This window comes from Lytechinus pictus, chromosome 11, assembly GCF_037042905.1.
Source record: "Lytechinus pictus isolate F3 Inbred chromosome 11, Lp3.0, whole genome shotgun sequence".
Classification (NCBI taxonomy): domain Eukaryota; kingdom Metazoa; phylum Echinodermata; class Echinoidea; order Temnopleuroida; family Toxopneustidae; genus Lytechinus; species Lytechinus pictus.
Genome location: NC_087255.1, coordinates 35,522,657 through 35,594,745, shown reverse-complemented (window position 1 = coordinate 35,594,745; position 72,089 = coordinate 35,522,657).

The window sequence follows — 72,089 nt, the reverse complement described above, 5'->3', positions numbered from 1 at the left end:
TCCATGCACCCCCTACCTTTCGGGGCATCGTAGACCCCGTCCCCCTTTTCTGTGCACCAATGTTCACCCCTAAATCGATGAAGTGGTTAATAAAGATCAATATGGTTGATTTTCAAGACATAAAAAGGTGATTTCGATTAGCGGCGAATGTATTACCAGACAAAAGTGGAATTGTTGGAATACACGTATATAATACATAATTATACAACACGCGCCCTATTTTCGTCCATGCACCCCCTACCTTTCGGGGCATCGTAGACCCCGTCCCCCTTTTCTGTGCACCAATGTTCACCCCTAAATCGATGAAGTGATTAATAAAGATCAATTTGGTTGATTTTCAAGACATAAAATGGTGATTTCGATTAGCGGCGAATGTATTACCAGACCAAAGTGGAATTGTTGGAATACACGTATATAATACATAATTATATAACACGCGCTATATTTTCGTCCATGCACCCCCTCCCTTTCGGGGCATCGTAGACCCCGTCCCTCTTTGCTGTGCACCAATGTTCACCCCTAAATCGATGAAGTGATTAATAAAGATCAATTTGGTTGATTTTCAAGACATAAAATGGTGATTTTGATTAGCGGCGAATGTATTACCAGACCAAAGTGGAATTGTTGGAATACACGTATATTATACATAATTATATAACACGCGCTATATTTTCGTCCATGCACCCCCTACCTTTCGGGGCATCGTAGACCCCGTCCCCCTTTTCTGTGCACCAATGTTCACCCCTAGATCGATGAAGTGATTTATAAAGATCAATTTGGTCGATTTTCAAGACATAAAAAGGTGATTTCGATTAGCGGCGAATGTATTACCAGACCAAAGTGGAATTGTTGGAATACACGTATATAATACATAATTATATAACACGCGCTATATTTTCGTCCATGCACCCCCTACCTTTCGGGGCATCGTAGACCCCGTCCCCCTTTTCTGTGCACCAATGTTCACCCCTAAATCGATGAAGTGATAAATAAAGATCAATTTGGTAGATTTTCAAGACATAAAAAGGTGATTTCGATTAGCGGCGAATGTATTACCAGACCAAAGTGGAATTGTTGGAATACACGTATATAATACATAATTATATAACACGCGCTATATTTTCGTCCATGCACCCCCTACCTTTCGGGGCATCGTAGACCCCGTCCCCCTTTTCTGTGCACCAATGTTCACCCCTAAATCGATGAAGTGATTTATGAAGATCAATTTGGTTGATTTTCAAGACATAAAAAGGTGATTTCGATTAGCGGCGAATGTATTACCAGACCAAAGTGGAATTGTTGGAATACACGTATATATTACATAATTATATAACACGCGCTATATTTTCGTCCATGCACCCCCTACCTTTCGGGGCATCGTAGACCCCGTCCCCCTTTTCTGTGCACCAATGTTCACCCCTAAATCGATGAAGTGATTAATAAAGATCAATTTGGTTGATTTTCAAGACATAAAATGGTGATTTCGATTAGCGGCGAATGTATTACCAGACCAAAGTGGAATTGTTGGAATACACGTATATAATACATAATTATATAACACGCGCTATATTTTCGTCCATGCACCCCCTACCTTTCGGGGCATCGTAGACCCCGTCCCCCTTTTCTGTGCACCAATGTTCACCCCTAAATCGATGAAGTGATTAATAAAGATCAATTTGGTTGATTTTCAAGACATGAAATGGTGATTTCGATTAGCGGCGAATGTATTACCAGACCAAAGTGGAATTGTTTGAATACACGTATATAATACATAATTATATAACACGCGCTATATTTTCGTCCATGCACCCCCTACCTTTCGGGGCATCGTAGACCCCGTCCCCCTTTTCTGTGCACCAATGTTCACCCCTAAATCGATGAAGTGATTGATAAAGATCAATTTGGTTGATTTTCAAGACATAAAATGGTGATTTCGATTAGCGGCGAATGTATTACCAGACCAAAGTGGAATTGTTGGAATACACGTATATAATACATAATTATATAACACGCGCTATATTTTCGTCCATGCACCCCCTACCTTTCGGGGCATCGTAGACCCCGTCCCCCTTTTCTATGCACCAATATTCACCCTTAGATCGATGAAGTGATTAATAAAGATCAATTTGGTTGATTTTCAAGACATAAAAAGGTGATTTCGATTAGCGGCGAATGTATTACCAGACCAAAGTGGAATTGTTGGAATACACGTATATAATACATAATTATATAACACGCGCTATATTTTCGTCCATGCACCCCCTACCTTTCGGGGCATCGTAGACCCCGTCCCCCATTTCTGTGCACCAATATTCACCCCTAAATCGATGAAGTGATTAATAAAGATCAATTTGCTTGATTTTCAAGACATAAAAAGGTGATTTCGATTAGCGGCGAATGTATTACCAGACCAAAGTGGAATTGTTGGAATACACGTATATAATACATAATTATATAACACGCGCCCTATTTTCGTCCATGCACCCCCTTCCTTTCGGGGCATCGTAGACCCCGTCCCCCTTTTCTGTGCACCAATGTTCACCCCTAAATCGATGAAGTGATTAATAAAGATCAATTTGGTTGATTTTCAAGACATAAAATGGTGATTTTGATTAGCGGCGAATGTATTACCAGACCAAAGTGGAATTGTTGGAATACACGTATATTATACATAATTATATAACACGCGCTATATTTTCGTCCATGCACCCCCTACCTATCAGGGCATCGTAGACCCCGTCCCCTTTTTCTATGCACCAATGTTTACCCCTAGATCGATGAAGTGATTAATAAAGATCAATTTGGTTGATTTTCAAGACATAAAAAGGTGATTTCGATTAGCGGCGAATGTATTACCAGACCAAAGTTGAATTGTTGGAATACACGTATATAATACATAATTATATAACACGCGCTATATTTTCGTCCATGCACCCCCTACCTTTCGGGGCATCGTAGACCCCGTCCCCCTTTTCTGTGCACCAATGTTCACCCTTAGATCGATGAAGTGATTTATAAAGATCAATTTGGTCGATTTTCAAGACATAAAAAGGTGATTTCGATTAGCGGCGAATGTATTACCAGACCAAAGTGGAATTGTTGGAATACACGTATATAATACATAATTATATAACACGCGCTATATTTTCGTCCATGCACCCCCTACCTTTCGGGGCATCGTAGACCCCGTCCCCCTTTTCTGTGCACCAATGTTCACCCCTAAATCGATGAAGTGATTAATAAAGATCAATTTGGTTTATTTTCAACACATAAAATGGTGATTTCGATTAGCGGCGAATGTATTACCAGACCAAAGTGGAATTGTTGGAATACACGTATATAATACATAATTATATAACACGCGCTATATTTTCGTCCATGCACCCCCTACCTTTCGGGGCATCGTAGACCCCGTCCCCCATTTCTGTGCACCAATGTTCACCCCTAAATCGATGAAGTGATTAATAAAGATCAATTTGCTTGATTTTCAAGACATAAAAAGGTGATTTCGATTAGCGGCGAATGTATTACCAGACCAAAGTGGAATTGTTGGAATACACGTATATAATACATAATTATATAACACGCGCCCTATTTTCGTCCATGCACCCCCTACCTTTCGGGGCATCGTAGACCCCGTCCCCCTTTTCTGTGCACCAATGTTCACCCCTAAATCGATGAAGTGATTAATAAAGATCAATTTGGTTGATTTTCAAGACATAAAATGGTGATTTCGATTAGCGGCGAATGTATTACCAGACCAAAGTGGAATTGTTGGAATACACGTATATAATACATAATTATATAACACGCGCTATATTTTCGTCCATGCACCCCCTACCTTTCGGGGCATCGTAGACCCCGTCCCCCTTTTCTGTGCACCAATGTTCACCCCTAAATCGATGAAGTGATTAATAAAGATCAATTTGGTTGATTTTCAAGACATAAAATGGTGATTTTGATTAGCGGCGAATGTATTACCAGACCAAAGTGGAATTGTTGGAATACACGTATATTATACATAATTATATAACACGCGCTATATTTTCGTCCATGCACCCCCTACCTTTCGGGGCATCGTAGACCCCGTCCCCCTTTTCTGTGCACCAATGTTCACCCCTAGATCGATGAAGTGATTTATAAAGATCAATTTGGTCGATTTTCAAGACATAAAAAGGTGATTTCGATTAGCGGCGAATGTATTACCAGACCAAAGTGGAATTGTTGGAATACACGTATATAATACATAATTATATAACACGCGCTATATTTTCGTCCATGCACCCCCTACCTTTCGGGGCATCGTAGACCACGTCCCCCTTTTCTGTGCACCAATGTTCACCCCTAAATCGATGAAGTGATTAATAAAGATCAATTTGGTTGATTTTCAACACATAAAATGGTGATTTCGATTAGCGGCGAATGTATTACCAGACCAAAATGGAATTGTTGGAATACACGTGTAGGGATTGATTTTGAACTTATATTTCTTTCCACTCTTATTCATGAATCATCCCCTTTTTCTAATAGAACATCCCTCATTTATATTCACCCTTTTCATCCTAACTTTCTATTCTTTATGTACAGCTCTCTATACACTATCTGCTGTACACTCCTCACACAAGGTTCTTTTGTATTAAATCACTCCACCATCCTTCATACAGCTTTCTTCACTCCTCTCTCCCTCTCCTTCCACCTCTCTCCTTCTGATTGGTTATAATGTTAAGTTGATGCACTCAAGCTTAGATAATAATTTGCATATTGTTTGAATAGTCAATATATATCTTTTGTTGTGTATTTGAATATTCAGTTATACTTTGTTCTATTGATTTACATTTATATGAATATTGATATGCCTTCACTAATTTGAATGGAATGTTGCTTAGAATGCAACAAGGCTTTAATATATTAAAAACTGGGAGTTGGCCAGTAAGTTCTCAACCTGACAACATGTCTGCTGGGCTGCCTCTGTGTTTAGAGAACTAGGAATGAGAAATTGACAGAACCCCGTACTACACTGGTGGCAGTGGTGTTTTCTAGTGCTCTTCTACCCCAGAACTTCAGGCAGTTTTACCCACCAGCAGCTGATAGTTGAAATTTTCACCCTACTTCGAGTGATTTACATCCTCCTTTGAGTGATTTACATCCTACTTCGAGTGATTTACTGCACGCTTCTTCTGTGGATACATTATCAGTACACCCTTCTTCTGTGGATACAGCTTCCATAAAGCACCTACTGATTGTATTTTTCATCCTGCTTCATGAGAATTCTTCATTAATGTGAGTTCTATTTTCATGATCTGAAGTTAAATCTTCAATCTTGCTACATGTACCTCCACTTACATTAATTTGTATCCATGTTTGCATTTGAAAACTGAATGTACTCTACGTTCTATAGTGAGTTGGATGTGTACTTTCAAGTTTGTCAAGGCTTGTATCTAAAGACTGGCTTTTGAATATTGGTGAGTCACTTAGCTTCAATGCTCCCTACTTCGAACCTGTCCAAAACTGAGTATGAAAGTGCTGAACGTCTACACAATTCTTATTCTGATGTTTTCAGCAGCACATCTGAGGATATTGGACAGACTAATTTTGCCTATCATGAAATCAACACAACAACAGAGACGCCAGTTCGACAAAGAGCATACAGAACTTCACCTACTATGAGAGTTGAAATACAGAATCAGGTCGATGAGCTACTAAGACGAGACATTGTTGAGGAAAGCTTCAGTCCATGGGCCAGCCCAATTGTGATGGTGAGAAAAAAAGACAATACCTACAGGTTTTGTGTAGACTACCGAGCATTAAATGCGATCACAGTCAGAGACTCCCATCCTATCCCACGTTCTGATGATTCCATCGACGCTTTAGCATCATCTTCCTATTTTAGCGTTATCGACTTGTCATCTGGATATTGGCAGATCCCAGTTGAGCCACGGGACAGAGAAAAGACTGCCTTCACTACAGGATCTGGACTCTACCACTTCAAGGTCATGCCTTTTGGCTTGGTTAACGCACCAATGACTTTCCAGAGAGTAATGGAAGCAGTTCTCCATGGGTTACATTGGTCAATATGCCTCATTTACTTGGACGATTGCATAATACTTGGCAAGACATTTCAAGATCACCTACACAATCTTCAAGAAGTATTGCAACGATTCCGAGATGCTAACCTCAAGCTTAAACCTTCGAAATGTCAATTCTTTCGAAAGGAAGTAACCTATCTTGGACATGTGATTAGTACCAACGGAGTTCTCCCCGACCCAGTGAACACCAAGAAAGTGTCATCCTGGCCTCGACCAACGACTCCAACCCAAGTTAGATCATTTTTGGGACTTGCCTCCTTTTACCGGAGATTCATACACAACTTTGCTCAAGTCTCATCACCACTCACTGACTTGACGCAGAAAGGCAAGAAGTTTATCTGGACCGCTGAATGCGAGGAAGCCTTCAGCCAACTGAAGTCCTCTCTCACAAGCCCACCAATCCTTGCATATCCGGATTTTGCCAAGAAGTTTAGTTTGGCGACCGACGCTTCACAAGATGCTATTGGGGCCGTACTCTCTCAGTCACAAGACGGAAATGACCGAGTAGTTGCTTACTACAGTAAAAAGCTAACTCCAGCCCAACAGAAATGGTCGACATATGACAGAGAACTATGGTCCATAATTTCATCTGTTCGGCATTTCAGGCATTATTTAAGGGGCAAAGAATTCACAATCCATACGGATCATCGACCCCTCTTAGCCTACAGCAAAGTTCCGATACAAGACGATGCCACAGGACGCAGAGCAAGGTGGATCGTAGAGTTGAATGCATATTCTTTCACCATGAATCACAGAAAGGGCACTGCAAATCGTGATGCCGATGCTATGTCACGCATGCCACAAGAGACAGCACCCCTTGTTAGCATGGTAAACACACGCTCCTCTACGAGAAATCGATCTACAACTCAATCCGACCAAGCATCTACCAATCCAAAGTCATGTGACTCTATGGACGACAAAGTTAATGAGAACTTTATCCTTTCTAACCATCATGCTGATATACAATACCACCAGCAACATGACATGGACATTCAAAGGATAATCAAGTACATCAAAGAGCACCATCATCCGACAGTGAGAGAAGTAAGACGACAATCACCCCGTCTTCGACGACTTTTATGGCAGCTCCCACGATTTGTACTTCTGAATGGTCTCTTATACCGACGACGACAAGACAACTTTGGAACATCCTCACTTCAGGTAGTTGTACCAGAATCTCTCATCCCTCAAGTGCTAGAAGAGATACATGGTAATCCATCTTCTGGACACTTCGGAGTTCAACGTACACTACACAGAGCTGAAGCTATGTGCTATTGGCCGTTCATGCACAAAGATATAACGAACTACTGCAGAACCTGCCATGCCTGTGAGTCAATAAGATCACCGAACCCAAAGCACCAAGCTCCGCTTCAGAACATCAAGACGGACCACCCTCTTCAAATTGTATTCGCGGATATAGCGGAACTTCCTACTTCGAGAAGTGGATACCACTATATTTTGGTCGTGGTTGATCACTTTAGTAAATACACCAATATTTACCCTATGCGAGACCAGACCGCCCAGACTGTAGCGAGACACCTATTTGAAGAATACATCAAAGAACACGGAGTTCCAGAGTCGTTACACACTGACCAAGGAAGACAATTCGAATCCCGACTTGTTCAAGATCTCTGCAAGAAGCTTAGTATCCGCAAATCTCGTTCGTCTCCATACCATCCACAAGGAGCAGGTATCGTCGAGAGAGCGAACCGAGTTATTAAGGAACAGCTTGCAAAGTACATAGCCGATCAGGGAGGTGACTGGGACAAACATATACATCAACTACAACTAGCCTACAATACCAGTGTTCATTCGAGCACCGGTATGACACCCTATTTCGTCGTGCATGGTCGTGAAGCACGGACCCCGGCTAGTATCACTTGTCCTATCATGACACAGTCCTACGATTCTCCACAAGAGTACGTCACTGATGTATGTTCTCGGCTGAGAAAGGCTTTCCAACATGCCAAGCAGAAGACAGACCAAGCTCAACTTAGACAGAAAAAGGACTATGATGTCTCAACTAGAACCATCAAGTACACTCCCGGAGATCTTGTTTGGTTGCACGATCCCGTCAATGCTAGACATAAATTAGAGCCTAACTGGAAGGGACCTTTCGTCATTGTCTCATCCTCTCCTGATGAACTTGACTACAAGATTGCCGACATCCATAATGAAAATGTGAAGAAACTTGTTCATCACAATAGGCTCAAACTTTTCAGGTCAAAAGCATATCTTCAAGGAAAGACTTCTACCTCTCGTCCTTCTTCAGACAGTCAGGAAAGACATCTTTCCATTCGTCCTCCTTCAAGTGCTCGGGCAAAGCCTGAAATTCCTCCTCCATCTCACTTAGCATCTCAGTCTTCGATAGAGATGCCATGGTCAGCAAAATCTCAAATACACGCTGATCAGGTCCCCATCCAGCCTGTGGAAAATCTTCAGGTTTCACCTCAACGACCAATCCATCCCGTGAGAAGTGAGACTGATCGACCTTCACGGTCAGACTCATTGTCTCAATCTGTAGACCAATCCATTCAACCCCAGAAGTTAGACAACTCTGATCCACCATCAGGGTCAGAGAAGTCTAAAGGACAGTCGTCTACCCAATCCATACAGTCATCTACCCAACCCATGCAATCATCTACCCAATCCTCAAATCAACACCCGATGTTGGATGATTCTGACCAACCACCATGGTCAGAGTCAATGAGACAGTCGTCCACTCAGTCTTTACAACAGCAGGCTAACCAATCCATTCAACCCTTGGAACCAAACCAGGTCAATTCTCAAGGACAAGATAACTCTCCTGACCAATCCCATATCCCAGGACCCTCTAAAGAGAATGAAGGTGACAACCCGGAGGTCACCAATCGAGAACACCCCCCTCGACCATCAACTGATGAATCTGTGAGCCAGCGTGTAACTTGTATGCGAGAAGATTCCGCTTCAACACAATTTTCACGTACTCGTTCAGGCCGTTCTATACATAAACCAAAGAAATATAGCGATTATCAATTATGATTCTTCCTGGAAGTGAGACATTATGCATTTCATCAAACTGAAGATGTTATGATTATCGATGGTAATTTTAGAATATTTCCTGAAGGAAAGATCTGAACATTTAATTAATTCAAATTTGACATCTTTATCCAAAAAGAAGAGAAAACTGAACACTACAATGGAAGCGTCAGATACTGACTTCTACATTAAAAGTGAATATTTTGGAATGAACTGTTATATCGGACAGAGAAAACTGAACACTACAATGGACGCGTCAGATACTGACTTCTACATTAAAAGTGAATATTTTAGAATGAACTGTTATATCGGACAGAGACGTCTACGAACCAAGATTAATATTTAGAAGAGTCAACAATTCATCACATACAACATGATTTTTCATGATTCGATATTGAACGAACTCTTATTTCATTGATTATTAATCTGCAAGTCAAAACATCAGCATATGAACTGAATATTTTTCTTTTCAACATGCTGATGAAGGAATTCCAATGAACTTTAATCATATGGATTAGTCATTGAAACAGAAAATTTTTAATACGGACAACATTTGAACGTCGATAGTTGTTATACTGTGCAAGTCAAAGTATCAGAATATGAATTTGAAAATCATGCATGTACTAGGTTTATTTTTCATCTGACTGATTGACTATTAACATGCAAAGTTTGTAGACAGGAAAATTGAGCAAAATACTGTTATTTCTTTGTCAAAATATTGCAAGTCAAACATTTAACGTGACACAATATAGAATACATAGTTAGATAGAAATGTTATTTAAACCAGAAATCTTTGACAAAACAATAAGATTGTCTTTTATACTGTTATTCATACTTATACATGCAAAACTTTGATTCCAGAGGAAATTTTTTTTTTTCAAAGACAGACAGCAATTTACATGTATGTTATATTGTTGGTCAAAATTGTTGATAATTGTAAATTTATTGATATAGGAAAAATAATATTTTGATGGTTTTCCAGAAATCAAGAGGAAAAGAATGCCTGTCAGAATGAAAAAAAAAAAAACATTTGAATATATTTCAATGTGATAAGTGGTGCAGAGTATTTAAAACATTATTGAGTTGATTTCAGTCCTGCACAGAATGTACTACTCTAATCAAATCGTTATGTGCTTAGAAAAAAAAAAGTGAAAAAAAGAAATGTCATATTTAAAATGAAATAGTTTTGTGCTATATTTCAAATATATCAGTACAATCACTGTATAAAATGTTAGGATAGTGATGATAATGATTCACGGTATCTCATTTTAGTGATTGTGTATAGCAGGATAGTTGGTAGTTTGATTTTTTTTTAAAGTGGAAAATTAATCAGTTTACTTATTGAGTACAAGGATAACTCAGGTGACTTCAATTTTTTTTTATATAATTATTGAACTTAAATATCGATGGTTTGATACATGTCGAAAAAAAAGGAGTAATTTCTGCACTGATAATAGTGTCTAAATGATAAAATCATGGAGATCTGAAATCATTCATAATGTAACTTTGGAAAATTAAAAATTCTCAGATTATCCATATATATGTATTGATTTCATTTCATATTTGGTACAGACATGATCTTGTTCAAACAAAAAAAAAGGTTCTTTACATTGATATTTTATTTTATACAAAAAAAAAAGAAGAGAGGGAAGAAAATGCAGAAATGGTGTTTGAAAAAGAAAAATTGTTATAATCTTTTATGAAACAAACAAAAAAATAAAAGAAAAGAAAAAAAAGAAAGAATAGTTCCATCCAGGGGTATGGATAGTATCGTTGATATAAGTCAATCACTTGGGTACGTTTACATGTATACAAATGAAAGTACTGCATTTGTTGAATTTCATTGTTTCTATAGCGACTAATGACAATTTAATTTTTTTTGGTGAAAAGGACATACTTGTAGCTTGATAGTCATTTTCCAATTATTACAAAACAATGGTACATTTTCAATAGCTATGATGTTATAAATTTTCGAAGTTGTTAAAGATATTTCGAATTATAAAATGAGGACATTTTATTTGTGAAGGAAAGTCTAGTTTGTAGGGATTGATTTTGAACTTATATTTCTTTCCACTCTTATTCATGAATCATCCCCTTTTTCTAATAGAACATCCCTCATTTATATTCACCCTTTTCATCCTAACTTTCTATTCTTTATGTACAGCTCTCTATACACTATCTGCTGTACACTCCTCACACAAGGTTCTTTTGTATTAAATCACTCCACCATCCTTCATACAGCTTTCTTCACTCCTCTCTCCCTCTCCTTCCACCTCTCTCCTTCTGATTGGTTATAATGTTAAGTTGATGCACTCAAGCTTAGATAATAATTTGCATATTGTTTGAATAGTCAATATATATCTTTTGTTGTGTATTTGAATATTCAGTTATACTTTGTTCTATTGATTTACATTTATATGAATATTGATATGCCTTCACTAATTTGAATGGAATGTTGCTTAGAATGCAACAAGGCTTTAATATATTAAAAACTGGGAGTTGGCCAGTAAGTTCTCAACCTGACAACATGTCTGCTGGGCTGCCTCTGTGTTTAGAGAACTAGGAATGAGAAATTGACAGAACCCCGTACTACACACGTATATAATACATAATTATATAACACGCGCTATATTTTCGTCCATGCACCCCCTACCTTTCGGGGCATCGTAGACCCCGTCCCCCTTTTCTGTGCACCAATGTTCACCCTTAAATCGATGAAGTGATTAATAAAGATCAATTTGGTTGATTTTCAAGACATAAAATGGTGATTTCGATTAGCGGCGAATGTATTACCAGACCAAAGTGGAATTGTTGGAATACACGTATATAATACATAATTATATAACACGCGCTATATTTTCGTCCATGCACCCCCTACCTTTCGGGGCATCGTAGACCCCGTCCCCCTTTTCTCTGCACCAATGTTCACCCCTAAATCGATGAAGTGATTAATAAATATCAATTTGGTTGATTTTCAAGACATATAAAGGTGATTTCGATGAGCGGCCAATGTATTACCAGACCAAAGTGGAATTGTTGGAATACACGTATATAATACATAATTATATAACACGCGCTATATTTTTGTCCATGCACCCCCTACCTTTCGGGGCATCGTAGACCCCGTCCCCCTTTTCTGTGCACCAATGTTCACCCCTAAATCGATGAAGTGATTAATAAAGATCAATTTGGTTGATTTTCAAGACATAAAATGGTGATTTTGATTAGCGGCGAATGTATTACCAGACCAAAGTGGAATTGTTGGAATACACGTATATTATACATAATTATATAACACGCGCTATATTTTCGTCCATGCACCCCCTACCTTTCGGGGCATCGTAGACCCCGTCCCCCTTTTCTGTGCACCAATGTTCACCCCTAGATCGATGAAGTGATTTATAAAGATCAATTTGGTCGATTTTCAAGACATAAAAAGGTGATTTCGATTAGCGGCGAATGTATTACCAGACCAAAGTGGAATTGTTGGAATACACGTATATAATACATAATTATATAACACGCGCTATATTTTCGTTCATGCACCCCCTACCTTTCGGGGCATCGTAGACCACGTCCCCCTTTTCTGTGCACCAATGTTCACCCCTAAATCGATGAAGTGATTAATAAAGATCAATTTGGTTGATTTTCAACACATAAAATTGTGATTTCGATTAGCTGCGAATGTATTACCAGACCAAAGCGGAATTGTTGGAATACACGTATATAATACATAATTATATAACACGCGCTATATTTTCGTCCATGCACCCCCTACCTTTCGGGGCATCGTAGACCCCGTCCCCCTTTTCTGTGCACCAATGTTCACCCTTAAATCGATGAAGTGATTAATAAAGATCAATTTGGTTGATTTTCAAGACATAAAATGGTGATTTCGATTAGCGGCGAATGTATTACCAGACCAAAGTGGAATTGTTGGAATACACGTATATAATACATAATTATATAACACGCGCTATATTTTCGTCTATGCACCCCCTACCTTTCGGGGCATCGTAGACCCCGTCCCCCTTTTCTCTGCACCAATGTTCACCCCTAAATCGATGAAGTGATTAATAAATATCAATTTGGTTGATTTTCAAGACATATAAAGGTGATTTCGATTAGCGGCCAATGTATTACCAGACCAAAGTGGAATTGTTGGAATACACGTATATAATACATAATTATATAACACGCGCTATATTTTCGTCCATGCACCCCCTACCTTTCGGGGCATCGTAGACCCCGTCCCCCTTTTCTGTGCACCAATGTTCACCCCTAGATCGATGAAATGATTTATAAAGATCAATTTGGTCGATTTTCAAGACATAAAATGGTGATTTCGATTAGCGGCGAATGTATTACCAGACCAAAGTGGAATTGTTGGAATACACGTATATAATACATAATTATATAACACGCGCTATATTTTCGTCCATGCACCCCCTACCTTTCGGGGCATCGTAGACCCCGTCCCCCATTTCTGTGCACAAATGTTCACCCCTAAATCGATGAAGTGATTAATAAAGATCAATTTGCTTGATTTTCAAGACATAAAAAGGTGATTTCGATTAGCGGCGAATGTATTACCAGACCAAAGTGGAATTGTTGGAATACACGTATATAATACATAATTATATAACACGCGCCCTATTTTCGTCCATGCACCCCCTACCTTTCGGGGCATCGTAGACCCCTTCCCCCTTTTCTGTGCACCAATGTTCACCCCTAAATCGATGAATTGATTAATAAAGATCAATATGGTTGATTTTCAAGACATAAAATGGTGATTTCGATTAGCGGCGAATGTATTACCAGACCAAAGTGGAATTGTTGGAATACACGTATATAATACATAATTATATAACACGCGCTATATTTTCGTCCTTGCACCCCCTACCTTTCGGGGCATCGTAGACCCCGTCCCCCTTTTCTGTGCACCAATGTTCACCCCTAAATCGATGAAGTGATTAATAAAGATCAATTTGATTGATTTTCAAGACATAAAATGGTGATTTTGATTAGCGGCGAATGTATTACCAGACCAAAGTGGAATTGTTGGAATACACGTATATCATACATAATTATATAACACGCGCTATATTTTCGTCCATGCACCCCCTACCTTTCGGGGCATCGTAGACCCCGTCCCCCTTTTCTATGCACCAATGTTCACCCCTAGATCGATGAAGTGATTAAGAAAGATCAATTTGGTTGATTTTCAAGACATAAAAAGGTGATTTCGATTAGCGGCGAATGTATTACCAGACCAAAGTGGAATTGTTGGAATACACCTATATAATACATAATTATATAACACGCGCTATATTTTCGTCCATGCACCCCCTACCTTTCGGGGCATCGTAGACCCCGTCCCCCTTTTCTGTGCACCAATGTTCACCCCTAGATCGATGATGTGATTTATAAAGATCAATTTGGTCGATTTTCAAGACATAAAAAGGTGATTTCGATTAGCGGCGAATGTATTACCAGACCAAAGTGGAATTGTTGGAATACACGTATATAATACATAATTATATAACACGCGCTATATTTTCGTCCATGCACCCCCTACCTTTCGGGGCATCGTAGACCCCGTCCCCCTTTTCTGTACACCAATGTTCACCCCTAAATCGATGAAGTGATTAATAAAGATCAATTTGGTTGATTTTCAACACATAAAATGGTGATTTCGATTAGCGGCGAATGTATTACCAGACCAAAGTGGAATTGTTGGAATACACGTATATAATACATAATTATATAACACGCGCTATATTTTCGTCCATGCACCCCCTACCTTTCGGGGCATCGTAGACCCTGTCTCCCTTTTCTGTGCACCAATGTTCACCCCTAAATCGATGAAGTGATTAATAAAGATCAATTTGGTTGATTTTCAAGACATAAAATGGTGATTTCGATTAGCGGCGAATGTATTACCAGACCAAAGTGGAATTGTTGGAATACACGTATATAATACATAATTATATAACACGCGCTATATTTTCGTCCATGCACCCCCTACCTTTCGGGGCATCGTAGACCCCGTCCCCCTTTTCTCTGCACCAATGTTCACCCCTAAATCGATGAAGTGATTAATAAATATCAATTTGGTTGATTTTCAAGACATATAAAGGTGATTTCGATTAGCGGCCAATGTATTACCAGACCAAAGTGGAATTGTTGGAATACATGTATATAATACATAATTATATAACACGCGCTATATTTTCGTCCATGCACCCCCTACCTTTCGGGGCATCGTAGACCCCGTCCCCCTTTTCTGTGCACCAATGTTCACCCCTAGATCGATGAAATGATTTATAAAGATCAATTTGGTCGATTTTCAAGACATAAAATGGTGATTTCGATTAGCGGCGAATGTATTACCAGACCAAAGTGGAATTGTTGGAATACACGTATATAATACATAATTATATAACACGCGCTATATTTTCGTCCATGCACCCCCTACCTTTCGGGGCATCGTAGACCCCGTCCCCCATTTCTGTGCACAAATGTTCACCATTAAATCGATGAAGTGATTAATAAAGATCAATTTGCTTGATTTTCAAGACATAAAAAGGTGATTTCGATTAGCGGCGAATGTATTACCAGACCAAAGTGGAATTGTTGGAATACACGTATATAATACATAATTATATAACACGCGCCCTATTTTCGTCCATGCACCCCCTACCTTTCGGGGCATCGTAGACCCCGTCCCCCTTTTCTGTGCACCAATGTTCACCCCTAAATCGATGAAGTGATTAATAAAGATCAATTTGGTTGATTTTCAAGACATAAAATGGTGATTTCGATTAGCGGCGAATGTATTACCAGACCAAAGTGGAATTGTTGGAATACACGTGTATAATACATAATTATATAACACGCGCTATATTTTCGTCCTTGCACCCCCTACCTTTCGGGGCATCGTAGACCCGTCCCCCTTTTCTGTGCACCAATGTTCACCCCTAAATCGATAAAGTGATTAATAAAGATCAATTTGGTTGATTTTCAAGACATAAAATGGTGATTTTGATTAGCGGCGAATGTATTACCAGACCAAAGTGGAATTGTTGGAATACACGTATATTATACATAATTATATAACACGCGCTATATTTTCGTCCATGCACCCCTTACCTTTCGGGGCATCGTAGACCCCGTCCCCCTTTTCTATGCACCAATGTTCACCCCTAGATCGATGAAGTGATTAATAAAGATCAATTTGCTTGATTTTCAAGACATAAAAAGGTGATTTCGATTAGCGGCGAGTGTATTACCAGACCAAAGTGGAATTGTTGGAATACACGTATATAATACATAATTATATAACACGCGCCCTATTTTCGTCCATGCACCCCCTACCTTTCGGGGCATCGTAGACCCCGTCCCCCTTTTCTGTGCACCAATGTTCACCCCTAAATCGATGAAGTGATTAATAAAGATCAATTTGGTTGATTTTCAAGACATAAAATGGTGATTTCGATTAGCGGCGAATGTATTACCAGACCAAAGCGGAATTGTTGGAATACACGTATATAATACATAATTATATAACACGCGCTATATTTTCGTCCTTGCACCCCCTACCTTTCGGGGCATCGTAGACCCCGTCCCCCTTTTCTGTGCACCAATGTTCACCCCTAAATCGATGAAGTGATTAATAAAGATCAATTTGGTTGATTTTCAAGACATAAAATGGTGATTTTGATTAGCGGCGAATGTATTACCAGACCAAAGTGGAATTGTTGGAATACACGTATATTATACATAATTATATAACACGCGCTATATTTTCGTCCATGCACCCCCTACCTTTCGGGGCATCGTAGACCCCGTCCCCCTTTTCTATGCACCAATGTTCACCCCTAGATCGATGAAGTGATTAATAAAGATCAATTTGGTTGATTTTCAAGACATAAAAAGGTGATTTCGATTAGCGGCGAATGTATTACCAGACCAAAGTGGAATTGTTGGAATACACGTATATAATACATAATTATATAACACGCGCTATATTTTCGTCCATGCACCCCCTACCTTTCGGGGCATCGTAGACCCCGTCCCCCTTTTCTGTGCACCAATGTTCACCCCTAGATCGATGAAGTGATTTATAAAGATCAATTTGGTCGATTTTCAAGACATAAAAAGGTGATTTCGATTAGCGGCGAATGTATTACCAGACCAAAGTGGAATTGTTGGAATACACGTATATAATACATAATTATATAACACGCGCTATATTTTCGTCCATGCACCCCCTACCTTTCGGGGCATCGTAGACCCCGTCCCCCTTTTCTGTGCACCAATGTTCACCCCTAAATCGATGAAGTGATTAATAAAGATCAATTTGGTTGATTTTCAACACATAAAATGGTGATTTCGATTAGCGGCGAATGTATTACCAGACCAAAGTGGAATTGTTGGAATACACGTATATAATACATAATTATATAACACGCGCTATATTTTCGTCCATGCACCCCCTACCTTTCGGGGCATCGTAGACCCTGTCTCCCTTTTCTGTGCACCAATGTTCACCCCTAAATCGATGAAGTGATTATTAAAGATCAATTTGGTTGATTTTCAAGACATAAAATGGTGATTTCGATTAGCGGCGAATGTATTACCAGACCAAAGTGGAATTGTTGGAATACACGTATATAATACATAATTATATAACACGCGCTATATTTTCGTCCATGCACCCCCTACCTTTCGGGGCATCGTAGACCCCGTCCCCCTTTTCTGTGCACCAATGTTCACCCCTAAATCGATGAAGTGATTAATAAAGATCAATATGGTTGATTTTCAAGACATAAAAAGGTGATTTCGATTAGCGGCGAATGTATTACCAGACAAAAGTGGAATTGTTGGAATACACGTATATAATACATAATTATATAACACGCGCCCTATTTTCGTCCATGCACCCCCTACCTTTCGGGGCATCGTAGACCCCGTCCCCCTTTTCTGTGCACCAATGTTCACCCCTAAATCGATGAAGTGATTAATAAAGATCAATTTGGTTGATTTTCAAGACATAAAATGGTGATTTCGATTAGCGGCGAATGTATTACCAGACCAAAGTGGAATTGTTGGAATACACGTATATAATACATAATTATATAACACGCGCTATATTTTCGTCCATGCACCCCCTACCTTTCGGGGCATCGTAGACCCCGTCCCCCTTTGCTGTGCACCAATGTTCACCCCTAAATCGATGAAGTGATTAATAAAGATCAATTTGGTTGATTTTCAAGACATAAAATGGTGATTTTGATTAGCGGCGAATGTATTACCAGACCAAAGTGGAATTGTTGTAATACACGTATATTATACATAATTATATAACACGCGCTATATTTTCGTCCATGCACCCCCTACCTTTCGGGGCATCGTAGACCCCGTCCCCCTTTTCTGTGCACCAATGTTCACCCCTAGATCGATGAAGTGATTTATAAAGATCAATTTGGTCGATTTTCAAGACATAAAAAGGTGATTTCGATTAGCGGCGAATGTATTAGCAGACCAAAGTGGAATTGTTGGAATACACGTATATAATACATAATTATATAACACGCGCTATATTTTCGTCCATGCACCCCCTACCTTTCGGGTCATCGTAGACCCCGTCCCCCTTTTCTGTGCACCAATGTTCACCCCTAAATCGATGAAGTGATAAATAAAGATCAATTTGGTAGATTTTCAAGACATAAAAAGGTGATTTCGATTAGCGGCGAATGTATTACCAGACCAAAGTGGAATTGTTGGAATACACGTATATAATACATAATTATATAACACGCGCTATATTTTCGTCCATGCACCCCCTACCTTTCGGGGCATCGTAGACCCCTTCCCCCTTTTCTGTGCACCAATGTTCACCCCTAAATCGATGAAGTGATTTATGAAGATCAATTTGGTTGATTTTCAAGACATAAAAAGGTGATTTCGATTAGCGGCGAATGTATTACCAGACCAAAGTGGAATTGTTGGAATACACGTATATAATACATAATTATATAACACGCGCTATATTTTCGTCCATGCACCCCCTACCTTTCGGGGCATCGTAGACCCCGTCCCCCTTTTCTGTGCACCAATGTTCACCCCTAAATCGATGAAGTGATTAATAAAGATCAATTTGGTTGATTTTCAAGACATAAAATGGTGATTTCGATTAGCGGCGTATGTATTACCAGACCAAAGTGGAATTGTTGGAATACACGTATATAATACATAATTATATAACACGCGCTATATTTTCGTCCATGCACCCCCTACCTTTCGGGGCATCGTAGACCCCGTCCCCCTTTTCTGTGCACCAATGTTCACCCCTAAATCGATGAAGTGATTAATAAAGATCAATTTGGTTGATTTTCAAGACATAAAATGGTGATTTCGATTAGCGGCGAATGTATTACCAGACCAAAGTGGAATTGTTGGAATACACGTATATAATACATAATTATATAACACGCGCTATATTTTCGTCCATGCACCCCCTACCTTTCGGGGCATCGTAGACCCCGTCCCCCTTTTCTGTGCACCAATGTTCACCCCTAAATCGATGAAGTGATTAATAAAGATCAATTTGGTTGATTTTCAAGACATAAAATGGTGATTTCGATTAGCGGCGAATGTATTACCAGACCAAAGTGGAATTGTTGGAATACACGTATATAATACATAATTATATAACACGCGCTATATTTTCGTCCATGCACCCCCTACCTTTCGGGGCATCGTAGACCCCGTCCCCCTTTTCTGTGCACCAATGTTCACCCCTAAATCGATGAAGTGATTAATAAATATCAATTTGGTTGATTTTCAAGACATAAAATGGTGATTTCGATTAGCGGCGAATGTATTACCAGACCAAAGTGGAATTGTAGGAATACACGTATATAATACATAATTATATAACACGCGCTATATTTTCGTCCATGCACCCCCTACCTTTCGGGGCATCGTAGACCCCGTCCCCCTTTTCTATGCACCAATATTCACCCTTAGATCGATGAAGTGATTAATAAAGATCAATTTGGTTGATTTTCAAGACATAAAAAGGTGATTTCGATTAGCGGCGAATGTATTACCAGACCAAAGTGGAATTGTTGGAATACACGTATATAATACATAATTATATAACACGCGCTATATTTTCGTCCATGCACCCCCTACCTTTCGGGGCATCGTAGACCCCGTCCCCCATTTCTGTGCACCAATGTTCACCCCTAAATCGATGAAGTGATTAATAAAGATCAATTTGCTTGATTTTCAAGACATAAAAAGGTGATTTCGATTAGCGGCAAATGTATTACCAGACCAAAGTGGAATTGTTGGAATACACGTATATAATACATAATTATACAGTGCGTCCCAAAAAAAACTATACACTTTTGAAATGGCTGCCAAATACAAAATGTAGCATTTTGGGGGAAAAGACTTACATATATGAAAAGCCAATAAAGTCAACTTTCAAATGACACCAAAAGGTTGGAAAACTATTAATGCTTGAGCGAGCACTGCCCACTGAAACAAAGGGTATGAAAATTAGGGTGGGCTGGAATTAGCCTTCCAATTTATGTAAGTTTTTGAGAGGCAAATCCTTTCGAACTTGCAAAGTTAAGGGCGATGTGATAAATTAATGATCAACCATGACCAGTTTTGGTTGCTTAAGCAAATTTTATAAATTATTAAATTGAACTTTAATGCATGAGTGAACACAAATTACACTTTTTGGGCAGCATTTCAACTTTATCATTTGGATCTCTTTTGGGCAGCATTTCAAATTTATCATGTGGATCTCAGCAATGTGTTCATGGGAGTCGGGAGAATAGGGGGTGAGATAGGACTTAAGTGAGAGAAGTAGGTTGATGGAATAAGGGTCAACAGAACATTCAGCCCCCGCCCCCTCCCTCTTTCCCGCCCTCCCCTCCTGTTGAGAGATTGATGGCTATTGTCATGTACGCGTGGAGTCCAGAGCAGAATGTTGATTATGATTAATTCTGAATTGGGACATCAAATTTTTCCTATCAATCATTTAATCAACAATTTATCAGTAAATCAACTTATTCAATGTGCAAGGTGATCAATCAAACATTCCTTTTTTTCAATTAATTATTTCATTAATCATTAAATTTCTTGGTAATCATTGAAAAAAACCCTGACCATCAGCCACCAGTCACTTGGCAGTTAAGTTTTGAATAGGCTACAATGCAGGAAGTGAGATAGAGAGAGGGAGGGGGGGGGGGCTGGGAAATGGAGGTGGAGAGGGGAGGGTACATATGACTTTTAATTTGTAAAATGAAAAAAAGAAGAGGAATGCCCTTTTAACCAAGTCTAAGCATATCTCGCCCTCTTGCTTGTAACGGGTACCATCACATTACTCTGACTCTCATGAACACACTTCTGAGGTTCACAAGATGAATATGCTACAATAAAATCACAATTCCTGTTCACTCATGCATTAAATTTCAATTTAGTAACTCATAAAATTTGCCTAAGAAACCCAAACTTATCTCACTCATTAATTTAGCTTAACAAGTTCCAAAGGACTAACCACTAAAAAAACTGTAAGGCTAATTCCTGCCCAGCCTAGCTGAGCGTAGTCTCTCAGGAGGAGAGAAGCGGGGGGGGGGGGGGTTGAGATAGAGAGAGGGGTTGCTAAATGTTCTGTTGACCTTTATCCCATCAACGTACTTCACCTACCTAAGTCATATTACCCCCTCTTCTCCTGACTGTCGTGAACACATTGTTGAGATCCACACGATAAGACAAAATGCTGCACCCAATTCATGATCACTCGTGCATTAAATTTCAATTTAATAACGCATTAAATTGTCACAAACAACAAACTGATCACAACTGATCTTTAATTCACCAAATAACCATCAATTTTGCAAGTACCAAACAAAAAAACCTGAAAGAAATTGGAAGGCTAATTCCAGCCCACCCTAATTTTCATACCCTTTGTTTCAGTGGGCAGTGCTCGCTCAAGCATGAATAGTTTTCAAACTTTTTGGTGTCATTTGAAAGTTGACGTTATAGGCTTTCCTTATCTATAAGTCTTTTCCCCCAAAATGATACATTTTTTATTTGGCAGCCATTTCAAAAGTGTATAGTTTTTTTTGGGACGCACTGTATAACACGCGCCCTATTTTCGTCCATGCACCCCCTACCTTTCGGGGCATCGTAGACCCCGTCCCCCTTTTCTATACACCAATGTTCACCCCTAAATCGATGAAGTGATTAATAAAGATCAATTTGGTTGATTTTCAAGACATAAAATGGTGATTTCGATTAGCGGCGAATGTATTACCAGACCAAAGTGGAATTGTTGGAATACACGTATATAATACATAATTATATAACACGCGCTATATTTTCGTCCATGCACCCCCTACCTTTCGGGGCATCGTAGACCCCGTCCCCCTTTTCTGTGCACCAATGTTCACCCCTAAATCGATGAAGTGATTAATAAAGATCAATTTGGTTGATTTTCAAGACATAAAATGGTGATTTTGATTAGCGGCGAATGTATTACCAGACCAAAGTGGAATTGTTGGAATACACGTATATTATACATAATTATATAACACGCGCTATATTTTCGTCCATGCACCCCCTACCTTTCGGGGCATCGTAGACCCCGTCCCCATTTTCTATGCACCAATGTTCACCCCTAGATCGATGAAGTGATTAATAAAGATCAATTTGGTTGATTTTCAAGACATAAAAAGGTGATTTCGATTAGCGGCGAATGTATTACCAGACCAAAGTGGAATTGTTGGAATACACGTATATAATACATAATTATATAACACGCGCTATATTTTCGTCCATGCACCCCCTACCTTTCGGGGCATCGTAGACCCCGTCCCCCTTTTCTGTGCACCAATGTTCACCCCTAGATCGATGAAGTGATTTATAAAGATCAATTTGGTCGATTTTCAAGACATTAAAAGGTGATTTCGATTAGCGGCGAATGTATTACCAGACCAAAGTGGAATTGTTGGAATACACGTATATAATACATAATTATATAACACGCGCTATATTTTCGTCCATGCACCCCCTACCTTTCGGGGCATCGTAGACCCCTTCCCCCTTTTCTGTGCACCAATGTTCACCCCTAAATCGATGAAGTGATTAATAAAGATCAATTTGGTTTATTTTCAACACATAAAATGGTGATTTCGATTAGCGGCGAATGTATTCCCAGACCAAAGTGGAATTGTTGGAATACACGTATATAATACATAATTATATAACACGCGCTATATTTTCGTTCATGCACCCCCTACCTTTCGGGGCATCGTAGACCCTGTCTCCCTTTTCTGTGCACCAATGTTCACCCCTAAATCGATGAAGTGATTAATAAAGATCAATTTGGTTAATTTTCAAGACATAAAATGGTGATTTCGATTCGCGGCGAATGTATTACCAGACCAAAGTGGAATTGTTGGAATACACGTATATAATACATAATTATATAACACGCGCTATATTTTCGTCCATGCACCCCCTACCTTTTGGGGCAAAAAATCATAAAAGACATAAAATCACCATTTTATGTCTTGAAAATCAAGCAAATTGATCTTTATTAATCACTTCATCGATTTAGGGGTGAACATTGGTGCACAGAAAAGGGGGACGGGGTCTACGATGCCCCGAAAGGTAGGGGGTGCATGGACGAAAATATAGCGCGTGTTATATAATTATGTATTATATACGTGTATTCCAACAATTCCACTTTGGTCTGGTAATACATTCGCCGCTAATCGAAATCACCATTTTATGTCTTGAAAATCAACCAAATTGATCTTTATAAATCACTTCATCGATCTAGGGGTGAACATTGGTGCACAGAAAAGGGGGACGGGGTCTACGATGCCCCAAAAGGTAGGGGGTGCATGGACGAAAATATAGCGCGTGTTATATAATTATGTATAATATACGTGTATTCCAACAATTCCACTTTGGTCTGGTAATACATTCGCCGCTAATCGAAATCACCTTTTTATGTCTTGAAAATCGACCAAATTGATCTTTATAAATCACTTCATCGATCTAGGGGTAAACATTGGCGCACAGAAAAGGGGGACGGGGTCTACGATGCCCCGAAAGGTAGAGGGTGCATGGACGAAAATATAGCGCGTGTTATATAATTATGTATTATATACGTGTATTCCAACAATTCCACTTTGGTCTGGTAATACATTCGCCGCTAATCGAAATCGCCTTTTTATGTCTTGAAAATCAACCAAATTGATCTTTATTAATCACTTCATCGATTTAGGGGTGAACATTGGTGCACAGAAAAGGGGGACGGGGTCTACGATGCCCCGAAAGGTAGGGGGTGCATGGACGAAAATATAGCGCGTGTTATATAATTATGTATTATATACGTGTATTCCAACAATTCCACTTTGGTCTGGTAATACATTCGCCGCTAATCGAAATCACCATTTTATGTCTTGAAAATCAACCAAATTGATCTTTATTAATCACTTCATTGATTTAGGGGTGAAAATTGGTGCACAGAAAAGGGGGACGGGGTCTACGATGCCCCGAAAGGTAGGGGGTGCATGGACGAAAATATAGCGCGTGTTATATAATTATGTATTATATACGTGTATTCCAACAATTCCACTTTGGTCTGGTAATACATTCGCCGCTAATCGAAATCACCTGTTTATGTCTTGAAAATCGACCAAATTGATCTTTATAAATCACTTCATCGATCTAGGGGTGAACATTGGTGCACAGAAAAGGGGGACGGGGTCTACGATGCCCCGAAAGGTAGGGGGTGCATGGACGAAAATATAGCGCGTGTTATATAATTATGTATTATATACGTGTATTCCAACAATTCCACTTTGGTCTGGTAATACATTCGCCGCTAATCGAAATCACCATTTTATGTGTTGAAAATCAACCAAATTGATCTTTATTAATCACTTCATCGATTTAGGGGTGAACATTGGTGCAGAGAAAAGGGGAACGGGGTCAACGATGCCCCGAAAGGTAGGGGGTGCATGGACGAAAATATAGCGCGTGTTATATAATTATGTATTATATACGTGTATTCCAACAATTCCACTTTGGTCTGGTAATACATTCGCCGCTAATCGAAATCACCTTTTTATGTCTTGAAAATCTACCAAATTGATCTTTATTAATCACTTCATCGATCTAGGGGTGAACATTGGTGCACAGAAAAGGGGGACGGGGTCTACGATGCCCCGAAAGGTAGGGGGTGCATGGACGAAAATATAGCGCGTGTTATATAATTATGTATTATATACGTGTATTCCAACAATTCCACTTTGGTCTGGTAATACATTCGCTGCTAATCGAAATCACCTTTTTATGTCTTGAAAATCGACCAAATTGATCTTTATAAATCACTTCATCTATCTAGGGGTGAACATTGGTGCACAGAAAAGGGGGACGGGGTCTACGATGCCCCGAAAGGTAGGGGGTGCATGGACGAAAATATAGCGCGCGTTATATAATTATGTATTATATACGTGTATTCCAACAATTCCACTTTGGTCTGGTAATACATTCGCCGCTAATCGAAATCACCATTTTATGTCTTGAAAATCAACCAAATAGATCTTTATTAATCAGTTCATCGATTTAGGGGTGAACATTGGTGCACAGAAAAGGGGGACGGGGTCTACGATGCCCCGAAAGTAGGGGGTGCATGGACGAAAATATAGCGCGTGTTATATAATTATGTATTATATACGTGTATTCCAACAATTCCACTTTGGTCTGGTAATACATTCGCCGCTAATCGAAATCACCATTTTATGTCTTGAAAATCAACCAAATTGATCTTTATTAATCACTTCATCGATTTAGTGGTGAACATTGGTGCACAGGAAAGGGGGACGGGGTCTACGATGCCCCGAAAGGTAGAGGGTGCATGGACGAAAATATAGCGTGTGTTATATAATTATGTATTATATACGTGTATTCCAACAATTCCACTTTGGTCTGGTAATACATTCGCCGCTAATCGAAATCACCTTTTTATGTCTTGAAAATCAACCAAATTGATCTTTATTAATCACTTCATCGATTTAGGGGTGAACATTGGTGCACAGAAAAGGGGGACGGGGTCTACGATGCCCCGAAAGGTAGAGGGTGCATGGACGAAAATATAGCGCGTGTTATATAATTATGTATTATATACGTGTATTCCAACAATTCCACTTTGGTCTGGTAATACATTCGCCGCTAATCGAAATCACCTTTTTATGTCTTGAAAATCAACCAAATTGATCTTTATTAATCACTACATCGATTTAGGGGTGAACATTGGTGCACAGAAAAGGGGGACGGGGTCTACGATGCCCCGAAAGGTAGAGGGTGCATGGACGAAAATATAGCGCGTGTTATATAATTATGTATTATATACGTGTATTCCAACAATTCCACTTTGGTCTGGTAATACATTCGCCGCTAATCGAAATCACCTTTTTATGTCTTGAAAATCAACAAAATTTATCTTTATTAATCACTTCATCGATTTAGGGGTGAACATTGGTGCACAGAAAAGGGGGACGGGGTCTACGATGCCCCGAAAGGTAGGGGGTGCATGGACGAAAATATAGCGCGTGTTATATAATTATGTATAATATACGTGTATTCCAACAATTCCACTTTGGTCTGGTAATACATTCGCCGCTAATCGAAATCACCATTTTATGTCTTGAAAATCAACCAAATTGATCTTTGTTAATCACTTCATCGATTTAGGGGTGAACATTGGTGCACAGAAAAGGGGGACGGGGTCTACGATGCCCCGAAAGGTAGGGGGTGCATGGACGAAAATATAGCACGTGTTATATAATTATGTATTATATACGTGTATTCCAACAATTCCACTTTGGTCTGGTAATACATTCGCCGCTAATCGAAATCACCTTTTTATGTCTTGAAAATCAACCAAATTGATCTTTATTAATCACTTCATCGATTTAGGGGTGAACATTGGTGCACAGAAAAGGGGGACGGGGTCTACGATGCCCCGAAAGGTAGAGGGTGCATGGACGAAAATATAGCGCGTGTTATATAATTATGTATTATATACGTGTATTCCAACAATTCCACTTTGGTCTGGTAATACATTCGCCGCTAATCGAAATCACCTTTTTATGTCTTGAAAATCAACCAAATTGATCTTTATTAATCACTACATCGATTTAGGGGTGAACATTGGTGCACAGAAAAGGGGGACGGGGTCTACGATGCCCCGAAAGGTAGGGGGTGCATGGACGAAAATATAGCGCGTGTTATATAATTATGTATTATATACGTGTATTCCAACAATTCCACTTTGGTCTGGTAATACATTCGCCGCTAATCGAAATCACCTTTTTATGTCTTGAAAATCAACCAAATAGATCTTTATTAATCACTTCATCGATTTAGGGGTGAACATTGGTGCACAGAAAAGGGGGACGGGGTCTACGATGCCCCGAAAGGTAGGGGGTGCATGGACGAAAATATAGCGCGTGTTATATAATTATGTATTATATACGTGTATTCCAACAATTCCACTTTGGTCTGGTAATACATTCGCCGCTAATCGAAATCACCATTTTATGTCTTGAAAATCAACAAAATTGATCTTTATTAATCACTTCATCGATTTAGTGGTGAACATTGGTGCACAGGAAAGGGGGACGGGGTCTACGATGCCCCGAAAGGTAGAGGGTGCATGGACGAAAATATAGCGCGTGTTATATAATTATGTATTATATACGTGTATTCCAACAATTCCACTTTGGTCTGGTAATACATTCGCCGCTAATCGAAATCACCTTTTTATGTCTTGAAAATCAACCAAATTGATCTTTATTAATCACTTCATCGATTTAGGGGTGAACATTGGTGCACAGAAAAGGGGGACGGGGTCTACGATGCCCCGAAAGGTAGAAGGTGCATGGACGAAAATATAGCGCGTGTTATATAATTATGTATTATATACGTGTATTCCAACAATTCCACTTTGGTCTGGTAATACATTCGCCGCTAATCGAAATCACCTTTTTATGTCTTGAAAATCAACCAAATTGATCTTTATTAATCACTACATCGATTTAGGGGTGAACATTGGTGCACAGAAAAGGGGGACGGGGTCTACGATGCCCCGAAAGGTAGAGGGTGCATGGACGAAAATATAGCGCGTGTTATATAATTATGTATTATATACGTGTATTCCAACAATTCCACTTTGGTCTGGTAATACATTCGCCGCTAATCGAAATCACCTTTTTATGTCTTGAAAATCAACCAAATTGATCTTTGTTAATCACTTCATCGATTTAGGGGTGAACATTGGTGCAGAGAAAAGGGGGACGGGGTCTACAATGCCCCGAAAGGTAGGGGGTGCATGGACGAAAATATAGCGCGTGTTATATAATTATGTATTATATACGTGTATTCCAACAATTCCACTTTGGTCTGGTAATACATTCGCCGCTAATCGAAATCTCCATTTTATGTCTTGAAAATCAACAAAATTGATCTTTATTAATCACTTCATCGATTTAGGGGTGAACATTGGTGCACAGAAAAGGGGGACGGGGTCTACGATGCCCCGAAAGGTAGGGGGTGCATGGACGAAAATATAGCGCGTGTTATATAATTATGTATTATATACGTGTATTCCAACAATTCCACTTTGGTCTGGTAATACATTCGCCGCTAATCGAAATCACCTTTTTATGTCTTGAAAATCAACCAAATAGATCTTTATTAATCACTTCATCGATTTAGGGGTGAACATTGGTGCACAGAAAAGGGGGACGGGGTCTACGATGCCCCGAAAGGTAGGGGGTGCATGGACGAAAATATAGCGCGTGTTATATATGTGTATTCCAACAATTCCACTTTGGTCTGGTAATACATTCGCCGCTAATCGAAATCACCATTTTATGTCTTGAAAATCAACCAAATTGATCTTTATTAATCACTTCATCGATTTAGGGATGAACATTGGTGCACAGAAAAGGGAGACAGGGTCTACGATGCCCCGAAAGGTAGGGGGTGCATGGACGAAAATATAGCGCGTGTTATATAATTATGTATTATATACGTGTATTCCAACAATTCCACTTTGGTCTGGTAATACATTCGCCGCTAATCGAAATCACCTTTTTATGTCTTGAAAATCAACCAAATAGATCTTTATTAATCACTTCATCGATTTAGGGGTGAACATTGGTGCACAGAAAAGGGGGACGGGGTCTACGATGCCCCGAAAGGTAGGGGGTGCATGGACGAAAATATAGCGCGTGTTATATAATTATGTATTATATACGTGTATTCCAACAATTCCACTTTGGTCTGGTAATACATTCGCCGCTAATCGAAATCACCATTTTATGTCTTGAAAATCAACAAAATTGATCTTTATTAATCACTTCATCGATTTAGTGGTGAACATTGGTGCACAGGAAAGGGGGACGGGGTCTACGATGCCCCGAAAGGTAGAGGGTGCATGGACGAAAATATAGCGCGTGTTATATAATTATGTATTATATACGTGTATTCCAACAATTCCACTTTGGTCTGGTAATACATTCGCCGCTAATCGAAATCACCTTTTTATGTCTTGAAAATCAACCAAATTGATCTTTATTAATCACTTCATCGATTTAGGGGTGAACATTGGTGCACAGAAAAGGGGGACGGGGTCTACGATGCCCCGAAAGGTAGAAGGTGCATGGACGAAAATATAGCGCGTGTTATATAATTATGTATTATATACGTGTATTCCAACAATTCCACTTTGGTCTGGTAATACATTCGCCGCTAATCGAAATCACCTTTTTATGTCTTGAAAATCAACCAAATTGATCTTTATTAATCACTACATCGATTTAGGGGTGAACATTGGTGCACAGAAAAGGGGGACGGGGTCTACGATGCCCCGAAAGGTAGAGGGTGCATGGACGAAAATATAGCGCGTGTTATATAATTATGTATTATATACGTGTATTCCAACAATTCCACTTTGGTCTGGTAATACATTCGCCGCTAATCGAAATCACCTTTTTATGTCTTGAAAATCAACCAAATTGATCTTTGTTAATCACTTCATCGATTTAGGGGTGAACATTGGTGCAGAGAAAAGGGGGACGGGGTCTACAATGCCCCGAAAGGTAGGGGGTGCATGGACGAAAATATAGCGCGTGTTATATAATTATGTATTATATACGTGTATTCCAACAATTCCACTTTGGTCTGGTAATACATTCGCCGCTAATCGAAATCTCCATTTTATGTCTTGAAAATCAACAAAATTGATCTTTATTAATCACTTCATCGATTTAGGGGTGAACATTGGTGCACAGAAAAGGGGGACGGGGTCTACGATGCCCCGAAAGGTAGGGGGTGCATGGACGAAAATATAGCGCGTGTTATATAATTAAGTATTATATACGTGTATTCCAACAATTCCACTTTGGTCTGGTAATACATTCGCCGCTAATCGAAATCACCTTTTTATGTCTTGAAAATCAACCAAATAGATCTTTATTAATCACTTCATCGATTTAGGGGTGAACATTGGTGCACAGAAAAGGGGGACGGGGTCTACGATGCCCCGAAAGGTAGGGGGTGCATGGACGAAAATATAGCGCGTGTTATATATGTGTATTCCAACAATTCCACTTTGGTCTGGTAATACATTCGCCGCTAATCGAAATCACCATTTTATGTCTTGAAAATCAACCAAATTGATCTTTATTAATCACTTCATCGATTTAGGGATGAACATTGGTGCACAGAAAAGGGAGACAGGGTCTACGATGCCCCGAAAGGTAGGGGGTGCATGGACGAAAATATAGCGCGTGTTATATAATTATGTATTATATACGTGTATTCCAACAATTCCACTTTGGTCTGGTAATACATTCGCCGCTAATCGAAATCACCATTTTATGTGTTGAAAATCAACCAAATTGATCTTTATTAATCACTTCATCGATTTAGGGGTGAACATTGGTGCACAGAAAAGGGGGACGGGGTCTACGATGCCCCGAAAGGTAGGGGGTGCATGGACGAAAATATAGCGCGTGTTATATAATTATGTATTATATACGTGTATTCCAACAATTCCACTTTGGTCTGGTAATACATTCGCCGCTAATCGAAATCACCTTTTTTTGTCTTGAAAATCGACCAAATCGATCTTTATAAATCACTTCATCGATCTAGGGGTGAACATTGGTGCACAGAAAAGGGGAACGGGGTCTACGATGCCCCGAAAGGTAGGGGGTGCATGGACGAAAATATAGCGCGTGTTATATAATTATGTATTATATACGTGTATTCCAACAATTCCACTTTGGTCTGGTAATACATTCGCCGCTAATCGAAATCACCTTTTTATGTCTTGAAAATCAACCAAATTGATCTTTATTAATCACTTCATCGATCTAGGGGTAAACATTGGTGCATAGAAAAGGGGGAAGGGGTCTACGATGCCCCGAAAGGTAGGGGGTGCATGGACGAAAATATAGCGCGTGTTATATAATTATGTATAATATACGTGTATTCCAACAATTCCACTTTGGTCTGGTAATACATTCGCCGCTAATCGAAATCACCATTTTATGTCTTGAAAATCAACCAAATTGATCTTTGTTAATCACTTCATCGATTTAGGGGTGAACATTGGTGCACAGAAAAGGGGAACGGGGTCTACGATGCCCCGAAAGGTAGGGGGTGCATGGACGAAAATATAGCGCGTGTTATATAATTATGTATTATATACGTGTATTCCAACAATTCCACTTTGGTCTGGTAATACATTCGCCGCTAATCGAAATCACCATTTTATGTCTTGAAAATCAACCAAATTGATCTTTATTAATCACTTCATCGATTTAGGGGTGAACATTGGTGCACAGAAAAGGGGGACGGGGTCTACGATGCCCCGAAAGGTAGGGGGTGCATGGACGAAAATATAGCGCGTGTTATATAATTATGTATTATATACGTGTATTCCAACAATTCCACTTTGGTCTGGTAATACATTCGCCGCTAATCGAAATCACCATTTTATGTGTTGAAAATCAACCAAATTGATCTTTATTAATCACTTCATCGATTTAGTGGTGAACATTGGTGCACTGAAAAGGGGGACGGGGTCTACGATGCCCCGAAAGGTAGGGGGTGCATGGACGAAAATATAGCGCGTGTTATATAATTATGTATTATATACGTGTATTCCAACAATTCCACTTTGGTCTGGTAATACATTCGCCGCTAATCGAAATCACCTTTTTATGTCTTGAAAATCGACCAAATCGATCTTTATAAATCACTTCATCGATCTAGGGGTGAACATTGGTGCACAGAAAAGGGGGACGGGGTCTACGATGCCCCGAAAAGTAGGGGTGCATGGACGAAAATATAGCGCGTGTTATATAATTATGTATTATATACGTGTATTCCAACAATTCCACTTTGGTCTGGTAATACATTCGCCGCTAATCGAAATCACCTTTTTATGTCTTGAAAATCAACCAAATTGATCTTTATTAATCACTTCATCGATCTAGGGGTGAACATTGGTGCATAGAAAAGGGGGACGGGGTCTACGATGCCCCGAAAGGTAGGGGGTGCATGGACGAAAATATAGCGCGTGTTATATAATTATGTATAATATACGTGTATTCCAACAATTCCACTTTGGTCTGGTAATACATTCGCCGCTAATCATTTTATGTCTTGAAAATCAACCAAAGTGATCTTTGTTAATCACTTCATCGATTTAGGGGTGAACATTGGTGCACAGAAAAGGGGAACGGGGTCTACGATGCCCCGAAAGGTAGGGGGTGCATGGACGAAAATATAGCGCGTGTTATATAATTATGTATTATATACGTGTATTCCAACAATTCCACTTTGGTCTGGTTATACATTCGCCGCTAATCGAAATCACCATTTTATGTCTTGAAAATCAACCAAATTGATCTTTATTAATCACTTCATCGATTTAGGGGTGAACATTGGTGCACAGAAAAGGGGGACGGGGTCTACGATGCCCCGAAAGGTAGGGGGTGCATGGACGAAAATATAGCGCGTGTTATATAATTATGTATAATATACGTGTATTCCAACAATTCCATTTTGTTCTGGTAATACATTCGCCGCTAATCGAAATCACCATTTTATGTCTTGAAAATCAACCAAATTGATCTTTGTTAATCACTTCATCGATTTAGGGGTGAACATTGGTGCACAGAAAAGGGGAACGGGGTCTACGATGCCCCGAAAGGTAGGGGGTGCATGGACGAAAATATAGCGCGTGTTATATAATTATGTATTATATACGTGTATTCCAACAATTCCACTTTGGTCTGGTAATACATTCGCCGCTAATCGAAATCACCATTTTATGTCTTGAAAATCAACAAAATTTATCTTTATTAATCACTTCATCGATTTAGGGGTGCACAGAAAAGGGGGACGGGGTCTACGATGCCCCGAAAGGTAGGGGGTGCATGGACGAAAATATAGCGCGTGTTATATATGTGTATTCCAACAATTCCACTTTGGTCTGGTAATACATTCGCCGCTAATCGAAATCACCATTTTATGTCTTGAAAATCAACCAAATTGATCTTTATTAATCACTTCATCGATTTAGGGATGAACATTGGTGCACAGAAAAGGGAGACAGGGTCTACGATGCCCCGAAAGGTAGGGGGTGCATGGACGAAAATATAGCGCGTGTTATATAATTATGTATTATATACGTGTATTCCAACAATTCCACTTTGGTCTGGTAATACATTCGCCGCTAATCGAAATCACCATTTTATGTGTTGAAAATCAACCAAATTGATCTTTATTAATCACTTCATCGATTTAGGGGTGAACATTGGTGCACAGAAAAGGGGGACGGGGTCTACGATGCCCCGAAAGGTAGGGGGTGCATGGACGAAAATATAGCGCGTGTTATATAATTATGTATTATATACGTGTATTCCAACAATTCCACTTTGGTCTGGTAATACATTCGCCGCTAATCGAAATCACCATTTTATGTCTTGAAAATCAACCAAATTGATCTTTGTTAATCACTTCATCGATTTAGGGGTGAACATTGGTGCACAGAAAAGGGGAACGGGGTCTACGATGCCCCGAAAGGTAGGGGGTGCATGGACGAAAATATAGCGCGTGTTATATAATTATGTATTATATACGTGTATTCCAACAATTCCACTTTGGTCTGGTAATACATTCGCCGCTAATCGAAATCACCATTTTATGTCTTGAAAATCAACCAAATTGATCTTTATTAATCACTTCATCGATTTAGGGGTGAACATTGGTGCACAGAAAAGGGGGACGGGGTCTACGATGCCCCGAAAGGTAGGGGGTGCATGGACGAAAATATAGCGCGTGTTATATAATTATGTATTATATACGTGTATTCCAACAATTCCACTTTGGTCTGGTAATACATTCGCCGCTAATCGAAATCACCATTTTATGTGTTGAAAATCAACCAAATTGATCTTTATTAATCACTTCATCGATTTAATGGTGAACATTGGTGCACAGAAAAGGGGGACGGGGTCTACGATGCCCCCAAAGGTAGGGGGTGCATGGACGAAAATATAGCGCGTGTTATATAATTATGTATTATATACGTGTATTCCAACAATTCCACTTTGGTCTGGTAATACATTCGCCGCTAATCGAAATCACCTTTTTATGTCTTGAAAATCGACCAAATCGATCTTTATAAATCACTTCATCGATCTAGGGGTGAACATTGGTGCACAGAAAAGGGGGACGGGGTCTACGATGCCCCGAAAAGTAGTGGTGCATTTACGAAAATATAGCGCGTGTTATATAATTATGTATTATATACGTGTATTCCAACAATTCCACTTTGGTCTGGTAATACATTCGCCGCTAATCGAAATCACCTTTTTATGTCTTGAAAATCAACCAAATTGATCTTTATTAATCACTTCATCGATCTAGGGGTGAACATTGGTGCATAGAAAAGGGGGACGGGGTCTACGATGCCCCGAAAGGTAGGGGGTGCATGGACGAAATTATAGCGCGTGTTATATAATTATGTATAATATACGTGTATTCCAACAATTCCACTTTGGTCTGGTAATACATTCGCCGCTAATCATTTTATGTCTTGAAAATCAACCAAAGTGATCTTTGTTAATCACTTCATCGATTTAGGGGTGAACATTGGTGCACAGAAAAGGGGAACGGGGTCTACGATGCCCCGAAAGGTAGGGGGTGCATGGACGAAAATATAGCGCGTGTTATATAATTATGTATTATATACGTGTATTCCAACAATTCCACTTTGGTCTGGTTATACATTCGCCGCTAATCGAAATCACCATTTTATGTCTTGAAAATCAACCAAATTGATCTTTATTAATCACTTCATCGATTTAGGGGTGAACATTGGTGCACAGAAAAGGGGGACGGGGTCTACGATGCCCCGAAAGGTATGGGGTGCATGGACGAAAATATAGCGCGTGTTATATAATTATGTATTATATACGTGTATTCCAACAATTCCACTTTGGTCTGGTAATACATTCGCCGCTAATCGAAATCACCATTTTATGTGTTGAAAATCAACCAAATTGATCTTTATTAATCACTTCATCGATTTAGGGGTGAACATTGGTGCACAGAAAAGGGGGACGGGGTCTACGATGCCCCGAAAGGTAGGGGGTGCATGGACGAAAATATAGCGCGTGTTATATAATTATGTATTATATACGTGTATTCCAACAATTCCACTTTGGTCTGGTAATACATTCGCCGCTAATCGAAATCACCATTTTATGTGTTGAAAATCAACCAAATTGATTTTTATTAATCACTTCATCGATTTAGTGGTGAACATTGGTGCACAGAAAAGGGGGACGGGGTCTACGATGCCCCGAAAGGTAGGGGGTGCATGGACGAAAATATAGCGCGTGTTATATAATTATGTATTATATACGTGTATTCCAACAATTCCACTTTGGTCTGGTAATACATTCGCCGCTAATCGAAATCACCTTTTTATGTCTTGAAAATCGACCAAATCGATCTTTATAAATCACTTCATCGATCTAGGGGTGAACATTGGTGCACAGAAAAGGGGGACGGGGTCTACGATGCCCCGAAAAGTAGGGGTGCATGGACGAAAATATAGCGCGTGTTATATAATTATGTATTATATACGTGTATTCCAACAATTCCACTTTGGTCTGGTAATACATTCGCCGCTAATCGAAATCACCTTTTTATGTCTTGAAAATCAACCAAATTGATCTTTATTAATCACTTCATCGATCTAGGGGTGAACATTGGTGCATAGAAAAGGGGGACGGGGTCTACGATGCCCCGAAAGGTAGGGGGTGCATGGACGAAAATATAGCGCGTGTTATATAATTATGTATAATATACGTGTATTCCAACAATTCCACTTTGGTCTGGTAATACATTCGCCGCTAATCATTTTATGTCTTGAAAATCAACCAAATTGATCTTTGTTAATCACTTCATCGATTTAGGGGTGAACATTGGTGCACAGAAAAGGGGAACGGGGTCTACGATGCCCCGAAAGGTAGGGGGTGCATGGACGAAAATATAGCGCGTGTTATATAATTATGTATTATATACGTGTATTCCAACAATTCCACTTTGGTCTGGTTATACATTCGCCGCTAATCGAAATCACCATTTTATGTCTTGAAAATCAACCAAATTGATCTTTATTAATCACTTCATCGATTTAGGGGTGAACATTGGTGCACAGAAAAGGGGGACGGGGTCTACGATGCCCCGAAAGGTATGGGGTGCATGGACGAAAATATAGCGCGTGTTATATAATTATGTATTATATACGTGTATTCCAACAATTCCACTTTGGTCTGGTAATACATTCGCCGCTAATCGAAATCACCATTTTATGTGTTGAAAATCAACCAAATTGATCTTTATTAATCACTTCATCGATTTAGGGGTGAACATTGGTGCACAGAAAAGGGGGACGGGGTCTACGATGCCCCGAAAGGTAGGGGGTGCATGGACGAAAATATAGCGCGTGTTATATAATTATGTATTATATACTTGTATTCCAACAATTCCACTTTGGTCTGGTAATACATTCGCCGCTAATCGAAATCACCTTTTTATGTCTTGAAAATCAACCAAATAGATCTTTATTAATCACTTCATCGATTTAGGGGTGAACATTGGTGCACAGAAAAGGGGGACGGGGTCTACGATGCCCCGAAAGGTAGGGGGTGCATGGACGAAAATATAGCGCGTGTTATATAATTATGTATTATATACGTGTATTCCAACAATTCCACTTTGGTCTGGTAATACATTCGCCGCTAATCGAAATCACCATTTTATGTCTTGAAAATCAACCAAATTGATCTTTATTAATCACTTCATCGATTTAGGGATGAACATTGGTGCACAGAAAAGGGAGACAGGGTCTACGATGCCCCGAAAGGTAGGGGGTGCATGGACGAAAATATAGCGCGTGTTATATAATTATGTATTATATACGTGTATTCCAACAATTCCACTTTGGTCTGGTAATACATTCGCCGCTAATCGAAATCACCTTTGTATGTCTTGAAAATCAACCAAATTGATCTTTATTAATCACTTCATCGATCTAGGGGTGAACATTGGTGCACAGAAAAGGGGGACGGGGTCTACGATGCCCCGAAAGGTAGGGGGTGCATGGACGAAAATATAGCGCGTGTTATATAATTATGTATTATATACGTGTATTCCAACAATTCCACTTTGGTCTGGTAATACATTCGCCGCTAATCGAAATCACCATTTTATGTGTTGAAAATCAACCAAATTGATCTTTATTAATCACTTCATCGATTTAGTGGTGAACATTGGTGCACAGAAAAGGGGGACGGGGTCTACGATGCCCCGAAAGGTAGGGGGTGCATGGACGAAAATATAGCGCGTGTTATATAATTATGTATTATATACGTGTATTCCAACAATTCCACTTTGGTCTGGTAATACATTCACCGCTAATCGAAATCACCTTTTTATGTCTTGAAAATCGACCAAATCGATCTTTATAAATCACTTCATCGATCTAGGGGTGAACATTGGTGCACAGAAAAGGGGGACGGGGTCTACGATGCCCCGAAAAGTAGGGGTGCATGGACGAAAATATAGCGCGTGTTATATAATTATGTATTATATACGTGTATTCCAACAATTCCACTTTGGTCTGGTAATACATTCGCCGCTAATCGAAATCACCTTTTTATGTCTTGAAAATCAACCAAATTGATCTTTATTAATCACTTCATCGATCTAGGGGTGAACATTGGTGCATAGAAAAGGGGGACGGGGTCTACGATGCCCCGAAAGGTAGATGGTGCATGGACGAAAATATAGCGCGTGTTATATAATTATGTATAATATACGTGTATTCCAACAATTCCACTTTGGTCTGGTAATACATTCGCCGCTAATCATTTTATGTCTTGAAAATCAACCAAAGTGATCTTTGTTAATCACTTCATCGATTTAGGGGTGAACATTGGTGCACAGAAAAGGGGAACGGGGTCTACGATGCCCCGAAAGGTAGGGGGTGCATGGACGAAAATATAGCGCGTGTTATATAATTATGTATTATATACGTGTATTCCAACAATTCCACTTTGGTCTGGTTATACATTCGCCGCTAATCGAAATCACCATTTTATGTCTTGAAAATCAACCAAATTGATCTTTATTAATCACTTCATCGATTTAGGGGTGAACATTGGTGCACAGAAAAGGGGGACGGGGTCTACGATGCCCCGAAAGGTAGGGGGTGCATGGACGAAAATATAGCGCGTGTTATATAATTATGTATTATATACGTGTATTCCAACAATTCCACTTTGGTCTGGTAATACATTCGCCGCTAATCGAAATCACCATTTTATGTCTTGAAAATCAACCAAATTGATCTTTATTAATCACTACATCGATTTAGGGGTGAACATTGGTGCGCAGAAAAGGGGGACGGGGTCTACGATGCCCCGAAAGGTAGGGGGTGCATGGACGAAAATATAGCGCGTGTTATATAATTATGTATTATATACGTGTATTCCAACAATTCCACTTTGGTCTGGTAATACATTCGCCGCTAATCGAAATCACCATTTTATGTCTTGAAAATCTACCAAATTGATCTTTATTAATCACCTCATCGATCTAGGGGTAAACATTGGCGCACAGAAAAGGGGGACGGGGTCAACGATGCTCCGAAAGGTAGGGGGTGCATGGACGAAAATATAGCGCGTGTTATATAATTATATATTATATACGTGTATTCCAACAATTCCACTTTGATCTGGTAATACATTCGCCGCTAATCGAAATCACCTTTTTATGTCTTGAAAATCGACCAAATTGATATTTTTAAATCACTTCATCGATCTAGGGGTAAACATTGGCGCACAGAAAAGGGGGACGGGGTCTACGATGCCCCGAAAGGTAGAGGGTGCATGGACGAAAATATAGCGCGTGTTATATAATTATGTATTATATACGTGTATTCCAACAATTCCACTTTGGTCAGGTAATACATTCGCCGCTAATCGAAATCGCCTTTTTATGTCTTGAAAATCAACCAAATTGATCTTTATTAATCACTTCATCGATTTAGGGGTGAACATTGGTGCACAGAAAAGGGGGACGGGGTCTACGATGCCCCGAAAGGTAGGGGGTGCATGGACGAAAATATAGCGCGTGTTATATAATTATGTATTAAATACGTGTTTTCCAACAATTCCACTTTGGTCTGGTAATACATTCGCCGCTAATCGAAATCACCATTTTATGTCTTGAAAATCAACCAAATTGATCTTTATTAATCACTTCATCGATTTAGGGGTGAACATTGGTGCAGAGAAAAAGGGGACGGGGTCTACGATGCCCCGAAAGGTAGGGGGTGCATGGACGAAAATATAGCGCGTGTTATATAATTATGTATTATATACGTGTATTCCAACAATTCCACTTTGGTCTGGTAATACATTCGCCGCTAATCGAAATCACATTTTTATGTCTTGAAAATCGACCAAATTGATCTTTATAAATCACTTCATCGATCTAGGGTGAACATTGGTGCACAGAAAAGGGGGACGGGGTCTAAGATGCCCCGAAAGGTAGGGGGTGCATGGACGAAAATATAGCGCGTGTTATATAATTATGTATTATATACGTGTATTCCAACAATTCCACCTTGGTCTGGTAATACATTCGCCGCTAATCGAAATCACCTTTTTATGTCTTGAAAATCAACCAAATTGATCTTTATTAATCACTTCATCGATTTAGGGGTGAACATTGGTGCACAGAAAAGGGGGACGGGGTCTACAATGCCCCGAAAGGTAGGGGGTGTATGGACGAAAATATAGCGCGTGTTATATAATTATGTATTATATACGTGTATTCCAACAATTCCACTTTGGTCTCCTAATACATTCGCCGCTAATCGAAATCACCTTTTTATGTCTTGAAAATCAACCAAATTGATCTTTATTAATCACTTCATCGATTTAGGGGTGAACATTGGTGCACAGAAAAGGGGGACGGGGTCTACGATGCCCCGAAAGGTAGGGGGTGCATGGACGAAAATATAGCGCGTGTTATATAATTATGTATTATATACGTGTATTCCAACAATTCCACTTTGGTCTGGTAATACATTCGCCGCTAATCGAAATCACCATTTTATGTCTTGAAAATCAACCCAATTGATCTTTATTAATCACTTCATCGATTTAGGGGTGAACATTGGTGCACAGAAAAGGGAGACAGGGTCTACGATGCCCCAAAAGGTAGGGGGTGCATGGACGAAAATATAGCGCGTGTTATATAATTATGTATTATATACGTGTATTCCAACAATTCCACTTTGGTCTAGTAATACATTCGCCGCTAATCGAAATAACCTTTTTATGTCTTGAAAATCAACCAAATTGATCTTTATTAATCACTTCATCGATCTAGGGGTGAACATTGGTGCATAGAAAAGGGGGACGGGGTCTACGATGCCCCGAAAGGTAGGGGGTGCATGGACGAAAATATAGCGCGTGTTATATAATTATGTATTATATACGTGTATTCCAACAATTCCACTTTGGTCTGGTAATACATTCGCCGCTAATCGAAATCACCATTTTATGTCTTGAAAATCAACCAAATTGATCTTTGTTAATCACTTCATCGATTTAGGGGTGAACATTGGTGCACAGAAAAGGGGGACAGGGTATACGATGTCCCGAAAGGTAGGGGGTGCATGGACGAAAATATAGCGCGTGTTATATAATTATGTATTATATACGTGTATTCCAACAATTCCACTTTGGTCTGGTAATACATTCGCCGCTAATCGAAATCAACTTTTTATGTCTTGAAAATCGACCAAATTGATCTTTATAAATCACTTCATCGATCTAGGGGTGAACATTGGTGCACAGAAAAGGGGGACGGGGTCTACGATGCCCCGAAAGGTAGGGGGTGCATGGACGAAAATATAGCGCGTGTTATATAATTATGTATTATATACGTGTATTCCAACAATTCCACTTTGGTCTGGTAATACATTCGCCGCTAATCGAAATCACCTTTTTATGTCTTGAAAATCAACCAAATTGATCTTTATTCATCACTTCATCGATTTAGGGGTGAACATTGGTGCACAGAAAAGGGGGACGGGGTCTACGATGCCCCGAAAGGTAGGGGGTGCATGTACGAAAATATAGCGCGTGTTATATAATTATGTATTATATACGTGTATTCCAACAATTCCACTTTGGTCTAGTAATACATTCGCCGCTAATCGAAATCACCATTTTATGTGTTGAAAATCAACCAAATTGATCTTTATTAATCACTTCATCGATTTAGGGGTGAACATTGGTGCACAGAAAAGGGGGACGGGGTCTACGATGCCCCGAAAGGTAGGGGGTGCATGGACGAAAATATAGCGCGTGTTATATAATTATGTATTATATACGTGTATTCCAACAATTCCACTTTGGTCTGGTAATACATTCGCCGCTAATCGAAATCACCTTTTTATGTCTTGAAAATCGACCAAATTGATCTTTATAAATCACTTCATCGATCTAGGGGTGAACATTGGTGCACAGAAAAGGGGGACGGGGTCTACGATGCCCCGAAAGGTAGGGGGTGCATGGACGAAAATATAGCGCGTGTTATATAATTATGTATTATATACGTGTATTCCAACAATTCCACTTGTGTCTGGTAATACATTCGCCGCTAATCGAAATCACCATTTTATGTCTTGAAAATCAACCAAATTGATCTTTATTAATCACTTCATCGATTTAGGGGTGAACATTGGTGCAGAGAAAAAGGGGACGGGGTCTACGATGCCCCGAAAGGTAGGGGGTGCATGGACGAAAATATAGCGCGTGTTATATAATTATGTATTTTATACGTGTATTCCAAAAATTCCACTTTGGTCTGGTAATACATTCGCCGCTAATCGAAATCACCTTTTTATGTCTTGAAAATCGACCAAATTGATCTTTATAAATCACTTCATCGATCTAGGGGTGAACATTGGTGCACAGAAAAGGGGGACGGGGTCTAAGATGCCCCGAAAGGTAGGGGGTGCATGGACGAAAATATAGCGCGTGTTATATAATTATGTATTATATACGTGTATTCCAACAATTCCACCTTGGTCTGGTAATACATTCGCCGCTAATCGAAATCACCTTTTTATGTCTTGAAAATCAACCAAATTGATCTTTATTAATCACTTCATCGATTTAGGGGTGAACATTGGTGCACAGAAAAGGGGGACGGGGTCTACAATGCCCCGAAAGGTAGGGGGTGTATGGACGAAAATATAGCGCGTGTTATATAATTATGTATTATATACGTGTATTCCAACAATTCCACTTTGGTCTGGTAATACATTCGCCGCTAATCGAAATCACCTTTTTATGTCTTGAAAATCAACCAAATTGATCTTTATTAATCACTTCATCGATTTAGGGGTGAACATTGGTGCACAGAAAAGGGGGACGGGGTCTACGATGCCCCGAAAGGTAGGGGGTGCATGGACGAAAATATAGCGCGTGTTATATAATTATGTATTATATACGTGTATTCCAACAATTCCACTTTGGTCTGGTAATACATTCGCCGCTAATCGAAATCACCATTTTATGTCTTGAAAATCAACCAAATTGATCTTTGTTAATCACTTCATCGATTTAGGGGTGAACATTGGTGCACAGAAAAGGGGGACAGGGTCTACGATGTCCCGAAAGGTAGGGGGTGCATGGACGAAAATATAGCGCGTGTTATATAATTATGTATTATATACGTGTATTCCAACAATTCCACTTTGGTCTAGTAATACATTCGCCGCTAATCGAAATCACCATTTTATGTCTTGAAAATCAACCAAATTGATCTTTATTAATCACTTCATCGATCTAGGGGTGAACATTGGTGCACAGAAAAGGGGGACGGGGTCTACGAGGCCCCGAAAGGTAGGGGGTGCATGGACGAAAATATAGCGCGTGTTATATAATTATGTATTATATACGTGTATTCCAACAATTCCACCTTGGTCTGGTAATACATTCGCCGCTAATCGAAATCACCTTTTTATGTCTTGAAAATCAACCAAATTGATCTTTATTAATCACTTCATCGATTTAGGGGTGAACATTGGTGCACAGAAAAGGGGGACGGGGTCTACAATGCCCCGAAAGGTAGGGGGTGTATGGACGAAAATATAGCGCGTGTTATATAATTATGTATTATATACGTGTATTCCAACAATTCCACTTTGGTCTGGTAATACATTCGCCGCTAATCGAAATCACCTTTTTATGTCTTGAAAATCAACCAAATTGATCTTTAACCCTTTTTACACACGCTAAAATTTCCTTAACCCCGTACTATAGGTGGGGCTAAATTGCCATTTAGCCCCACCTATAGTACGGGGTTAAGCTTAGCCCACTTTCTTTTTACACAGCATTTTTGCAAAGTGGGCTAACCCCACCTTTAGTACGGGATTATTTGGCCCTGCAAAAAAGCAGGGTTATCCCAGCAATTGCGGTGCTAAGAGCGATAGTACGGGGTTAAGATCGCTAGTGTAAAACGAAAGTGGGCTAAGCTTAACCCCGTACTATAGGTGGGGCTAAATGGCAATTTGGCCCCACCTATAGTACGGGGTTAAGGAAATTGTAGCGTGTGTAAAATGGTAAGAGTGAAGTACTTGTACTACGAATGATCGACAAAAACCACTAGTCCGGGGTTAGCGAGTTTCGTGTGTGAAAAGCAAGCATTCCTTATCCGGGGTTAGCAATAACAATTTGGCATGTGTAAAAAGGAAAAAAAATAGTACGGGGTTAAGGATAGTACGGGGTTAGCGATAGTCCGGGGTTAAGAAAATCCTGTGTAAAAAGGGTATTTATTAATCACTTCATCGATTTAGGGGTGAACATTGGTGCACAGAAAAGGGGGACGGGGTCTACGATGCCCCGAAAGGTAGGGGGTGCATGGACGAAAATATAGCGCGTGTTATATAATTATGTATTATATACGTGTATTCCAACAATTCCACTTTGGTCTGGTAATACATTCGCCGCTAATCGAAATCACCATTTTATGTCTTGAAAATCAACCAAATTGATCTTTGTTAATCACTTCATCGATTTAGGGGTGAACATTGGTGCACAGAAAAGGGGGACAGGGTCTACGATGTCCCGAAAGGTAGGGGGTGCATGGACGAAAATATAGCGCGTGTTATATAATTATGTATTATATACGTGTATTCCAACAATTCCACTTTGGTCTAGTAATACATTCGCCGCTAATCGAAATCACCATTTTATGTCTTGAAAATCAACCAAATTGATCTTTATTAATCACTTCATCGATCTAGGGGTGAACATTGGTGCATAGAAAAGGGGGACGGGGTCTACGAGGCCCCGAAAGGTAGGGGGTGCATGGACGAAAATATAGCGCGTGTTATATAATTATGTATTATATACGTGTATTCCAACAATTCCACTTTGGTCTGGTAATACATTCGCCGCTAATCGAAATCACCATTTTATGTCTTGAAAATCAACCAAATTGATCTTTATAAATCACTTCATCGATCTAGGGGTGAACATTGGTGCACAGAAAAGGGGGACGGGGTCTACGATGCCCCGAAAGGTAGGGGGTGCATGGAAGAAAATATAGCGCGTGTTATATAATTATGTATTATATACGTGTATTCCAACAATTCCACTTTGGTCTGGTAATACATTCGCCGCTAATCGAAATCACCTTTTTATGTCTTGAAAATCAACCAAATTGATCTTTATTAATCACTTCATCGATTTAGGGGTGAACATTGGTGCACAGAAAAGGGGGACAGGGTATACGATGTCCCGAAAGGTAGGGGGTGCATGGACGAAAATATAGCGCGTGTTATATAATTATGTATTATATACGTGTATTCCAACAATTCCACTTTGGTCTGGTAATACATTCGCCGCTAATCGAAATCAACTTTTTATGTCTTGAAAATCGACCAAATTGATCTTTATAAATCACTTCATCGATCTAGGGGTGAACATTGGTGCACAGAAAAGGGGGACGGGGTCTACGATGCCCCGAAAGGTAGGGGGTGCATGGACGAAAATATAGCGCGTGTTATATAATTATGTATTATATACGTGTATTCCAACAATTCCACTTTGGTCTGGTAATACATTCGCCGCTAATCGAAATCACCTTTTTATGTCTTGAAAATCAACCAAATTGATCTTTATTAATCACTTCATCGATTTAGGGGTGAACATTGGTGCACAGAAAAGGGGGACGGGGTCTACGATGCCCCGAAAGGTAGGGGGTGCATGTACGAAAATATAGCGCGTGTTATATAATTATGTATTATATACGTGTATTCCAACAATTCCACTTTGGTCTAGTAATACATTCGCCGCTAATCGAAATCACCATTTTATGTGTTGAAAATCAACCAAATTGATCTTTATTAATCACTTCATCGATTTAGGGGTGAACATTGGTGCACAGAAAAGGGGGACGGGGTCTACGATGCCCCGAAAGGTAGGGGGTGCATGGACGAAAATATAGCGCGTGTTATATAATTATGTATTATATACGTGTATTCCAACAATTCCACTTTGGTCTGGTAATACATTCGCCGCTAATCGAAATCACCTTTTTATGTCTTGAAAATCGACCAAATTGATCTTTATAAATCACTTCATCGATCTAGGGGTGAACATTGGTGCACAGAAAAGGGGGACGGGGTCTACGATGCCCCGAAAGGTAGGGGGTGCATGGACGAAAATATAGCGCGTGTTATATAATTATGTATTATATACGTGTATTCCAACAATTCCACTTGTGTCTGGTAATACATTCGCCGCTAATCGAAATCACCATTTTATGTCTTGAAAATCAACCAAATTGATCTTTATTAATCACTTCATCGATTTAGGGGTGAACATTGGTGCAGAGAAAAAGGGGACGGGGTCTACGATGCCCCGAAAGGTAGGGGGTGCATGGACGAAAATATAGCGCGTGTTATATAATTATGTATTTTATACGTGTATTCCAAAAATTCCACTTTGGTCTGGTAATACATTCGCCGCTAATCGAAATCACCTTTTTATGTCTTGAAAATCGACCAAATTGATCTTTATAAATCACTTCATCGATCTAGGGGTGAACATTGGTGCACAGAAAAGGGGGACGGGGTCTAAGATGCCCCGAAAGGTAGGGGGTGCATGGACGAAAATATAGCGCGTGTTATATAATTATGTATTATATACGTGTATTCCAACAATTCCACCTTGGTCTGGTAATACATTCGCCGCTAATCGAAATCACCTTTTTATGTCTTGAAAATCAACCAAATTGATCTTTATTAATCACTTCATCGATTTAGGGGTGAACATTGGTGCACAGAAAAGGGGGACGGGGTCTACAATGCCCCGAAAGGTAGGGGGTGTATGGACGAAAATATAGCGCGTGTTATATAATTATGTATTATATACGTGTATTCCAACAATTCCACTTTGGTCTGGTAATACATTCGCCGCTAATCGAAATCACCTTTTTATGTCTTGAAAATCAACCAAATTGATCTTTATTAATCACTTCATCGATTTAGGGGTGAACATTGGTGCACAGAAAAGGGGGACGGGGTCTACGATGCCCCGAAAGGTAGGGGGTGCATGGACGAAAATATAGCGCGTGTTATATAATTATGTATTATATACGTGTATTCCAACAATTCCACTTTGGTCTGGTAATACATTCGCCGCTAATCGAAATCACCATTTTATGTCTTGAAAATCAACCAAATTGATCTTTGTTAATCACTTCATCGATTTAGGGGTGAACATTGGTGCACAGAAAAGGGGGACAGGGTCTACGATGTCCCGAAAGGTAGGGGGTGCATGGACGAAAATATAGCGCGTGTTATATAATTATGTATTATATACGTGTATTCCAACAATTCCACTTTGGTCTGGTAATACATTCGCCGCTAATCGAAATCACCATTTTATGTCTTGAAAATCAACCAAATTGATCTTTGTTAATCACTTCATCGATTTAGGGGTGAACATTGGTGCACAGAAAAGGGGGACAGGGTCTACGATGTCCCGAAAGGTAGGGGGTGCATGGACGAAAATATAGCGCGTGTTATATAATTATGTATTATATACGTGTATTCCAACAATTCCACTTTGGTCTGGTAATACATTCGCCGCTAATCGAAATCAACTTTTTATGTCTTGAAAATCGACCAAATTGATCTTTATAAATCACTTCATCGATCTAGGGGTGAACATTGGTGCACAGAAAAGGGGGACGGGGTCTACGATGCCCCGAAAGGTAGGGGGTGCATGGACGAAAATATAGCGCGTGTTATATAATTATGTATTATATACGTGTATTCCAACAATTCCACTTTGGTCTGGTAATACATTCGCCGCTAATCGAAATCACCTTTTTATGTCTTGAAAATCAACCAAATTGATCTTTATTAATCACTTCATCGATTTAGGGGTGAACATTGGTGCACAGAAAAGGGGGACGGGGTCTACGATGCCCCGAAAGGTAGGGGGTGCATGTACGAAAATATAGCGCGTGTTATATAATTATGTATTATATACGTGTATTCCAACAATTCCACTTTGGTCTAGTAATACATTCGCCGCTAATCGAAATCACCATTTTATGTGTTGAAAATCAACCAAATTGATCTTTATTAATCACTTCATCGATTTAGGGGTGAACATTGGTGCACAGAAAAGGGGGACGGGGTCTACGATGCCCCGAAAGGTAGGGGGTGCATGGACGAAAATATAGCGCGTGTTATATAATTATGTATTATATACGTGTATTCCAACAATTCCACTTTGGTCTGGTAATACATTCGCCGCTAATCGAAATCACCTTTTTATGTCTTGAAAATCGACCAAATTGATCTTTATAAATCACTTCATCGATCTAGGGGTGAACATTGGTGCACAGAAAAGGGGGACGGGGTCTACGATGCCCCGAAAGGTAGGGGGTGCATGGACGAAAATATAGCGCGTGTTATATAATTATGTATTATATACGTGTATTCCAACAATTCCACTTTGGTCTGGTAATACATTCGCCGCTAATCGAAATCACCATTTTATGTCTTGAAAATCAACCAAATTGATCTTTATTAATCACTTCATCGATTTAGGGGTGAACATTGGTGCAGAGAAAAAGGGGACGGGGTCTACGATGCCCCGAAAGGTAGGGGGTGCATGGACGAAAATATAGCGCGTGTTATATAATTATGTATTATATACGTGTATTCCAACAATTCCACTTTGGTCTGGTAATACATTCGCCGCTAATCGAAATCACCTTTTTATGTCTTGAAAATCGACCAAATTGATCTTTATAAATCACTTCATCGATCTAGGGGTGAACATTGGTGCACAGAAAAGGGGGACGGGGTCTAAGATGCCCCGAAAGGTAGGGGGTGCATGGACGAAAATATAGCGCGTGTTATATAATTATGTATTATATACGTGTATTCCAACAATTCCACCTTGGTCTGGTAATACATTCGCCGCTAATCGAAATCACCTTTTTATGTCTTGAAAATCAACCAAATTGATCTTTATTAATCACTTCATCGATTTAGGGGTGAACATTGGTGCACAGAAAAGGGGGACGGGGTCTACAATGCCCCGAAAGGTAGGGGGTGTATGGACGAAAATATAGCGCGTGTTATATAATTATGTATTATATACGTGTATTCCAACAATTCCACTTTGGTCTGGTAATACATTCGCCGCTAATCGAAATCACCTTTTTATGTCTTGAAAATCAACCAAATTGATCTTTATTAATCACTTCATCGATTTAGGGGTGAACAGAAAAGGGGGACGGGGTCTACGATGCCCCGAAAGGTAGGGGGTGCATGGACGAAAATATAGCGCGTGTTATATAATTATGTATTATATACGTGTATTCCAACAATTCCACTTTGGTCTGGTAATACATTCGCCGCTAATCGAAATCACCTTTTTATGTCTTGAAAATCGACCAAATTGATCTTTATAAATCACTTCATCGATCTAGGGGTGAACATTGGTGCACAGAAAAGGGGGACGGGGTCTACGATGCCCCGAAAGGTAGGGGGTGCATGGACGAAAATATAGCGCGTGTTATATAATTATGTATTATATACGTGTATTCCAACAATTCCACTTGTGTCTGGTAATACATTCGCCGCTAATCGAAATCACCATTTTATGTCTTGAAAATCAACCAAATTGATCTTTATTAATCACTTCATCGATTTAGGGGTGAACATTGGTGCAGAGAAAAAGGGGACGGGGTCTACGATGCCCCGAAAGGTAGGGGGTGCATGGACGAAAATATAGCGCGTGTTATATAATTATGTATTTTATACGTGTATTCCAAAAATTCCACTTTGGTCTGGTAATACATTCGCCGCTAATCGAAATCACCTTTTTATGTCTTGAAAATCGACCAAATTGATCTTTATAAATCACTTCATCGATCTAGGGGTGAACATTGGTGCACAGAAAAGGGGGACGGGGTCTAAGATGCCCCGAAAGGTAGGGGGTGCATGGACGAAAATATAGCGCGTGTTATATAATTATGTATTATATACGTGTATTCCAACAATTCCACCTTGGTCTGGTAATACATTCGCCGCTAATCGAAATCACCTTTTTATGTCTTGAAAATCAACCAAATTGATCTTTATTAATCACTTCATCGATTTAGGGGTGAACATTGGTGCACAGAAAAGGGGGACGGGGTCTACAATGCCCCGAAAGGTAGGGGGTGTATGGACGAAAATATAGCGCGTGTTATATAATTATGTATTATATACGTGTATTCCAACAATTCCACTTTGGTCTGGTAATACATTCGCCGCTAATCGAAATCACCTTTTTATGTCTTGAAAATCAACCAAATTGATCTTTATTAATCACTTCATCGATTTAGGGGTGAACATTGGTGCACAGAAAAGGGGGACGGGGTCTACGATGCCCCGAAAGGTAGGGGGTGCATGGACGAAAATATAGCGCGTGTTATATAATTATGTATTATATACGTGTATTCCAACAATTCCACTTTGGTCTGGTAATACATTCGCCGCTAATCGAAATCACCATTTTATGTCTTGAAAATCAACCAAATTGATCTTTGTTAATCACTTCATCGATTTAGGGGTGAACATTGGTGCACAGAAAAGGGGGACAGGGTCTACGATGTCCCGAAAGGTAGGGGGTGCATGGACGAAAATATAGCGCGTGTTATATAATTATGTATTATATACGTGTATTCCAACAATTCCACTTTGGTCTGGTAATACATTCGCCGCTAATCGAAATCACCATTTTATGTCTTGAAAATCAACCAAATTGATCTTTGTTAATCACTTCATCGATTTAGGGGTGAACATTGGTGCACAGAAAAGGGGGACAGGGTCTACGATGTCCCGAAAGGTAGGGGGTGCATGGACGAAAATATAGCGCGTGTTATATAATTATGTATTATATACGTGTATTCCAACAATTCCACTTTGGTCTGGTAATACATTCGCCGCTAATCGAAATCAACTTTTTATGTCTTGAAAATCGACCAAATTGATCTTTATAAATCACTTCATCGATCTAGGGGTGAACATTGGTGCACAGAAAAGGGGGACGGGGTCTACGATGCCCCGAAAGGTAGGGGGTGCATGGACGAAAATATAGCGCGTGTTATATAATTATGTATTATATACGTGTATTCCAACAATTCCACTTTGGTCTGGTAATACATTCGCCGCTAATCGAAATCACCTTTTTATGTCTTGAAAATCAACCAAATTGATCTTTATTAATCACTTCATCGATTTAGGGGTGAACATTGGTGCACAGAAAAGGGGGACGGGGTCTACGATGCCCCGAAAGGTAGGGGGTGCATGTACGAAAATATAGCGCGTGTTATATAATTATGTATTATATACGTGTATTCCAACAATTCCACTTTGGTCTAGTAATACATTCGCCGCTAATCGAAATCACCATTTTATGTGTTGAAAATCAACCAAATTGATCTTTATTAATCACTTCATCGATTTAGGGGTGAACATTGGTGCACAGAAAAGGGGGACGGGGTCTACGATGCCCCGAAAGGTAGGGGGTGCATGGACGAAAATATAGCGCGTGTTATATAATTATGTATTATATACGTGTATTCCAACAATTCCACTTTGGTCTGGTAATACATTCGCCGCTAATCGAAATCACCTTTTTATGTCTTGAAAATCGACCAAATTGATCTTTATAAATCACTTCATCGATCTAGGGGTGAACATTGGTGCACAGAAAAGGGGGACGGGGTCTACGATGCCCCGAAAGGTAGGGGGTGCATGGACGAAAATATAGCGCGTGTTATATAATTATGTATTATATACGTGTATTCCAACAATTCCACTTTGGTCTGGTAATACATTCGCCGCTAATCGAAATCACCATTTTATGTCTTGAAAATCAACCAAATTGATCTTTATTAATCACTTCATCGATTTAGGGGTGAACATTGGTGCAGAGAAAAAGGGGACGGGGTCTACGATGCCCCGAAAGGTAGGGGGTGCATGGACGAAAATATAGCGCGTGTTATATAATTATGTATTATATACGTGTATTCCAACAATTCCACTTTGGTCTGGTAATACATTCGCCGCTAATCGAAATCACCTTTTTATGTCTTGAAAATCGACCAAATTGATCTTTATAAATCACTTCATCGATCTAGGGGTGAACATTGGTGCACAGAAAAGGGGGACGGGGTCTAAGATGCCCCGAAAGGTAGGGGGTGCATGGACGAAAATATAGCGCGTGTTATATAATTATGTATTATATACGTGTATTCCAACAATTCCACCTTGGTCTGGTAATACATTCGCCGCTAATCGAAATCACCTTTTTATGTCTTGAAAATCAACCAAATTGATCTTTATTAATCACTTCATCGATTTAGGGGTGAACATTGGTGCACAGAAAAGGGGGACGGGGTCTACAATGCCCCGAAAGGTAGGGGGTGTATGGACGAAAATATAGCGCGTGTTATATAATTATGTATTATATACGTGTATTCCAACAATTCCACTTTGGTCTGGTAATACATTCGCCGCTAATCGAAATCACCTTTTTATGTCTTGAAAATCAACCAAATTGATCTTTATTAATCACTTCATCGATTTAGGGGTGAACAGAAAAGGGGGACGGGGTCTACGATGCCCCGAAAGGTAGGGGGTGCATGGACGAAAATATAGCGCGTGTTATATAATTATGTATTATATACGTGTATTCCAACAATTCCACTTTGGTCTGGTAATACATTCGCCGCTAATCGAAATCACCTTTTTATGTCTTGAAAATCGACCAAATTGATCTTTATAAATCACTTCATCGATCTAGGGGTGAACATTGGTGCACAGAAAAGGGGGACGGGGTCTACGATGCCCCGAAAGGTAGGGGGTGCATGGACGAAAATATAGCGCGTGTTATATAATTATGTATTATATACGTGTATTCCAACAATTCCACTTGTGTCTGGTAATACATTCGCCGCTAATCGAAATCACCATTTTATGTCTTGAAAATCAACCAAATTGATCTTTATTAATCACTTCATCGATTTAGGGGTGAACATTGGTGCAGAGAAAAAGGGGACGGGGTCTACGATGCCCCGAAAGGTAGGGGGTGCATGGACGAAAATATAGCGCGTGTTATATAATTATGTATTTTATACGTGTATTCCAAAAATTCCACTTTGGTCTGGTAATACATTCGCCGCTAATCGAAATCACCTTTTTATGTCTTGAAAATCGACCAAATTGATCTTTATAAATCACTTCATCGATCTAGGGGTGAACATTGGTGCACAGAAAAGGGGGACGGGGTCTAAGATGCCCCGAAAGGTAGGGGGTGCATGGACGAAAATATAGCGCGTGTTATATAATTATGTATTATATACGTGTATTCCAACAATTCCACCTTGGTCTGGTAATACATTCGCCGCTAATCGAAATCACCTTTTTATGTCTTGAAAATCAACCAAATTGATCTTTATTAATCACTTCATCGATTTAGGGGTGAACATTGGTGCACAGAAAAGGGGGACGGGGTCTACAATGCCCCGAAAGGTAGGGGGTGTATGGACGAAAATATAGCGCGTGTTATATAATTATGTATTATATACGTGTATTCCAACAATTCCACTTTGGTCTGGTAATACATTCGCCGCTAATCGAAATCACCTTTTTATGTCTTGAAAATCAACCAAATTGATCTTTATTAATCACTTCATCGATTTAGGGGTGAACATTGGTGCACAGAAAAGGGGGACGGGGTCTACGATGCCCCGAAAGGTAGGGGGTGCATGGACGAAAATATAGCGCGTGTTATATAATTATGTATTATATACGTGTATTCCAACAATTCCACTTTGGTCTGGTAATACATTCGCCGCTAATCGAAATCACCATTTTATGTCTTGAAAATCAACCAAATTGATCTTTGTTAATCACTTCATCGATTTAGGGGTGAACATTGGTGCACAGAAAAGGGGGACAGGGTCTACGATGTCCCGAAAGGTAGGGGGTGCATGGACGAAAATATAGCGCGTGTTATATAATTATGTATTATATACGTGTATTCCAACAATTCCACTTTGGTCTGGTAATACATTCGCCGCTAATCGAAATCACCATTTTATGTCTTGAAAATCAACCAAATTGATCTTTGTTAATCACTTCATCGATTTAGGGGTGAACATTGGTGCACAGAAAAGGGGGACAGGGTCTACGATGTCCCGAAAGGTAGGGGGTGCATGGACGAAAATATAGCGCGTGTTATATAATTATGTATTATATACGTGTATTCCAACAATTCCACTTTGGTCTGGTAATACATTCGCCGCTAATCGAAATCAACTTTTTATGTCTTGAAAATCGACCAAATTGATCTTTATAAATCACTTCATCGATCTAGGGGTGAACATTGGTGCACAGAAAAGGGGGACGGGGTCTACGATGCCCCGAAAGGTAGGGGGTGCATGGACGAAAATATAGCGCGTGTTATATAATTATGTATTATATACGTGTATTCCAACAATTCCACTTTGGTCTGGTAATACATTCGCCGCTAATCGAAATCACCTTTTTATGTCTTGAAAATCAACCAAATTGATCTTTATTAATCACTTCATCGATTTAGGGGTGAACATTGGTGCACAGAAAAGGGGGACGGGGTCTACGATGCCCCGAAAGGTAGGGGGTGCATGTACGAAAATATAGCGCGTGTTATATAATTATGTATTATATACGTGTATTCCAACAATTCCACTTTGGTCTAGTAATACATTCGCCGCTAATCGAAATCACCATTTTATGTGTTGAAAATCAACCAAATTGATCTTTATTAATCACTTCATCGATTTAGGGGTGAACATTGGTGCACAGAAAAGGGGGACGGGGTCTACGATGCCCCGAAAGGTAGGGGGTGCATGGACGAAAATATAGCGCGTGTTATATAATTATGTATTATATACGTGTATTCCAACAATTCCACTTTGGTCTGGTAATACATTCGCCGCTAATCGAAATCACCTTTTTATGTCTTGAAAATCGACCAAATTGATCTTTATAAATCACTTCATCGATCTAGGGGTGAACATTGGTGCACAGAAAAGGGGGACGGGGTCTACGATGCCCCGAAAGGTAGGGGGTGCATGGACGAAAATATAGCGCGTGTTATATAATTATGTATTATATACGTGTATTCCAACAATTCCACTTTGGTCTGGTAATACATTCGCCGCTAATCGAAATCACCATTTTATGTCTTGAAAATCAACCAAATTGATCTTTATTAATCACTTCATCGATTTAGGGGTGAACATTGGTGCAGAGAAAAAGGGGACGGGGTCTACGATGCCCCGAAAGGTAGGGGGTGCATGGACGAAAATATAGCGCGTGTTATATAATTATGTATTATATACGTGTATTCCAACAATTCCACTTTGGTCTGGTAATACATTCGCCGCTAATCGAAATCACCTTTTTATGTCTTGAAAATCGACAAAATTGATCTTTATAAATCACTTCATCGATCTAGGGGTGAACATTGGTGCACAGAAAAGGGGGACGGGGTCTAAGATGCCCCGAAAGGTAGGGGGTGCATGGACGAAAATATAGCGCGTGTTATATAATTATGTATTATATACGTGTATTCCAACAATTCCACCTTGGTCTGGTAATACATTCGCCGCTAATCGAAATCACCTTTTTATGTCTTGAAAATCAACCAAATTGATCTTTATTAATCACTTCATCGATTTAGGGGTGAACATTGGTGCACAGAAAAGGGGGACGGGGTCTACAATGCCCCGAAAGGTAGGGGGTGTATGGACGAAAATATAGCGCGTGTTATATAATTATGTATTATATACGTGTATTCCAACAATTCCACTTTGGTCTGGTAATACATTCGCCGCTAATCGAAATCACCTTTTTATGTCTTGAAAATCAACCAAATTGATCTTTATTAATCACTTCATCGATTTAGGGGTGAACAGAAAAGGGGGACGGGGTCTACGATGCCCCGAAAGGTAGGGGGTGCATGGACGAAAATATAGCGCGTGTTATATAATTATGTATTATATACGTGTATTCCAACAATTCCACTTTGGTCTGGTAATACATTCGCCGCTAATCGAAATCACCATTTTATGTCTTGAAAATCAACCCAATTGATCTTTATTAATCACTTCATCGATTTAGGGGTGAACATTGGTGCACAGAAAAGAGAGACAGGGTCTACGATGCCCCAAAAGGTAGGGGGTGCATGGACGAAAATATAGCGCGTGTTATATAATTATGTATTATATACGTGTATTCCAACAATTCCACTTTGGTCTAGTAATACATTCGCCGCTAATCGAAATCACCTTTTTATGTCTTGAAAATCAACCAAATTGATCTTTATTAATCACTTCATCGATCTAGGGGTGAACATTGGTGCATATAAAAGGGGGACGGGGTCTACGATGCCCCGAAAGGTAGGGGGTGCATGGACGAAAATATAGCGCGTGTTATATAATTATGTATTATATACGTGTATTCCAACAATTCCACTTTGGTCTGGTAATACATTCGCCGCTAATCGAAATCACCATTTTATGTCTTGAAAATCAACCAAATTGATCTTTGTTAATCACTTCATCGATTTAGGGGTGAACATTGGTGCACAAAAAAGGGGGACAGGGTCTACGATGTCCCGAAAGGTAGGGGGTGCATGGACGAAAATATAGCGCGTGTTATATAATTATGTATTATATACGTGTATTCCAACAATTCCACTTTGGTCTGGTAATACATTCGCCGCTAATCGAAATCAACTTTTTATGTCTTGAAAATCGACCAAATTGATCTTTATAAATCACTTCATCGATCTAGGGGTGAACATTGGTGCACAGAAAAGGGGGACGGGGTCTACGATGCCCCGAAAGGTAGGGGGTGCATGGACGAAAATATAGCGCGTGTTATATAATTATGTATTATATACGTGTATTCCAACAATTCCACTTTGGTCTGGTAATACATTCGCCGCTAATCGAAATCACCTTTTTATGTCTTGAAAATCAACCAAATTGATCTTTATTAATCACTTCATCGATTTAGGGGTGAACATTGGTGCACAGAAAAGGGGGACGGGGTCTACGATGCCCCGAAAGGTAGGGGGTGCATGTACGAAAATATAGCGCGTGTTATATAATTATGTATTATATACGTGTATTCCAACAATTCCACTTTGGTCTAGTAATACATTCGCCGCTAATCGAAATCACCATTTTATGTGTTGAAAATCAACCAAATTGATCTTTATTAATCACTTCATCGATTTAGGGGTGAACATTGGTGCACAGAAAAGGGGGACGGGGTCTACGATGCCCCGAAAGGTAGGGGGTGCATGGACGAAAATATAGCGCGTGTTATATAATTATGTATTATATACGTGTATTCCAACAATTCCACTTTGGTCTGGTAATACATTCGCCGCTAATCGAAATCACATTTTTATGTCTTGAAAATCGACCAAATTGATCTTTATAAATCACTTCATCGATCTAGGGGTGAACATTGGTGCACAGAAAAGGGGGACGGGGTCTACGATGCCCCGAAAGGTAGGGGGTGCATGGACGAAAATATAGCGCGTGTTATATAATTATGTATTATATACGTGTATTCCAACAATTCCACTTTGGTCTGGTAATACATTCGCCGCTAATCGAAATCAACTTTTTATGTCTTGAAAATCGACCAAATTGATCTTTATAAATCACTTCATCGATCTAGGGGTGAACATTGGTGCACAGAAAAGGGGGACGGGGTCTACGATGCCCCGAAAGGTAGGGGGTGCATGGACGAAAATATAGCGCGTGTTATATAATTATGTATTATATACGTGTATTCCAACAATTCCACTTTGGTCTGGTAATACATTCGCCGCTAATCGAAATCACCTTTTTATGTCTTGAAAATCAACCAAATTGATCTTTATTAATCACTTCATCGATCTAGGGGTTAACATTGGTGCATAGAAAAGGGGGACGGGGTCTACGATGCCCCGAAAGGTAGGGGGTGCATGGACGAAAATATAGCGCGTGTTATATAATTATGTATAATATACGTGTATTCCAACAATTCCACTTTGGTCTGGTAATGCATTCGCCGCTAATCAACATCACCTTTTTATGTCTTGAAAATCAACCAAATTGATCTTTGTTAATCACTTCATCGATTTAGGGGTGAACATTGGTGCACAGAAAAGGGGGACAGGGTCTACGATGCCCCGAAAGGTAGGGGGTGCATGGACGAAAATATAGCGCGTGTTATGTAATTATGTATTATATACGTGTATTCCAACAATTCCACTTTGGTCTGGTAATACATTCGCCGCTAATCGAAATCACCATTTTATGTCTTGAAAATCAACCAAATTGATCTATTAATCACTTCATCGATTTAGGGGTGAACATTGGTGCACAGAAAAGGGGGACGGGGTCTACGATGCCCCGAAAGGTAGGGGGTGCATGGACGAAAATATAGCGCGTGTTATATAATTATGTATTATATACGTGTATTCCAACAATTCCACTTTGGTCTGGTAATACATTCGCCGCTAATCGAAATCACCATTTTATGTGTTGAAAATCAACCAAATTGATCTTTATTAATCACTTCATCGATTTAGGGGTGAACATTGGTGCACAGAAAAGGGGGACGGGGTCTACGATGCCCCGAAAGGTAGGGGGTGCATGGACGAAAATATAGCGCGTGTTATATAATTATGTATTATATACGTGTATTCCAACAATTCCACTTTGGTCTGGTAATACATTCGCCGCTAATCGAAATCACCATTTTATGTCTTGAAAATCAACCAAATTGATCTTTATTAATCACTTCATCGATTTAGGGGTGAACATTGGTGCAGAGAAAAAGGGGACGGGGTCTACGATGCCCCGAAAGGTAGGGGGTGCATGGACGAAAATATAGCGCGTGTTATATAATTATGTATTATATACGTGTATTCCAACAATTCCACTTTGGTCTGGTAATACATTCGCCGCTAATCGAAATCACCTTTTTATGTCTTGAAAATCGACCAAATTGATCTTTATAAATCACTTCATCGATCTAGGGGTGAACATTGGTGCACAGAAAAGGGGGACGGGGTCTAAGATGCCCCGAAAGGTAGGGGGTGCATGGACGAAAATATAGCGCGTGTTATATAATTATGTATTATATACGTGTATTCCAACAATTCCACCTTGGTCTGGTAATACATTCGCCGCTAATCGAAATCACCTTTTTATGTCTTGAAAATCAACCAAATTGATCTTTATTAATCACTTCATCGATTTAGGGGTGAACATTGGTGCACAGAAAAGGGGGACGGGGTCTACAATGCCCCGAAAGGTAGGGGGTGTATGGACGAAAATATAGCGCGTGTTATATAATTATGTATTATATACGTGTATTCCAACAATTCCACTTTGGTCTGGTAATACATTCGCCGCTAATCGAAATCACCTTTTTATGTCTTGAAAATCAACCAAATTGATCTTTATTAATCACTTCATCGATTTAGGGGTGAACAGAAAAGGGGGACGGGGTCTACGATGCCCCGAAAGGTAGGGGGTGCATGGACGAAAATATAGCGCGTGTTATATAATTATGTATTATATACGTGTATTCCAACAATTCCACTTTGGTCTGGTAATACATTCGCCGCTAATCGAAATCACCATTTTATGTCTTGAAAATCAACCCAATTGATCTTTATTAATCACTTCATCGATTTAGGGGTGAACATTGGTGCACAGAAAAGAGAGACAGGGTCTACGATGCCCCAAAAGGTAGGGGGTGCATGGACGAAAATATAGCGCGTGTTATATAATTATGTATTATATACGTGTATTCCAACAATTCCACTTTGGTCTAGTAATACATTCGCCGCTAATCGAAATCACCTTTTTATGTCTTGAAAATCAACCAAATTGATCTTTATTAATCACTTCATCGATCTAGGGGTGAACATTGGTGCATAGAAAAGGGGGACGGGGTCTACGATGCCCCGAAAGGTAGGGGGTGCATGGACGAAAATATAGCGCGTGTTATATAATTATGTATTATATACGTGTATTCCAACAATTCCACTTTGGTCTGGTAATACATTCGCCGCTAATCGAAATCACCATTTTATGTCTTGAAAATCAACCAAATTGATCTTTGTTAATCACTTCATCGATTTAGGGGTGAACATTGGTGCACAAAAAAGGGGGACAGGGTCTACGATGTCCCGAAAGGTAGGGGGTGCATGGACGAAAATATAGCGCGTGTTATATAATTATGTATTATATACGTGTATTCCAACAATTCCACTTTGGTCTGGTAATACATTCGCCGCTAATCGAAATCAACTTTTTATGTCTTGAAAATCGACCAAATTGATCTTTATAAATCACTTCATCGATCTAGGGGTGAACATTGGTGCACAGAAAAGGGGGACGGGGTCTACGATGCCCCGAAAGGTAGGGGGTGCATGGACGAAAATATAGCGCGTGTTATATAATTATGTATTATATACGTGTATTCCAACAATTCCACTTTGGTCTGGTAATACATTCGCCGCTAATCGAAATCACCTTTTTATGTCTTGAAAATCAACCAAATTGATCTTTATTAATCACTTCATCGATTTAGGGGTGAACATTGGTGCACAGAAAAGGGGGACGGGGTCTACGATGCCCCGAAAGGTAGGGGGTGCATGTACGAAAATATAGCGCGTGTTATATAATTATGTATTATATACGTGTATTCCAACAATTCCACTTTGGTCTAGTAATACATTCGCCGCTAATCGAAATCACCATTTTATATGTTGAAAATCAACCAAATTGATCTTTATTAATCACTTCATCGATTTAGGGGTGAACATTGGTGCACAGAAAAGGGGGACGGGGTCTACGATGCCCCGAAAGGTAGGGGGTGCATGGACGAAAATATAGCGCGTGTTATATAATTATGTATTATATACGTGTATTCCAACAATTCCACTTTGGTCTGGTAATACATTCGCCGCTAATCGAAATCACCTTTTTATGTCTTGAAAATCGACCAAATTGATCTTTATAAATCACTTCATCGATCTAGGGGTGAACATTGGTGCACAGAAAAGGGGGACGGGGTCTACGATGCCCCGAAAGGTAGGGGGTGCATGGACGAAAATATAGCGCGTGTTATATAATTATGTATTATATACGTGTATTCCAACAATTCCACTTTGGTCTGGTAATACATTCGCCGCTAATCGAAATCAACTTTTTATGTCTTGAAAATCGACCAAATTGATCTTTATAAATCACTTCATCGATCTAGGGGTGAACATTGGTGCACAGAAAAGGGGGACGGGGTCTACGATGCCCCGAAAGGTAGGGGGTGCATGGACGAAAATATAGCGCGTGTTATATAATTATGTATTATATACGTGTATTCCAACAATTCCACTTTGGTCTGGTAATACATTCGCCGCTAATCGAAATCACCTTTTTATGTCTTGAAAATCAACCAAATTGATCTTTATTAATCACTTCATCGATCTAGGGGTTAACATTGGTGCATAGAAAAGGGGGACGGGGTCTACGATGCCCCGAAAGGTAGGGGGTGCATGGACGAAAATATAGCGCGTGTTATATAATTATGTATAATATACGTGTATTCCAACAATTCCACTTTGGTCTGGTAATGCATTCGCCGCTAATCAACATCACCTTTTTATGTCTTGAAAATCAACCAAATTGATCTTTGTTAATCACTTCATCGATTTAGGGGTGAACATTGGTGCACAGAAAAGGGGGACAGGGTCTACGATGCCCCGAAAGGTAGGGGGTGCATGGACGAAAATATAGCGCGTGTTATGTAATTATGTATTATATACGTGTATTCCAACAATTCCACTTTGGTCTGGTAATACATTCGCCGCTAATCGAAATCACCATTTTATGTCTTGAAAATCAACCAAATTGATCTATTAATCACTTCATCGATTTAGGGGTGAACATTGGTGCACAGAAAAGGGGGACGGGGTCTACGATGCCCCGAAAGGTAGGGGGTGCATGGACGAAAATATAGCGCGTGTTATATAATTATGTATTATATACGTGTATTCCAACAATTCCACTTTGGTCTGGTAATACATTCGCCGCTAATCGAAATCACCATTTTATGTCTTGAAAATAAACCAAATTGATCTTTATTAATCAATTCATCGATCTAGGGGTAAACATTGGCGCACAGATAAGGGGGACGGGGTCAACGATGCCCCGAAAGGTAGGGGGTGCATGGACGAAAATATAGCGCGCGTTATATAATTATGTATTATAAACGTGTATTCCAACAATTCCACTTTGGTATGGTAATACGTTCGCCGCTAATCAACATCACCTTTTTATGTCTTGAAAATCGACCAAATTGATCTTTATAAATCACTTCATCGATCTAGGGGTAAACATTGGCGCAGAGAAAAGGGGGACGGGGTCTACGATGCCCCGAAAGGTAGAGGGTGCATGGACGAAAATATAGCGCGTGTTATATAATTATGTATTATATACGTGTATTCCAACAACTCCACTTTGGTCTGGTAATACATTCGCCGCTAATCGAAATCGCCTTTTTATGTCTTGAAAATCAACCAAATTGATCTTTATTAATCACTCCATCGATTTAGGGGTAAACATTGGTGCACAGAAAAGGGGGACGGGGTCTACGATGCCCCGAAAGGTAGGGGGTGCATGGACGAAAATATAGCGCGTGTTATATAATTATGTGTTATATACGTGTATTCCAACAATTCCACTTTGGTCTGGTAATACATTCGCCGCTAATCAACATCACCTTTTTATGTCTTGAAAATCGACCAAATTGATCTTTATAAATCACTTCATCGATCTAGGGGCAAACATTGGCGCAGAGAAAAGGGGGACGGGATCTACGATGCCCCGAAAGGTAGAGGGTGCATGGACGAAAATATAGCGCGTGTTATATAATTATGTATTATATACGTGTATTCCAACAATTCCACTTTGGTCTGGTAATACATTCGCCGCTAATCGAAATCGCCTTTTTATGTCTTGAAAATCAACCAAATTGATCTTTATTAATCACTTCAACGATTTAGGGGTGAACATTGGTGCATAGAAAAGGGGGACGGGGTCTACGATGCCCCGAAAGGTAGGGGGTGCATGGACGAAAATATAGCGCGTGTTATATAATTATGTATAATATACGTGTATTCCAACAATTCCCCTTTGGTCTGGTAATACATTCGCCGCTAATCGAAATCACCATTTTATGTCTTGAAAATCAAGCAAATTGATCTTTGTTAATCACTTCATCGATTTAGGGGTGAACATTGGTGCACAGAAAAGGGGGACGGGGTCTACGATGCCCCGAAAGGTAGGGGGTGCATGGACGAAAATATAGCACGTGTTATATAATTATGTATTATATACGTGTATTCCAACAATTCCACTTTGGTCTGGTAATACATTCGCCGCTAATCGAAATCACCATTTTATGTCTTGAAAATCAACTAAATTGATCTTTATTAATCACTTCATCGATTTAGGGGTGAACATTGGTGCACAGAAAAGGGGGACGGGGTCTACGATGCCCCGAAAGGTAGAGGGTGCATGGACGAAAATATAGCGCGTGTTATATAATTATGTATTATATACGTGTATTCCAACAATTCCACTTTGGTCTGGTAATACATTCGCCGCTAATCGAAATCACCTTTTTATGTCTTGAAAATCAACCAAATTGATCTTTATTAATCACTTCATCGATTTAAGGGTGAACATTGGTGCACAGAAAAGGGGGACGGGGTCTACGATGCCCCGAAAGGTAGGGGGTGCATGGACGAAAATATAGCGCGTGTTATATAATTATGTATTATATACGTGTATTCCAACAATTCCACTTTGGTCTACATTCGCCGCTAATCGAAATCACCATTTTATGTCTTGAAAATCAACCAAATTGATCTTTATTAATCACTTCATCGATTTAGGGTTGAACATTGGTGCACAGAAAAGGGGGACGGGGTCTACGATGCCCCGAAAGGTAGGGGGTGCATGGACGAAAATATAGCGCGTGTTATATAATTATGTATTATATACGTGTATTCCAACAATTCCACTTTGGTCTGGTAATACATTCGCCGCTAATCGAAATCACCTTTTTATGTCTTGAAAATCAACCAAATTGATCTTTATTAATCACTTCATCGATTTAGGGGTGAACATTGGTGCACAGAAAAGGGGGACGGGGTCTACGATGCCCCGAAAGGTAGGGGGTGCATGGACGAAAATATAGCGCGTGTTATATAATTATGTATTATATACGTGTATTCCAACAATTCCACTTTGGTCTGGTAATACATTCGCCGCTAATCGAAATCACCATTTTATGTCTTGAAAATCAACCAAATTGATCTTTAATAATCACTTCATCGATTTAGGGGTGAACATTGGTGCACAGAAAAGGGAGACAGGGTCTACGATGCCCCGAAAGGTAGGGGGTGCATGGACGAAAATATAGCGCGTGTTATATAATTATGTATTATATACGTGTATTCCAACAATTCCACTTTGGTCTGGTAATACATTCGCCGCTAATCGAAATCACCATTTTATGTGTTGAAAATCAACCAAATTGATCTTTATTAATCACTTCATCGATTTAGGGGTGAACATTGGTGCACAGAAAAGGGGGACGGGGTCTACGATGCCCCGAAAGGTAGGGGGTGCATGGACGAAAATATAGCGCGTGTTATATAATTATGTATTATATACGTGTATTCGAACAATTCCACTTTGGTCTGGTAATACATTCGCCGCTAATCGAAATCACCTTTTTATGTCTTGAAAATCGACCAAATTGATCTTTATAAATCACTTCATCGATCTAGGGGTGAACATTGGTGCACAGAAAAGGGGGACGGTGTCTACGATGCCCCGAAAGGTAGGGGGTGCATGGACGAAAATATAGCGCGTGTTATATAATTATGTATTATATACGTGTATTCCAACAATTCCACTTTGGTCTGGTAATACATTCGCCGCTAATCGAAATCACCATTTTATGTGTTGAAAATCAACCAAATTGATCTTTATTAATCACTTCATCGATTTAGGGGTGAACATTGGTGCACAGAAAAGGGGGACGGGGTCTACGATGCCCCGAAAAGTAGGGGGTGCATGGACGAAAATATAGCGCGTGTTATATAATTATGTATTATATACGTGTATTCCAACAATTCCACTTTGGTCTGGTAATACATTCGCCGCTAATCGAAATCACCTTTTTATGTCTTGAAAATCAACCAAATTGATCTTTATTAATCACTTCATCGATTTAGGGGTGAACATTGGTGCACAGAAAAGGGGGACGGGGTCTACGATGCCCCGAAAGGTAGGGGGTGCATGGACGAAAATATAGCGCGTGTTATATAATTATGTATTATTTACGTGTATTCCAACAATTCCACTTTGGTCTGGTAATACATTCGCCGCTAATCGAAATCACCATTTTATGTCTTGAAAATCAACCAAATTGATCTTTATTAATCACTTCATCGATTTAGGGGTGAACATTGGTGCATAGAAAAGGGGGACGGGGTCTACGATGCCCCGAAAGGTAGGGGGTGCATGGACGAAAATATAGCGCGTGTTATATAATTATGTATTATATACGTGTATTCCAACATTTCCACTTTGGTCTGGTAATACATTCGCCGCTAATCGAAATCACCTTTTTATGTCTTGAAAATCGACCAAATTGATTTTTATAAATCACTTCATCGATCTAGGCGTGAACATTGGTGCACAGAAAAGGGGGACGTGGTCTACGATGCCCCGAAAGGTAGGGGGTGCATGGACGAAAATATAGCGCGTGTTATATAATTATGTATTATATACGTATATTCCAACAATTCCACATTGGTCTGGTAATACATTCGCCGCTAATCGAAATCACCATTTTATGTCTTGAAAATCAACCAAATTGATCTTTATTAATCACTTCATCGATTTAGGGGTGAACATTGGTGCACAGAAAAGGGAGACAGGGTCTACGATGCCCCGAAAGGTAGGGGGTGCATGGACGAAAATATAGCGCGTGTTATATAATTATGTATTATATACGTGTATTCCAACAATTCCACTTTGGTCTGGTAATACATTCGCCGCTAATCGATATCACCATTTTATGTGTTGAAAATCAACCAAATTGATCTTTATTAATCACTTCATCGATTTAGGGGTGAACATTGGTGCACAGAAAAGGGGGACGGGGTCTACGATGCCCCGAAAGGTAGGGGGTGCATGGACGAAAATATAGCGCGTGTTATATAATTATGTATTATATACGTGTATTCCAACAATTCCACTTTGGTCTGGTAATACATTCGCCGCTAATCGAAATCACCTTTTTATGTCTTGAAAATCGACCAAATTGATCTTTATAAATCACTTCATCGATCTAGGGGTGAACATTGGTGCACAGAAAAGGGGGACGGGGTCTACGATGCCCCGAAAGGTAGGGGGTGCATGGACGAAAATATAGCGCGTGTTATATAATTATGTATTATATACGTGTATTCCAACAATTCCACTTTGGTCTGGTAATACATTCGCCGCTAATCGAAATCACCATTTTATGTCTTGAAAATCAACCAAATTGATCTTTATTAATCAATTCATCGATCTAGGGGTAAACATTGGCGCACAGAAAAGGGGGACGGGGTCAACGATGCCCCGAAAGGTAGGGGGTGCATGGACGACAATATAGCGCGTGTTATATAATTATGTATTATATACGTGTATTCCAACAATTCCACTTTGGTCTGGTAATACATTCGCCGCTAATCAACATCACCTTTTTATGTCTTGAAAATCGACCAAATTGATCTTTATAAATCACTTCATCGATCTAGGGGTAAACATTGGCGCACAGAAAAGGGGGACGGGGTCTACGATGCCCCGAAAGGTAGAGGGTGCATGGACGAAAATATAGCGCGTGTTATATAATTATGTATTATATACGTGTATTCCAACAATTCCACTTTGGTCTGGTAATACATTCGCCGCTAATCGAAATCGCCTTTTTATGTCTTGAAAATCAACCAAATTGATCTTTATTAATCACTTCATCGATTTAGGGGTGAACATTGGTGCACAGAAAAGGGGGACGGGGTCTACGATGCCCCGAAAGGTAGGGGGTGCATGGACGAAAATATAGCGCGTGTTATATAATTATGTATTATATACGTGTATTCCAACAATTCCACTTTGGTCTGGTAATACATTCGCCGCTAATCGAAATCACCTTTTTATGTCTTGAAAATCAACCAAATTGATCTTTATTAATAACTTCATCGATTTAGGGGTGAACATTGGTGCACAGAAAAGGGGGACGGGGTCTACGATGCCCCGAAAGGTAGGGGGTGCATGGACGAAAATATAGCGCGTGTTATATAATTATGTATTATATACGTGTATTCCAACAATTCCACTTTGGTCTGGTAATACATTCGCCGCTAATCGAAATCACCATTTTATGTCTTGAAAATCAACCAAATTGATCTTTATTAATCACTTCATCGATTTAGGGGTGAACATTGGTGCACAGAAAAGGGAGACAGGGTCTACGATGCCCCGAAAGGTAGGGGGTGCATGGACGAAAATATAGCGCGTGTTATATAATTATGTATTATATACGTGTATTCCAACAATTCCACTTTGGTCTGGTAATACATTCGCCGCTAATCGAAATCACCATTTTATGTGTTGAAAATCAACCAAATTGATCTTTATTAATCACTTCATCGATTTAGGGGTGAACATTGGTGCACAGAAAAGGGGGACGGGGTCTACGATGCCCCGAAAGGTAGGGGGTGCATGGACGAAAATATAGCGCGTGTTATATAATTATGTATTATATACGTGTATTCCAACAATTCAACTTTGGTCTGGTAATACATTCGCCGCTAATCGAAATCTCCTTTTTATGTCTTGAAAATCGACCAAATTGATCTTTATAAATCACTTCATCGATCTAGGGGTGAACATTGGTGCACAGAAAAGGGGGACGGGGTCTACGATGCCCCGAAAGGTAGGGGGTGCATGGACGAAAATATAGCGCGTGTTATATAATTATGTATTATATACGTGTATTCCAACAATTCCACTTTGGTCTGGTAATACATTCGCCGCTAATCGAAATCACCATTTTATGTCTTGAAAATCAACCAAATTGATCTTTATCAATCAATTCATCGATCTAGGGGTAAACATTGGCGCACAGAAAAGGGGGACGGGGTCAACGATGCCCCGAAAGGTAGGGGGTGCATGGACGACAATATAGCGCGTGTTATATAATTATGTATTATATACGTGTATTCCAACAATTCCACTTTGGTCTGGTAATACATTCGCCGCTAATCAACATCACCTTTTTATGTCTTGAAAATCGACCAAATTGATCTTTATAAATCACTTCATCGATCTAGGGGTAAACATTGGCGCACAGAAAAGGGGGACGGGGTCTACGATGCCCCGAAAGGTAGAGGGTGCATGGACGAAAATATAGCGCGTGTTATATAATTATGTATTATATACGTGTATTCCAACAATTCCACTTTGGTCTGGTAATACATTCGCCGCTAATCGAAATCGCCTTTTTATGTCTTGAAAATCAACCAAATTGATCTTTATTAATCACTTCATCGATTTAGGGGTGAACATTGGTGCACAGAAAAGGGGGACGGGGACTACGATGCCCCGAAAGGTAGGGGGTGCATGGACGAAAATATAGTGCGTGTTATATAATTATGTATTATATACGTGTATTCCAACAATTCCCCTTTGGTCTGGTAATACATTCGCCGCTAATCGAAATCACCATTTTATGTGTTGAAAATCAACCAAATTGATCTTTATTAATAACTTCATCGATTTAGGGGTGAACATTGGTGCACAGAAAAGGGGGACGGGGTCTACGATGCCCCGAAAGGTAGGGGGTGTATGGACAAAAATATAGCGCGTGTTATATAATTATGTATTATATACGTGTATTCCAACAATTCCACTTTGGTCTGGTAATACATTCGCCGCTAATCGGAAATCACCTTTTTATGTCTTGAAAATCGAATAAATTGATCTTTATAAATCACTTCATCGATCTAGGGGTGAACATTGGTGCACAGAAAAGGGGGACGGGGTCTACGATGCCCCGAAAGGTAGGGGGTGCATGGACGAAAATATAGCGCGTGTTATATAATTATGTATTATATACGTGTATTCCAACAATTCCACTTTGGTCTGGTAATACATTCGCCGCTAATCGAAATCACCATTTTATGTCTTGAAAATCAACCAAATTGATCTTTATTAATCAATTCATCGATCTAGGGGTAAACATTGGCGCACAGAAAAGGAGGACGGGGTCAACGATGCCCCGAAAGGTAGGGGGTGCATGGACGAAAATATAGCGCGTGTTATATAATTATGTATTATATACGTGTATTCCAACAATTCCACTTTGGTCTGGTAATACATTCGCCGCTAATCAACATAACCTTTTTATGTCTTGAAAATCGACCAAATTGATCTTTATAAATCACTTCATCGATCTAGGGGTAAACATTGGCGCACAGAAAAGGGGGACGGGGTCTACGATGCCCCGAAAGGTAGAGGGTGCATGGACGAAAATATAGCGCGTGTTATATAATTATGTATTTTATACGTGTATTCCAACAATTCCACTTTGGTCTGGTAATACATTCGCCGCTAATCGAAATCGCCTTTTTATGTCTTGAAAATCGACCAAATTGATCTTTATTAATCACTTCATCGATTTAGGGGTGAACATTGGTGCACAGAAAAGGGGGACGGGGTCTACGATGCCCCGAAAAGTAGGGGGTGCATGGACGAAAATATAGCGCGTGTTATATAATTATGTATTATATACGTGTATTCCAACAATTCCACTTTGGTCTGGTAATACATTCGCCGCTAATCGAAATCACCTTTTTATGTCTTGAAAATCAACCAAATTGATCTTTATTAATCACTTCATCGATTTAGGGGTGAACATTGGTGCACAGAAAAGGGGGACGGGGTCTACGATGCCCCGAAAGGTAGGGGGTGCATGGACGAAAATATAGCGCGTGTTATATAATTATGTATTATTTACGTGTATTCCAACAATTCCACTTTGGTCTGGTAATACATTCGCCGCTAATCGAAATCACCATTTTATGTCTTGAAAATCAACCAAATTGATCTTTATTAATCACTTCATCGATTTAGGGGTGAACATTGGTGCATAGAAAAGGGGGACGGGGTCTACGATGCCCCGAAAGGTAGGGGGTGCATGGACGAAAATATAGCGCGTGTTATATAATTATGTATTATATACGTATATTCCAACAATTCCACTTTGGTCTGGTAATACATTCGCCGCTAATCGAAATCACCTTTTTATGTCTTGAAAATCGACCAAATTGATCTTTATAAATCACTTCATCGATCTAGGGGTGAACATTGGTGCACAGAAAAGGGGGACGGGGTCTACGATGCCCCGAAAGGTAGGGGGTGCATGGACGAAAATATAGCGCGTGTTATATAATTATGTATTATATACGTGTATTCCAACAATTCCACTTTGGTCTGGTAATACATTCGCCGCTAATCGAAATCACCATTTTATGTCTTGAAAATCAACCAAATTGATCTTTATTAATCAATTCATCGATCTAGGGGTAAACATTGGCGCACAGAAAAGGGGGACGGGGTCAACGATGCCCCGAAAGGTAGGGGGTGCATGGACGACAATATAGCGCGTGTTATATAATTATGTATTATATACGTGTATTCCAACAATTCCACTTTGGTCTGGTAATACATTCGCCGCTAATCAACATCACCTTTTTATGTCTTGAAAATCGACCAAATTGATCTTTATAAATCACTTCATCGATCTAGGGGTAAACATTGGCGCACAGAAAAGGGGGACGGGGTCTACGATGCCCCGAAAGGTAGAGGGTGCATGGACGAAAATATAGCGCGTGTTATATAATTATGTATTATATACGTGTATTCCAACAATTCCACTTTGGTCTGGTAATACATTCGCCGCTAATCGAAATCGCCTTTTTATGTCTTGAAAATCAACCAAATTGATCTTTATTAATCACTTCATCGATTTAGGGGTGAACATTGGTGCACAGAAAAGGGGGACGGGGACTACGATGCCCCGAAAGGTAGGGGGTGCATGGACGAAAATATAGCGCGTGTTATATAATTATGTATTATATACGTGTATTCCAACAATTCCCCTTTGGTCTGGTAATACATTCGCCGCTAATCGAAATCACCATTTTATGTGTTGAAAATCAACCAAATTGATCTTTATTAATCACTTCATCGATTTAGGGGTGAACATTGGTGCACAGAAAAGGGGGACGGGGTCTACGATGCCCCGAAAGGTAGGGGGTGCATGGACGAAAATATAGCGCGTGTTATATAATTATGTATTATATACGTGTATTCCAACAATTCCACTTTGGTCTGGTAATACATTCGCCCTAATCGAAATCACCATTTTATGTCTTGAAAATCAACCAAATTGATCTTTATTAATCACTTCATCGATTTAGGGGT